The following is a 72,089-nucleotide window of genomic DNA, read 5'->3' on the forward strand; positions in this document are numbered from 1 at the left end:
CTGGAGGATGTTGGGTCAGAAAACTTTTCTGTAACGGGCTAGACGGCACGTAATTTAGGGTTTGCAAGGCACTCAACAAATGGGAGTGGCTGTGTTCCAATAAAACTTAATTGATGGACAATGAAATTTGAATTTCTTATACTTTCTACCGACACTGGACCGGATTTGGCCTCTGCCCCGCGGTTGACAGACCCCTGATCTACGAAAATGGCAGACAAGAAGGGAGTTGGAAAAGAACGGAGATTGCACAGCAGGCATCAGGGATCAGACCGCTGCTGTGCCAGACTCTCAACCTCCTCGAGCGCCAATGACTTCTTAAACGGGGCTGTGGCCCCCATGTCGGGGTGTGAGATGAGGGTTAGATGAGAACACACAGGCGAATCTCAAAGCTCACACGAGGTGCTCCTCGGTGAATAATTCCTTTTCAGCGGCTACGCCTCGGACGCTTCAGCCCCCCGGGCGCGGGAGGAGGGGCGGCCCCCACCCCGAGCGGCTGCTCGGCGGGACCAGGGCGGCGGCGCGGGGCGAGGCCGGGCCGGGCAGAGCGGCGCGGCGCGAGTCGGGGGCGGGGCGGCGGCGCCGCCGCGTCGTCGTCGTCCCCGCCTCCTCCCCAGGGGCCGCGTCGGAGCCTCCGCGACGGCGCTCACAACCCGAGGAGAGCGGCTTGCCTGGAAGCGGCGGCGGCCATCGAGACCCACCCGAGGCGCGACCCTCTCGGCCTCCACGCTCCCAGGCCGCTGTGCCCGCGTCCCTTGAGCTCGCTTGCTCACCTTTCTTCTCTGCGGCCAGCTGCGCCATGGCGTTGGCGTTGGCGGCGCTGGCGGCGGTGGAGCCGGCCTGCGGCAGCCGGTACCAGCAGGTGAGCGGCGCCGAATCCCTCCCCGGACCCCGGACCCAGGGCCCTGCCCGCCGGCCGCTTCAGGCCTCTCCGGCCCAGCCTGTGGCCGACGCGACGCCGCGGCTTGACAGGCCGCGCCGGGCCTGGGCGGGCCGGGCGCGCCCTGGGCTCGGATTCGAGGCTCTGGCCCATCCCTGGGCGACCTGGGGCGGCACTCGGGCTGTGGAAAACCTCTGCCCCGCAGCGTTTTCCGCAGTTCCCGCAGCGGGCGGGTCCCCGAGGACCCCGAGGGTCGGAGCCCGAGACCCTCGGGAGGCATCGGCCCGGGGGCATTCAGTGTTCCTTTTTCCACCTTTGGTTTGATGTCATTGGAAAGAAAAGAAAAGGAAAAAAAAAAAAAAAAAACACGCCTGAGATGGAAAAGGAAACTAGGTGGAGAGAAAAGATTAAAATCGCTGCTCCTGCGGCCGATAGCTCCCCGCAGCGAGATGCGATTGCTCAGGGTTTCAGAGCCTAGTCTGTTTGTGGAAACCCATCCTCCTCGTCTCTGTTTTCAGACAAAAGTCAAAAATGAGACGAGAGGCAAGTCCACAGTTTGCAGTAGATTTGGAAAAAGGCGATGTTTTTTTAGCTGGGGCCAGCCCCAAAATGTCGAGCTTCGTTGAATGCTGCAGGGCGTGTGCCTGGGTGTGTGTTTTAAAAGCTTGGAAATGACGTTTAAAGAGATTTAATAGCATGGCTGGGGAGGAAATGTATAGGGGATGATTGGAGTATTATCTGGGTCATAATTTATAAATTGAGGCCCTGGGGAAAAGAGCTGCTTGTTTTACTCGCCTGTGTATGTAGCTGGGTTCCCCTCGGAAATTCACAGTCTGCAGGGTTTTTAGTGGTATTTAACCTAATACTTCGTATTTGTGGAAATTAAGCCGGGTAGTAACTGGTGTTGATTGGAACCTCAGATAACTGCTTGCATCTTGTCCTTTCAGATGTTTTTGGTATAATTTGCATACAGATGTCAGTCGTGCTTTTATGAAATTAAATGTCCTATCATTGATGATCTACAGTTTTGTATTTTAGAAATAAGGAGAACCGGTATGATTAAAACATCTAGATTAACCCAATGCGGCCAGTTACCAGTTTGTTTTGCTGTCATCAGCCCTGTGTTGTAATTTCCTCCCTCCTCCAGCCGGACTCCTGAAATGACTGGTTAAGAATTTAGCTTCTTGGTTTCATAAACACGCCCAAACTGGCAGTGCAGTCTAGTCCTTCCATCTCTCACTGTCTGGGGTCTGGTACATGCTTTTTTGTATGACCTTGGGCATGGCTCTGGGTTCCTCCCTGTTTAATCAAATACAAGTGACAGTTGTCACTTAACTGTCACCACAGTGTTCAAAAAGCTCATGTACCCCACAGTGTGTTCTAATTCTTTTCATCCTGCCTTGGGTAAGGCAAACAAGCAAAAAGCTGTGGCTTTTCTTTGTACTGCCATCTTCTTGAGCCATTAGGTAATGCTGACATATTGCTGGAATACAAAAATTTTGCTGCTGGAGTATTAAAACTATGTATATATTTCTTGGTGTAGTACTTGATAGCTTTAAATAGGCAGAATTGAAGTATGCCAGGGACAGGCTGTCCTTATTTTATTTTTTAAAAATCATTATTTTGGAGAAATAACTTCCAAAAACAGCATGGACAAAGAAATAATCTTCTTAGAAAAATTGCAAAATACGAAAGTCAACCTCGTCTAAAAAACCCCACAATGAAACCTATACCCCATGGGTAACCAGAGTTAGTATTTTGATGTGTATCTTTGTGGACTTATAGGTATGTAAATATACACAAATATAAATCAGTATACATTTGTACAGATATGGAAAGCTAATATTGATTGAGCATTTACTTTGTGGCAATCACAGGACTAAGTGTTTTACATCCATTATTTCACTAATCCTCATAAAACCCCCATGAGGCAGTGTTTGGTATGATTGTATAGATGACAAAGTCAAGACTCCAAGAGGCTACTTAACTTGCTCAAGGTCACAGCTTCTAAGTAGTGATTACAAGGATAAATACACACTCACCTGCTTAAAACACAGGCTCACGTTCCAAATATAGGCATGTTCATTAGCAGATATATATGTGCCTATGTATTTTCTCATGTACCCATATGTGTATATATAGAGGTACATCTTTGCACACATGTACTGTTCTATGGGCCCCTGATTATACTTACACACATTTTGTGCATAGGTGCACATGTGTATGTTTACATACCGACTGTGCCCCTGTGTATCTTGTTCTGAGACACAAGTGCATTCACAGAGTTGCATATATGTGTCTATGTTCGAATTTATGTACAGAGGCACACAATACAGGTAATATAAGGTGGGTTAGTATTTTAATGCCTGCAAAGCATGTAATTATGGCTGTGCTATAGTTCAAGTCAGTTGCCTGTTGGTCACTAAGTATGTTCATAATTTTTTTCATTCACTGAAGTTTCTTTTATATACATCATCTGTTTTCCTTAGTATAAATTTTATTTGTGTTTTAATTTTTTCCTTAGTATAAGTTTTTAGAGGTGGAAATACTTCGTCAGAGAATATACATATTTAAAAGGCTTTTGCATTATAGAATGTTGGTGAATTGTCCAGGCAACTTGATAGGAGCATGATACTCTCTGGTTGTCACAAAAGGCCATTCTGACTTCTGCTTGATCTGGTTAATCAAATTGAGCTGGTCCTCTAGTAAAGTAAATGCAGTGGAAGACTGTAAAATTCATTACTAAATACAAACACAGTTTTGCCTTTATGGTCTTTTTATCAGTAGGACACCATGTGCATAACTTGAACTTAGCATCATGATGCACAGAAAGTCTGAGCTCATAGTTTCCCTGTGACTTTTTTTTTTTTCCCTTTTTGCATTTTGGAACAGATTGTATATCCAAACATTCAGAAGCACTGTTTCAGAGGGTCTAGGTAAGCCTGAGAAACTTGTTATGTATTGCTCTCTCTGCAGACTTTTATTCCTGTTCATCCATTCTAAGACCTCTTGGCCTCACTAGAATGGATCTTTGCCTGTATCATGAATTTTGCCAGATACTTTCCTAAATGTTTTGAGATCTTTGAATTTGAATCTAATCTCAGGGTGCAACAATGACACTGCCATATAGGCCTAAAAATAGACTGTGGAATGTTTAGCTTTCGACTTCACTCATTGCCTGCTGCAGAAGTTGACCGCTTATAAGCATCACTAATAAGTTTGTATCGTCTGATGACACTGTAGAGCAGCTTTGGGAATGATACCTTTTTGGATAAATTCTTTCAGGATTGCGGAGGAAGGTTTTGAAAGATCACGGAAAGAATTTCATCTCTTCCAAGCCAAACCATATTTATGCTAACGTGTTAGATGAAGTCACGATCCTGGAGGAAGGGTGAAAAGTGCCCCTGTGGTTTTATTTTTTTATTTTCAGAAGTCACAATTATATCTTGGAATGCCTCTTAGGATGTTATGTCCAGATTTTAAGGTTATTTTGCTGTCTTGGTGGCCTATATGGCCAATGATCAAAGAAAACTTTTCCAAAACTTTTGAGAAGATGGGTAGAGTTGTTTCCATAGTACCTACACACACCATTTTACATTCCCACCAGCAGTGTGTGAGAGTTCCAATTATTTTTTGGGGCGGTGTGGCAGTGTTCCAATTTTTAACATCTTCCCCAATACTTGTTATTTTATTTTTTTGATAAAGCTATCTAATGGGCATGAAGTTTTATTTTTTGATTTACATTTCCCTAATGATTAGTGATATTGAGGATTTTGTGCTTATTGGCCATTTGTATGCCTTTGGAGAAATGTATATTACATTTTTGAATTGGGTTGTTTGCTTTTTGTTGAGTTGTAGTAGAGTCATTTCTTAATAATATTTACATTTTCAACTTTTTACCATGAAAATTCCAAACATACTAAAATATGGTGTAATAAATCTATTGTACTCATCACTCAGCTTCAGCATTGATCAGCAAATGGGTAATATTGTTTCATTTATACTCCCCACCATTATTTTGAAGCAAAGCCTAGAATGGATGTCATTACATCCATAAATTTTTTTTTGTAACTCTAAAAGATGTAAGCAGATAGTATCCCATGAGAAATATATCATGAGGGCACTTTTGCAATTTATTATGAATATGGAAACAGGATTTGTGAGTGTCAGGTATTTGACTCCCTCTTGGTAAGCAGTGAGTGTTTTTTGTGTAGCAGCGATGATTCTTGCTGATCCCTTGTTATTTTCTTGTCTGGTCCTACTGGTGACCACTTCTTAGGGGAGATTTAACCAAGGCAGGTTTAACCAGATTTAACCAGATTTAAACAAGGCAGAACTCCCTGGTTTGGGTAGGGACTAAGGCCCAATTGAGGAAATCCTGGCATCATCTCATCTGATGCCACCGGCTGGTTTGCCTGAACATAACTTCACATTACTTTATGCTAGACACCCATGTATCATGTTACCTGACATAACATTGTATTATGAAATAAATCCTATGAGAGTGACTTTGTATTCTTACTAATTAAAAAAAAAAAAAAAAAAAAAAAAAGAAGGCCTGAAGAGGTTCAGGTGCCATCTTCTGATTTATTTGTTCTTAGGGCTTTAAAATAATTGCTTTGGTTTCTTAATAATTTATTCTTACATTGTCTTTGAACAAGTACAACTGTTTAGTGGAATCATATACTTGTAGTAGTCGATGGTGCCTGTTTAGATAAAGCAGCTTCTAACACTTTAATTAGAGATTGATGTTGATAACCAGCCTGATGATCTTATCTTTATTCTCAGATCATTTTTGCCACTATAGGCAATTGCTAAATATCACGTATTAAATTTGTTGAGCTTTACATACTCCAGTTGCTACTGTTTCTAGTAGCTATCTAGATAGAAATGCAGTTATGGGTTGTTGCCTTCACCAAGTATAGTAATAAAGTGAGTGTTATTAGACATCATGTAGCACATCCTGCTGTAAAAATTAGGATGACTCATTTCTTTTTTTTGAATAACACAATTTATATTAAAAGTTATAAGTACTGGGTCTAAATACTGATCAATTTCAGAATGTTTCAGGTGAAATATTTTCTTACTGATTAAAGCAATTTCTTTCACATGTGTGAATATATATATACATATATATACATATACATATATATATATGTATGTATTGTGTGTGTGTGGATGTATTTTTTTATCCCCCTTAGCAATATTGACAGTTTTTCTTTTAAATTCATATATTATAGTAATATCAGTTACTAGTTAATGAGCTGCTTGAATAGGATTTGGAGGTTTTTCTGGAAATTGGATGGTTTATGAACAGAAATATAAGAGCTTAGGGAATGGCTTCTGTTTAATAACACTTTGATTTTATTTATTATTCCGTGCTTAAGTGTGTCATTTAAAATTAAACATTTGTTGGGGTGTCTGGGTGGCTCAGTCAGTTAAGTGTCTGACTTCAGCTCAGGTCATGATCTCATGGCTGATGATCTCAAGCCCCGCATCGGATTCTGTGCTAACAGGTCAGAGCCTGGAGCCTGCTTCAGATTCTGTGTCTCCCTGTCTCTCTGCCCCTCCCCTGCTCATGCTGTCTCTTTCTCTCAAAAATAAGCATTAAAGAAGAAAAAAAATTAAACATTTGTTGTTATACAATGGTACACAGATACTCTTCGTATACTAGAGCCAGACAGAACACTTGTAAAGGAAAGCTTGATTTCCCGGTGTAACTGCCTCTCAAGTTTGTGTGCATTCTTCAGGCTTTACAAATTTTTTCCCCAGGGCACCTGGGTGGCTCGATTGGTTAAGCGTCCAACTTTAGCTTAGGTCGAGATCTTACAGTTTGTGGGTTTGAGCCCTGCATTGGGCTCTGCACAAACAGCTCAGAGCCTGGAGCCTGCTTGGGATTGTGTCTCCCTCTCTCTCCCTGTCCCTCTCGTGCTTGTGTGTGCTCTCTCTCTCAAAAATAAATAAATATTAGAAAAAAGTCCCTTTTCCTTTTTTTTTTTTTTAAAGTAGGCTCCATGCCCAACGTGGGGCTTGAACTCACGACGCTGAGATGAAGACCTGAGCTGAGATCAAGAGTCAGACACTTAACTGACTGAACCACCCAGATGCCCCTTCCCTTTACTTTTTAAAATAAGTCTTTAAAACATTTTTTTAAAATAAACTTTAATTTTTGAAACATTTTTAGATTTTTCAAAAACATTGAGAAGATAACAGTTTTCATGTACCCCAGAACCAGTTTTCCCTATTAACATCATTTATTAGCATAGTATGTTTATGACATTAACGAGCCAATACGGAAACATTATTATTAATTAAAATCCATTCTTTATTCAGATTTTCATTTTTTAATCTTTTTATGTTCCACAGTACCATACAGGTTACCACTTTACATTTGGTCGTCATGTTACCTAAGGATCCTCTTGGTTGTGATGGTTTCTCAAATTTGCCTTGTTTTTGATGACCTTGACAGTTTTGAGGAGTTTGAATCAGGTGTTTGTAGACTGTCCCTCAAATTATTATTTTTTTTTTTGCAGTTTTATTGATAAATAATTGACATACATCACTGTATAAGATTAAGGTGTACAGCACGGTGGTTTTATTTACATATATTTTGAAGCAGTTACAGTAGGTTTACCTAACGTCCATCTGCTTATGTAGTCAATTGCATTTGTCTAAATCTTTTTTCATGATTAAATTGGGATTGTGGGTTTTGGTGAGGAAGACCACAGATGTAAAGTGCCATTTCCATCATATCATATCAAGAATGCATACAACCAACGTAACATTGTTGACGTTGACCTTGATCACCTGGCTCACGTGGTGTTTGTGAGATTTCTCTACTGTAAAATTACTCCCCCACTCCCTGCCTTTCATGCTGTGCTCTTTGTAAGGAAGTCGCAGTCTATGTACCATATGCACTTAAGGATTGAAGAGTTATGCTCCACCTTGTGGAGGGCAGAGTATTTGCATAAATTATTCAGAATTTTTCTGCGTGCAACATTTATCTCTTTGTATTTATTTATTCATTGATATCAGTGTGGACTCGGTTATTTTATTCTTTGAGTTATAATCCAGTACTATTTTATGCCTCAGATTGTTGCACTTTTGGCCATTGGAACTCTTTCAGTTGGCACTTGTGTCCCTCTGACCTGGCTCCATCTTTTGGTTTTTTTAAGCACTTCCTTGCATTTGGCACCAGGATCATCATGTGTATTTCCTGTGCCACCCTAGAATCAGCCATTTCTCCAGGGAGCCCTGGCTCCTTTAATTGGAGAATGGTGTTAGAAACCAAGATCTGTGCTCATTGCTACTGGGCCCTTTCGGTTGATAGAGGAGAGAAATATATGTGTGTATACCTATCTGTATGCATTTCTATATGTAATCACCTGTATCTATGTTAAGCTAACCAAGTCTAACCCATTACTATGTGGATCACTCTAGCCTCCTGCCCTGGCCCCTCTGTAAATTCCCATTCAGTAGTGAGAAACCTTGCTCCCACTACCCACCATCCATTTACTTAATTCTTTAATTCTAACATACGTGTGGAGTGGTGTCACAAATGTTAACCTATTCCTCTGTGTGAAACAGTTTTCTCAACTAGAGGACAGGGCATATGTACAGTTTCTTTGCTTTTAGGTTTGCAGACTACTCATTTCCAAAGTTGCTTAGGTCATACCTTTCCCCTCATCTTTAGTGGCGTTGTTTCATACATTTATAATAGATTGTTAAGAAAAATGATAAGAGTGGTTTCTTTTTTTCCCAAATTTTTGTTAATAATCATGTGCTTTTTATATTAAATTTTTTATACGTTTTGTTTTTGTTTTTTATTTTTTGTAATGTTTACCCATTTTTTTTTGAGAGAGAGAGAGACAGAGCACAGGCAGGGGAGGGGCAGAGAAAGAGGGAGACACAGAATCCAAAGCAGGCTCCAGGCTCTGAGCTGTCAGCACAGAGCACAACACGGGGCTTGAACTCATGAAGCATGAGATCGTGACCTAGGCCAGAGTTGGCCACTTAACAGACTGAGCCACCCAGGCACCCCAGTTTTATTTGTTTTTTTAAAGGTTTTATTTTTAAGGACTCTCTCCACCAGTGTGGAGCTCGAACTCATAAGCCCGAGATCAAGAGTCACATGCTCCACTGATTGAGCCAGGCGGTGCCCCAGTCATGTTTTGCTTGTAAAAAAATTGCTTTACAAACTAATTTGGAAATAGTTTCAACTTACAAGTTGCAAAAATAGTATAAAATAAAGACGTATATTTATTACTCACATTCATCTTAAGCATTAAGGTCTGATTAACAATGCATACAGTGCTGTAAAAACTGAAAGCACTGTAGGTAAAACCCAAGTCCCTTTAACCTCTACGGTCTTTTTTCTATAGAATTCTCTGCTTATTTTGCTTTTTTCTTTGTTACTAAATTGTTCTTAATTTATTTTGTCCTTGTTAAATTTAGATGAAATTTTGTGAACTAGGGAATCGGGAATACAGTGTTAGTATTTTGAAGCTTTCATTTTAGGAGCTTTATGTTGTAGCATCCAAACTCTTCACATACCTCTGCGTTAATAAGCAGGTTTGTTGTTGTTTTTCAGTAATCTTTATATCCAACATGGGGCTCGAACTCATGATCCCAAAGTCAAGAGCTCTACCAACTCAGCCAGCCAGGCACTCCAATAAGCAGTTTTTGAAGCTGGTCATGTAGACTTTATATCTGGAGGGTTCACTTTGGGCACTAAGTAGAGACTGGGTTAGGAGAACATAAAAGAACTTTATTAAAACATCTAATCAGTAATACTCCAGCTTCTATCATGAAGTAAGAGGTTGTGTGACTGTGGGTGAGGATTTTAACCTCTTATTCTAGCCTTATTTTGTGTTGTGTAAATTGAAGTAGTTGGGCTATTATTATCACTTTGATTCCTTCCAGCTTTATAATTGATTGCTTTTGCATATAGGAGCTGGTGGCTTTGATCCAAAGAGACAGCATTCTATTGATGATTTAGCAAACGTCTTTTGTAATAATTATTAAAAATTTTTTTAATGTTTATTTATTTATTTTTGAGAGAGAGAGGGGGATGGAGGATCTGAAGCAGGCTCTGCACTGAGAGCAGAGAGCCCAATGTGGGGTTCGAACCCACGAAACGTGAGATCACGAACTGAGCCAAAGTTGGACGCTTAACCGACCACGCCACCCAGGCGCCTCATGAATAATTATTTTTAAAAGTGATGTCAATAAATATAGATGGTGAGTTTATGCTAAAAGATAAAAGAAATTATACATTGTTTAAAAATATAGAAAATGTTATCTTAATAGTATATTTTAAAAACAGATGGGTCATTGAGTATAGAATACCATTTTGTAATTTTACAGTACTAGTCAAAGCATTCTGTTTGTAAATCTTTCCCTTCTGGTCAGCTTCAAATATTGTATGTCCCAGAAAATAATTAATAATGCTTTTAGAAATCATAACTAAAATTTTTTCAAATAAACTTTGGTTTTTAGAGCAATTTTAAGTTCACAGTAAAATCATCACTTGCTGTCACACAATTTTACTTCTTTGTGATAGAAGCTGGACTATTACTGATTAGATGGTTTTATTTTAAAGCTTTTATTTTATTTATTAAAACAATTTTTTAATGTTTATTTTTGAGAGAGAGAGAGAGAGGGAGAGAGAGAGAGAAAGAAGCGCAGAGAGAGAGGGAGACACAGAACCTGAAGCATACTCCAGGCTCTGGATTGTCAGCACAGAGCCCGCCATGGTGCCTGAACCCATCAATGGCAAGATCATGACCTGAGCCAAAGTCGGATGCTTAACTGACTGAGCCCCTCAGGGGCCCCTAAAGATTTTATTTTTAAGTAATCTCTGTACCTGATGTGGGACATGACCTCATAACCCTGAGATCACGGGTCATGTGCTCCACCAACTAAGCCAGCCAGGCACCCCTGATGAGATGTTTTAATAAAGTCTTTGTAAAAGTGAGAAGCTACTAATTTTAAAAGTTCTAGAGCTTTTTTTTTTTTTTTAAAGAAGTTGGCTCTTTGAGTTATAGTATTCTTTTTTTTTTTAACTTATTTTAATATTTATTTATTTTTGAGAAAGATAGAGTGCACAAGGAGGGGAGGGCAAGAGAGAGGGAGACACGGAATCCGAAACAGGCTCCAGCTCTGAGCTGTCAGCCAAGAGTCCAACGCAGAGCTCGAACTCACAAACTGTGAGATCATGACCTGAGCTGAAGTCAGACACTTAACCGTCTGAGTCACCCAGGTGCCCCGAGTTATAGTACTCTTATTCACTGCTTTTAGTAGTAGCATTTTCAGAAATTTTGAAATTGTCATGTTACTCTTGAAATAGGATAAGAAGAATGATTTGAGGGTAATCTGTAGCCTTGAGGATCTTACACGTGATTGATGGTTGATACTAGGTTGTTTTCAGCAGTTTTGTCCTTCTGTGACTGAATTGTCACAGATGGAGTATTTTAAGGTGTGGTTAAAATCAGTTCTACTCAGTCATGTATGTAGCAGCATTAATTGTCTTAAGCTTGTTGGCCGAGTTTTATTTCAGGTGGCTGAGTTAAGTGAGGTGATCACAGTTACTTGATATTGTGAGTTTCACAGCTATCTTGCCACCTTTCAGCTGTGACTAAAATGATCAGCTGAGTAGAAGGGGAGAAAGTTATGGGAGGTGTGAAAGGTAATCATTGGCTTATTATGTTAGCATCTACTATTATTTGGAAGGTTAAAATATCTTCATGTGTCAGGTTTAATGTAATCCAAATGCCATTTTAAGTTTGACTTCACATTTCAGTGAAAATATTTAAAGTAAGAATCTGTAATTGTGTTGAAAAGGATCTCAACAATTACCAGGCCATACCTTCTAATCCTGATTTTGTATTTCTCTTACCAGATTACTTTAATTATTATTTAATTGTCCCTGGTTAATGCTGTAGTTACTTCGAGAAATGAACTTTTTTTCCCTTTAAAAAAATGTACACTGGGTTTCAGATACTATAGTGATATTAGAAAAGGTTATTTAATGATGAAGAAAAATTCCACCATGCAGTGAATGAAAAGCTTATTCGATTATTTATATTCACCCAATGGCTAGAAGGATATTTGAAAGATGGGATTATTGTGGTTTTTATTTTCAATTTCTATATTTTTGCCTATTGAGTGACTAAAGAGAATGTATTATGGTATTGGTGTAATACTAATTACTTTAATTCAGAGAATGAGATAGCAGATGAAAGACATCATTTTAAGGTGGAAGAGTAGTACCTAGTACCTGGTTCTAGGTAGGAAGCTTCTGAGAAGGTGAAACTTGAGCCTGGCCTTGAAGGATGAGTAAGATGTAGATGGGGGAGACAAGTATTTGGGGGAAGGATGGAGTCTCATGACTTGTTTCCCATGGGGAACATGTTTCAGGTCTAGAGTGCATCACCCTCTGGTCTGGAGGCCTCCTCTTACCTAGCCCCCAGCTTAGTTTAGGTAGTCTGTCCAAAAGGGGGTTTGAGTACTCCCCCCAATAGGTTAGTTTCTCCTGAGCACAGTGAGAATCCCCTTTTGTGACACATTTTGTAATCATGTTTTATGTTTTAAACTTTTTTTTTTTCATATCAAAGTTATATATAGGTGTATAGGTTAGAGTAAAATAGATCTCATGTGCTTATTACTAAAAACAGTAGTCTCCTGTTTAGTTGCCTATGTCTTAACTCTCTTAACTGTTTCTTTTGCTGTTTTGCTATTATCCTTGTAGCTACATAACATTTTATAGTGTGCTACTTCTTGATTTTTCAGTTTTCAGTGTTTAAAAAAAATTTGACTTAACTGCTATGGGAGGTAAGGATTTATCTCTATTTTACCACCCTCCCACAGCTGCATGTGCTCCTGCTTCCTTTCTTCTCACTTTTCTGATATAGTTGTGTCCATTATGTGGTTAGATCAATATTCAGCATTTACAGTAATTGAAAAAAATAAACACTGTTCAGGGCTGAAATATGTACTGTACTGTGGTTACTTGTCCTTGCCTGAATAGTACTTTATTTTCCCTGAAGTTAGTAATTATTTTGGGAGTGGGGGGATGGGTGAAATTGGTGATGGGGATTAAGGAGCATACTTGCTGGGATGAACACCCCAGGTCATGCATGGAAGTGCCGAATCACTACATTGTACCCCTGAAACTAATATAACACTGTATGTTAACTATACTAGAATTGAAATAAATTTTATAAAGTAATTACTTTTTTGTTTCCTCAATTTCTATGTACATATCAGAAATTGCTAATAGCACTAATTAATCCTCAGACTTTGACCTAATATTCTCCATAGGTTTTTTGTTTGTTTGTTTTTCTTTTTCTTTTTTGATATGTTCAAACATATCAGATATTTTATTGCTGTTGTTGAGGGTGGGGAGGTATCTTTTCTGGCCATTTGACCCATTCTGGAAGGTTGCTCCCAAGGTCCGCCGTTTCCTTGTTATCCTGGGGGTTTCCTTTCCCAGACTTTTTGATTGAAGCCCCTTTCCTTGATTCACTTCTTTCTTTCTCTCCATTTATTGCCTTATTTTCCTAGAACACAGCCTACAGTGTCTTTCTGAGGAAGAATGCATGGGAAGTTAACACCCCCTTCCTTTTTTTTTTTTTTTTTTTGACACTTTGCACATCCAAGGCTGTTTTATGTTGTTGTCACACTTAGACTTCTGGTCCAGAAACGTTTTCCTTTAGAATTTTGAAGGCATTTACTCTAGTGCCTTGTAAGTTCTGTTGCTGTTAGGAAGCCTGAAGCCACTTTTGATGTCTGATTCTTCAGATGTTGCCTACTTTCTCCAGCTCTCTGTCTCTTTCACCCTGGAAGCTTTTAAGAACTTCTTTTTGTCCCCACTGCTCTTAAATTTCACTGTGTTGTACCTTGAGATCTACTTTTGTCCACTGTACCAGGCATTCAGAAGGCCCTTTTGGTCTGGAAGCTCATGTTTATCAGTTCTGGTAAATTTAAACAAGTTTTTTAGATTCTAACTCATTGCAGTATTTTTAATATCTGTTTTTTAAAATGATGTTTATTTATTTTGAGGGAGAAAGAGAGTCCCAAGTAGGCTCTGCACTGTCGGTGCAGAGCCTAATGCAAGGCCCAAACTTAGAAAGAACCGTGAGATCGTGACCTGAGCCGAGATCAAGAGTCAGACGCTCAACTGACTGAGCCACCCAGACACCTCAAAAAGCTCAGGATGTTTGATGGAGCTTCTTGTTGAATCTGACTAGACTGTTTCTTTGAGTGGACGTCTTTAGGTCTCTTCTTCTGGGCAGCTTAGTTTCCCCCAGAGAATAGGCCTGACTGCTAGTAAAAAGGGAACTGAGGGGTACCTGGGTGGCTCAGTTGGTTAAGCTTCAGTCTTCAGCTCAGGTCATGATCACACGGTTTGCGTTGGGCTCTGTGCTGACAGCTCAGAGCCTGGAGCCTGCTTTGGATTCTGTGTCTCCCTCTCTCTCTGCCCCTCCCCTGCTCATCTCTCTCTCTCTCTCTCTCTCTCTCTCTCTCTCAAAAATAAATAAACATTAAAAAAAAAAAAAGAAGGGAGCTAAGTGGGGAGAAAGCTCGGAGATCTCAACACTTGGTACATAAATCTCTCAATCACTCTTTTCTGATATGCTACCCTTTCTCCCAAACTGTGTGTCTCCAGCCCAAAACTCTGTGCTTTTACACTGGTCAGAAAAAAAAAAATCTCTAGTCTTCTAGTGGGGATCCTGGAACTGGATTCTGGGCTGAGTCTGTCACCTTTCTTTCTGCTTTTAAATCTCATTTTCATTCCTACTTCTACCAGTAACTGCTGCCACCAGTTCTTGAGCCTTTTGAGGATATAGTGCAAGACATGTCGCTCTTCTGCTTTCTGGTTTAGGATTCATTCCTCTTGGGTCCTCTGTGGTAGTTGTCACCTTTCCTCTTGCTTCTGGCTTTTGGGATTTTATTGCTGCTTCCTCTCCTGGTACTTGTCTCTATATATTTTTTTGACTTAAAATTAACAAAACTTTACTGACATTACATTAACATTTACATTTACTAAAGGATTATTTATGGAGTAAATGTGTGTGTTTAATCATTAAGTAGAATATTAAAATTGCAGTTACTTCTTTTGATGGTCTTTTCTTTGATGAACTGCATACTTAGGTTAAAAACAGCAGTCACATTCGCTGTTGTGTCCTTTACCCCACACCAATCATGGCCAGACTTGTTAACACATTGAGTGGTGTTACATTATTCTAGTAGTTAAAACACTTGCATGATGGAACTTTCTGGGATTATGAGGTGGAGGGAAAGATAGGAGATGCTTAATGCATCTATCTTGGCTCTCATTGTTCTTGGAGGAAAAGGGGACCTCATGACCAAGCCTAAGTTTAGGCAGACTCTGTTGAACACCTTTTGCCATCCCTAACCTGTGCCCTAGCATGCTCTAGTCTAGGCATAATAATAATAATAATAATATAGTAAAAAGCAAGCATAGCTTTGGAACTCAGCCTGAGAGAGCTCTCGTTGCTCCTGGGGCCAGCAGGGCCAAGCAGGCTGTAGTCAGAGCTAGTGCCTGAGTTCTAGGCATGTCTGTCACTTTTGGTGTGTGGACATTTGACTTTACTGTCTTCTTAATGTAGAATATTCCATTTCTTGCTATGCCAGTTGTTTTCAGAAGAAAAAAACAGTCTAGGAATTAGTGTGATTAAAACACTAATTTTCTTTCACTTGTACCACAAACATTTATTGAATACCTGTTTGTACCTAGTACAGTATGCTAAGTGTTATAGGTGGAATACTAAATGTTACACATTTCTTATTTCTCAAGAGTTGAAGGTCAAAGATGCCAGTTTCTCCTTTGTGTTTCTTGCACTTTTGTTCCTATTTCTTTTTAAAATTGGTAATTATAGAATCACAATTTTCTTTTAATTTTTATTATGAAACACGGTACATACAAAAGGAATACATGTAACGCATAAGGTTATAAAGCCTGCAAATAAATCAAATACCTGTGAGTTGGCAGTCCTTTTTGGAAGGTTTTTTTGTGTGTGTGTCATACCTCCTTGCTTTTAGACTAGCCAGTAAGAGAGAATAACTTTTGTCTTTGTTGCTTTAGAAAGCCTGGTTTCTCATCAGTTTTCTCCGTGTTTTATGTGCTCCTGGTGCTAAGTAGTGATAGGGATGCTATCTGCTGCTGGTTACTCACCGACCTGTCATCACTGTCCCTTCCACAGTTCAGCACTCATCTGCATGTGGCTCCATGCCTCATCTGTACATTTATTTGGTGATTGTAAAGTAATGTGAATATTTTAGGTACATGTGAACTGGTCGGTTAAGAGGGCATTAAGATAAGCTGCCATTTCTTTAGGTAGATTTATGTTAAAACTACACCTCCATCCTGCTTTAGGTAACATGTGCTGATAAGGTACTTGTGATGTGCCACTCAGTGTTAAATGCTATGGTGAATATAGAGATAGACCATGCAGAGGTCCCCGTCTGTGTCATGGATACTTTGCTAGTCTCCTTTTCTCCCCTTCCTGAATTGTTATTGAAATATAATTTACATGCAGAAAAATGCACAGATCATAAATGCACAGCTTAGTGAATTTTCAGAAGTTGAACGTGCACTTTTAACTAGTACCCAGATCAAGAAATGACATTATCAGCACTCGAAAAGCCCCCTTCACGTACCTTTCCAGTTACCTTCTCTGCATTGACTGGCGTGTTAGATTTGCTTGGTTTTGATCTTTATTTAATATAATCATATAGTTAATGCTATTGTTTCTGGCTTCCTTTGCTCAACATTATTTTTGGGAGATTCACCCATGCATTGTATGTTGTCATAGTTTATTCACATGGCTGTGTAGTATTCCACTGTATGGAGATCCCACAATTTAGTTATCTATTCTGCTATTGATGGACATTTAATTTAGATAGTTAAATTAAAACAACAATAATGTTGTTTTAAACGTCTTGGTATGTCTTTTGGTGAACATATGTGTTTCTGTTAGATATATAACTAGAGTGGAATTGCTGGGTTGTAGAGTATATACAGATTCATCTTTATTTAAAAAAAAATTTTTTTTTTTTTAACGTTTATTTATTTTTGAGACAGAGAGAGACAGAGCATGAATGGGGGAAGGGCAGAGAGAGAGGGAGACACAGAATCGGAAGCAGGCTCCAGGCTCTGAGCCATCAGCCCAGAGCCCGACGCGGGGCTCCAACTCACGGACCGTGAGATCGTGACCCGAGCCGAAGTCGGACACTTAACCGACTGAGCCACCCAGGCGCCCCAATATACAGATTCATCTTTAATAGGTAATTGCCTTGGTCATGGGTGACTTCAGCTCACGTCATGATCTCACGGTTTATGGGTTCTAGCCCTGCGTCGGGCTGTGTGCTGACAGCTCAGAGCCTGGAGCCTCCTTTGGATTCTGTGTCTCCCTCTCTCTCTGCCCCTCCCCCACTCGCACGCGCTCTTTCTCTCTCTCAAAAAATGAATAAACATTAAAAAAAAAATAAGATAATTGCTGAACAGTTTCCTAAAGTGGTTGTACAGATTTACAGTCCCAATTTGAGAGTTTGGTTGTCATATGTCCTCATCAGCATTTGGTGTTTTCTGCTTTTGTATTTTAACTATCATCTATGGTTTTAATTTGCATTTCTGTATGACTAATACAGTGGAGCACTTCTTAATAAGTTTAGTGGCCATTTGGATAACTTCTTCTGGAACTGTCTCTTCAAGTTTTTAAACCATGTTTCAGTTGGGTGATTTCCTTTTTGTTTGTTTTTCCTTTTTCTTGTTTTTTAGAAACTCTGTATGTATGCTGGTTGAGTCTTTTGTCTGAAAAATACATCTTCTGCCACTCTGGGTTGTCTTCATTTTCTTAATCGGGTCTTTTGAATGAATAAAAGTTAATATGAGAAGCAAATGTGGGTGAACTTCTTTATGTCTTTGGACACAAAAAAGCTAACGGTAAAGGAAGAAATTGGTAGTCTGCTTTTGAAGAATAGCAGTAGGATCGATGTGTACCACTTCTATAGGAAATTGCTGATAAAAATATGCCATCCCCTGTGATGCCCCAAACACTAAGGTAACCATCGGTTAGAGAATATTGACATACACACAAAAAGGTAGAGCCCAGAAGAAACCAGTTGCTAGACCTAAAAAACTACTTCCTTTGGTATTTTATTTTAATATAATGGTATATAGGAATAGTGCTTCTGTCGGTAGATTTAATGAAAAAGTTTTTTCATCCTTGCTGACAGATCTTGGTCTTCATAGTTATACATAAAGCATCCTTAAACACATCTCATCAAATTAACTTTTTAACCTCCAAAGTTATTATTACAACTTAAACTAATAGTCTTCCTAGTAAATGGAAAAAATGGAAATGTTCTTTCAGGAACATTAAGGGGATAATAATCAAAAATTGATGTGATCTTGGCATGTATTAGTGCTTGATAAAATTTTATTGAGTGAGATATTTAAATTTATGATTCTCCATGAGGAGAAGGTTGTTGTGGGCTATGGCAGAAGAAAAGGTAATAGAACAGAAAGCTTGAATCACAATATATTTACATTTGATTATACTCTAGGTTTTATGTCTACATTAATAGTGTTTGCATTTTATTTTTTATTTTTTTTAAGTTTATTTATTTAAGTAATGTCTACACCCAACATGGGGCTTGAACTCACGGTCCTGAGCCCAGGAGCCTCATGCTCTTGCTGACCGAGATGGTCAGGTGCCGTAATAGTGTTTACAGTTTAAGTACTCCTGTGTGGTTGAGCTGTTTTACAGAAAGTTATACAAATCAAACTAATTAAATATATTGTTAGATTTCGTGAGTTTGAGCCCCCTCTTGGGCTCTGCACTGACAACACGGAGCCTGCTTGGGAGTCTCTGTCTCTCTCTGCCCCTCCTGTGCTTGTGATCCATCTCTCTCTCTGAAAAATAAGTAAACATTTTTTTAAAAAAAGCATACTTGAATAGATGTCAGTTGTATTCCATGTTCTGTTGGGACAACTTTTTTTTTAAGGCATTGCTTAATGTACAATTTTAAGTGGTGAATAATTAGGAGTTCATTTTTGCTTCCATGTTGGTATTTTAGAGCTGTAACATATCTTAAATACAACATACGGGTTTAAAAATAAAAGCATGAGCATATTCACCACTTTTGCATTGAAATTATGGACTAGATTTGATATAAATTATTTAAAAGTGAGTCTGGTCTAGCTACTATTTTTATGTTGATTATTCTGTAAACAAAAGATGAATGGTTTCTATCATCCTGTCAAAAGCAAGGGGACTAAGCCAAGTGCTTACTGTCCATTTCAACTTATCTTTGCCAGGAATTTTAATTACTTTTCCAAGTAGGCCCTAGAGCTCTGAAACCTGAGTTTTCTAAGGAAGTAAGAAATGGAGAAGAGGTAGGACTCAGGATGTTATGGAGGACACATTGTTAGTAAATAGTTTCGTTGCTACTTCTTAAAAGAGGCACAGAGACCTATTTGAAAATGTTGCATGGTTGTCCCTCCTTGTTTCCCCAGTCTTTATAAAATCATGAAGCATGGGGAGGGTGGGGCGTATCATTAACTTGGAAGGCTCTTGGCTACAGATTTTGTTGAAGTTAAGTGCCGGAAAACACCAGGCACCATTTACTTGATGCTGTCTTGGTGTTGCTATCAGTGGTGGAAATACTTGAGCATAAGACATTGGATCCCAGAGGTTGGCAGGTTGATCATAATTTTCTTGTCCCACCCAAAAATCTCACAGTGCTACTATCATAGCCATAGTTGGCTAATTTAGTATCTCTGTGGATGAGGAGTGATTTCTTTTTTTTAAGTTTATTATTATTATAATTATTATTATTATTATTTTTTTTTTTTTTAAGAAAGAGAGAGGGAGGGAGGGAGAGAGCTTGAGCAGGGGAGGGGCAGAGGGAGAGGGAGAGAGAGAATCCTAAGCAGGCTCTGTGCTGTCAGCATAGAGCCGAAAGTGGGGCAGAACTCAGTTCAAGAACCATGAGTCAGACACTTAACCAGCTGAGCCCCCCAGATGTCCTGAAGAGTGATTTCTCCTAGCACCTTGGCTTCTTAGGAAGGTTGAAGTTGGAGGTGAGTGGCTACTATCTTGCCTTCCTCTTATCTCTCTGGATGGTATTCCTTGTTACTTGCATATCAGGTGAAGAAAGAAGAAAGCACAAGTTGTTATATTATAGTTCATAATATTTGCTCTCATTTCTAAGGACTAGCATAAATACAGAAAGTATTTTCTCTCCTTTCAATCCAAATTTTATTCATCAGTTGTATTTATATATGTAATAGTGATCATCACAGAAATCTTTACTTTTTTAATGTTTATTTATTTTTAAATTTTCTAAATGTTTTTATTATTTTTGAGAGAGAGAGAGAGAGAGAGAGAGAGAGAGAGAGACAGAATCTGAAGCAGGCTCCAGGCTCTGAGCTATCAGCACAGAGCCCAATGTGAGACTCGAATTCATGAACCATGAGATCTGGACTTGAGCTGAAGCCAGATGCTTAATGACTGAGCCACCCATGCGCCCTATTTATTTATTTTTGAGAGACAGAGAGAGAGAGAGAGAGAGAGAGAGAGAGAGAGAGAGATCATGAACGGGGAAGGAGTAAAGAGAGAGGGGAGAAAGAATCTCAGCAGTCTCCACACTGTCAGCACAGAGCCTGATGTGGGGCTTGAACTCATGAACCGTGAGATTGTGACCTGAGCTGAAACCAAAATTTGTATGCTTAAATGACTGAGCCACCCAGGCATCTCCATCACAAAAATCTTTAAGTGAAAAGCTTTATGAACTGATGGCCTTTCTAAGGGGATTTACTGTGGTATTAGTTTTCTTTTCCTCTGTTATTGCATTGACTTTTTAAGGCATTATTCTGATTACTCTTCTTTTGCTTTGCTGAATTTTGACTTTTAATTATGTTTTTATTATGGTATTAAGAGGATTTGCATTTATTTTTTCCTTCTGACATGAGACATACTATTGGGGATAATCTAATTCTGGTGGTTTATTTTTAAAATTATCTTTGGGGAAACTTTTGAAGTAGAAAAAAATAAATTAATGCTATCTGTTCTCAGCTCTTAAAATAGGTTGTTAGCCAAACTGTTTTGGTTTCGTTTTTTTTTTTTTTTTAAATCTACACAATTTTATTTATTTATTTTTCAATAAATGAAATTTATTGTCAAATTGGTTTCCATACAACACCCAGTGCTTTGGGTTTTTTTAAAGATTTTATTTTTAAGTGATCTCTACACGCAATGTAGGGCTTGAACTCATGACCCCGAGGTCAAGAATTGTGTCCTCTACTGACTGAGCCAGCCAGGCGCCCCAAACCTATGTGATTGCTTGATCCTAATATTTTTCTTATCAGGAGGGGAGAACATTAAGAATTTTTTTTTTTTTTTTTACTGCAATTAGCTTGTAATTTACTGTGTTACTTTTCTTTATTTTTGTCTGTTCGCAAGTACATGTTCCATGTTAAGATCTGAGGATACTGATGGGATCAGGACCATTCTCTCCCATTTATGAGCATAGACATTGATTTAGTAAGAGAATGATGATTTGGAGCAGTTAATTTTCAGCCCCCCCCCCCCCCCCATGAAAATGCTTTAATGGTGGTGTCTGTACAGCATATGAGATCACAGCAGGAAAAAGAGCAAGAGACATGGCTACACACAGAGAACTGGTTATGAGTGAATACAGAGTTCACACAGCGTCCACGTTTTATTGGGTATCAGCTCTAGGCCACCTCTTCCTCTGCCTCCTCTTCAAACTCACCTTCCTCCTTGACTGTGGTGTCCTGGTACTCAGACACCAGGTCACTCATGGTGCTCTCTGCTTGGTAAAGTCCATCTCATCCAAACCTTTACCTGTTTACCAGTGCAGGAAGGGCTTATGCCAGAACAAGGCTGTGAACTGCTCTGAGGTACATGTGAACAGCTCCTCAATGGACGTGCTATTGCTGATGAAGGTGGCAGACATTTTTAGCGCCCCCCCCAGGGTGGGGTGGCACAGCTGATTTTATATTATTGGAGATCCCACTCCACAAAGTAGTTGTTGTTCTTGTTTTGGACGTTAAGTGTATGTTCGTCCACCTTCCTTTATGGACATGTGGCCCTTCAACACTAGGGTTACAGTCAGGTAGTGGCTGTGGAGGAGGTCCCAGGTGGTCATCATGTTCTTGGCATCGAACGGCTGCCGAGTGAGGTCTGGCACCATCAGGGCCCAGTACCGTGGCTGCCTTGGCTGGTCAGTGAGGCAAAGTCCCACTGCACTGAAGAAGTACAGGTGGGGGAAGGGCACCATGTTGACAGCCAGTGTGTGGAGTCAGCACTGAGCTGGCCAGGAAAGTGCAGGCAGGTGGTGACCCCCCCACCCATGGTGGTTGACACCAGGTGGTTGAGGTCCCTGTAGGTGGGTGTGGTCAGTTTTAGGGTTCTGAAGCAGATGTCACAGAAGCAGAAGCAAGGCCTTGTTATCGGTGCGGTAAGTTTCATCTGTGTTTTCTACCAGCCGGGTGGACCCAGAGGGTGGCATTGTAGGGTTCTGCCATCTGTCCAACACCTTGACTGAGGGCACCACGCTGAATGTGTTCGTGATCCTTTCGGGACACTCCTCCCGTATCTTGCTGATGAGGAGGGTACCCATCCCAGACCCGGTTCCCCCCTCCCCCACCCAGGGAGTGGGTCAGCTGGAAGCACTGCAGGCAATCACAGCTCTCAGCTCCTTCCTCACAACATCCAGCACCCAGTCAGCCAGCTCTGCACAGTGCATGTAGGGCCCTGGACCCAGTTGTTCCCAGCACCACTCTGACCTAAGATGGAGTTATCTGGCCTGAAGATTTGCTGGGAGGGCCTGGAGCACACGCAGTCCATGGTACCGGGCTCCCAGGTCAGTGAGCATAGTGCGGGGCACGTACTTGCCACCTGTGGCCTCTTTGTAATACATGTAAATTTGCTCCAGCTGCAGGTCGAGGTGGCTGTGGTAAGTGCCGGTAAGGTCCGTGCCAGGCTCGTTGCTGATCACCTTACAGAACTTGGTGCAGATGTGGTTGCTGCCCTGGCCTGTCTGCAAAGTGCAAGATCTCCCTCTTGGCGGGAGTGTTGGTGGCAGTGTGGGCAGAAGGACCCGCGCAAGAGCAGACCAGTGGGTGTGCAGAGTGCTCTTCAGTTTTGTTTCATTTTTTTAAAGAGTTTTTTTTTTTTTTTAATGTTTATTTATTTTTGAGAGAGCACAAGCAGACGAGGTGCAGAGAGAGAGAGGAGGACATAGAATCCAAAACCGGCTCTGTGCTGACAACAGAGAGCCCCATGTGGGGATCCAACTCACAAACTGTGAGATCACAACTGAAGCCAAAGTCGTATGCCCAACCGACTGAGCCACCCAGGTGCCCCTTCAGTTTTGTTTTAAACAAAATTTACATTACATTAAGTTTGCCTTTTCAAAATTAGAGAATACTTTATTTTGAGATGTAATTCACATACCACAAAATTCACCTTTTTAAAGTATACAGTTCATGGATGTTGACTATATTCACAAGGTTTGAAACCATTATCACTATCTAACTGCAGAACATTTTTATCACCCAAAAAGAAACCTGGCAGTTTCCGTTAGCAGTCAGTTACTCCCCCTTCTTCCCTTCCCTAGCCCCTGGCAACTACTAATCTTTGTCTCTCTTGGATTTGCTGTTTCTGGACATTTTATATAAAGGGAATCATAAAATATGTGGTCTTTTGTGAGTGGTTTCTTTCACTTAGCATACTGTTTTCAAGATTCCTCAGCATTCTGGCGTGTATCAATGATGAAATTATGAAGTGGGATTTGTGAGCAAATGGCTAAGAAAGAATTCTTGAGACCTTTCTCTTTTTTTGGTGCAAAAAGGTGATTTTATTATAGGGGGACAGGACCTGGGGGCAGAAAGAGCTGCCCTGGAATTGTGAGGAGTGAGTGATTATATATATTTTTAAGTTTGTGGAGGAAGATGGGTAGAGATAAAGTAGGTTTCTAAGGAATTTTGGAAGCAGGACTTTTAAGAACTTGAGGGGCTAGCTGCTGTTAAGATAAAATTACTTTTAGGGGCGTCTGGGTGGCTCAGTCGGTAAGCGTCTGACTTCAGCTCAGGTCATGATCTCGCGGTCCGTGAGTTCGAGCCCCGCATCGGGCTCTGGGCTGATGGCTCAGAGCCTGGAGCCTGCTTCCGATTCTATTCTGTGTCTCCCTCTCTCTCTGCCCCTCCCCCGTTCATGCTCTGTCTCTCTCTGTCTCAAAAATAAAAATAAACATTAAAAAAAAATAAAAAAGATAAAATTACTTTTAGTTTTTAATAAAAAACATTAAGGCACTAAGGGAGCCATGAGTTCCTTGAGGAAGGTCACGCTCTGCATGTTTCAGGTGTCTGTCACTGGGCTGCAGGCTGTAAGGAGATTTAATTTAAGCTACATCTCTCTTGCTTTTGTTTTCCTCATCATCAGTACTTTTTTGGAAGGGGGATATACCCTAATTTGTTTATCCGTTCATCAGTTGATGAGCATTTTGGCTATTGTAAGTAATCCTGCCATGAATATTCATGTACAAGTTTTTCTGTGAAACTGTGCTCTTGGTTCTCTTGGGCATATACTTAGGAGTGGAATTGCTGGATCTTTTTATAACTCTGTTTAACTTTTTTTGGAGGAACTGCCAAACTTTTCCACAGTTGCACCGTTTTACAGTCCTATTGGCAGTGTATGAGGGTTCCAATTTCTCTACGTACTCAACAACACTTGTTACCTTCCTTTTTTATTTTTTTATGGCCATACTAGTGGGTTAGAAGTAGTATCTCTTGGTATGATTTTGCATTTCTGTGATGACTAATGATGTTCAGCATCTTGTGTACACTGCTCATTTGTGTATCTTATTTGGAGAAATGTGTATTACAAGTCTTTGCCTGGGGCGCCTGGGTGGCTCAGTTCGTTAAGTGTCCTATTCATCTCAGGTCATGATCTCATGGTTCAGGAGTTCAAGTCCTGCGTTGGCCTTTGCACTAGTGGTACAGAGCCTGCTTGGGATTCCCTCTGTCTCTGTCTCTGTCTCTCTCTGTCTCTCTCTGTCTCTCTCTCTCTCTCCCCCCCCCCGCCCCTCCCTCACTCGCATGCACTTTCTCTCTCTCTCAAAATCAATAAATAAACTTAAAAATAAATTTTAAAGTCTTTGCCTATTTGTTTATTATTTTAAAGTAATCTCTACACACAACATGAGACTCAAATTCATGACCCCAAGATCAAGAGTTGCATGTTCTACCAAGTGAGCCACCCAGGTGCCTCTGTGCTAGTTTTTAAATTGGATTTTTTTATTGGCAGGTTTCTCCTTATCAGAAGTATTTACCTTATTTTAAATATCATCCCCTAATTACTAGCAATATAATAGAGAATTGTTCTTGAATATAAAGAGTTTGTTGATGTTAGAACAATAAAGTTTATAGTCAGTATACAATTAAAAATCTAAGACTGTGTACAATAGAAAATTCCTAGTCCTCACAAACTTTGGCTATTTATTTTTTTTTAAGTTTATTTATTTTTGAGACAGAGAAAGAGAGAAAGAATGAGAGAAAGAACCAATAGGGGAGGGGCAGAAAGAGTGGGGGACAGAGCCTCTGAAGCTGGCTCTGTGCTGACAGCAGACAGCCCAACACAGGGCCTGAACCCACGGACCTCGAGATCATGACCTGAGCTGAAGTTGGGCACTCAACCGACTGAGGAACCCAGGCACCCCACAAACTTTGGCTATTTCTGAATAACAGAGTAAAATGCATACTCAGTTGTTTACCTAAAGAAATGTGCTTATTTATTTTCTGTTAATTATACTGTCTCATCTGGTAGGATTTAGAGTATGCAGAAGTAGTGGGCTGGTAATGAGAGGTTTAAAAATTGCATTATAAGGTAAAAGATTTAGGATTTAACTCTAAAATTAGAAATAGTAAGTAACATTTAAAGCTAGAGTTTAGGCATTGATCCAGGGTTTTCTGAGACTTACTGTTAATAACTAAAAAAGGATTTAAAACATAAAGGAATTTTCTTGCTGTTTAAATAGGACCCAACCAAGAAAAAAAAAATGAGTGGTGCGAATACTTGTAACATTATGGGTTTCTTGGCTAGTTCAGCATTATTTTCCACATGCTTGTTGTATTTGTGTGAATTATGAGGTATATTTTGGTACATTCTGTCATGTATAAGGCTTTTTGGGTCTTTTGTAGGGTTTTTTGTTCTTCCATCCATAGTAAATAGAAACCAAGAATGACTTTTTAAAAAAGTTTTTTTTTTTAATGTTTATTTTTGAGAGAGAGAGAGACAGAGCATGAATGGGAAATGGGCAGAGAGAGAGGGAGATACAGAATTCAAAGCAGGCTCCAGGCTCTGAGCTGTCAGCACAAAGCCCGATGTGGGTCCTGAACTCACAAGCGTGAGATCATGACTTGATCTGAAGTTGGATGCTTAACCAACTGACCCACCAAGGCACCCCCCCGAAGAATGATGTTTAAGTGCCTTTAGGTACTGCCATCCAGTACATTTGTGAATGTTGCCCCTTACTTAGGCCTAATCATAGCTCTGACTCTGCTGTTGCTTAAAAACAGCTCATTTCAGGTTGCTTGGGTGGCTCAGTCAGTTAAGCATCAGACTCTTGATTTCAGCTCAGGTCATGATCTCACTGTTCGTGAGATCAAGCCCCGTCTTGGGCTCCACTGCTTTGGATTCTCTCTCGCTCTCTCTCTCTCTCTCTCTCTCTGTCTCTCCCCGCCCCCCCCCCCCCCCGCAATAAATAAATAACCCCAGCTCATTTTTCAGTGGAAGACCATCTTTAGAACGACTCAGGGGAGAGGAGTGATGAGGCCTTTTTGCTGGGGTGTGAACTCATAAGAATTTAAACCTGCAGGGTGTAAGTGTCTTTAAACTATCTTCTTTTCCCTACTCACTAGGAATATAAATTCCACTTCCAGGAAGTCTACCTGTCTTTTAGGCCCCATAGGTCCCTATTATCTAACTCCCATGATACCCTGGACTTCACTGCAACACTCACTTCACTGGAGTCCCTTTTATGCTGGGTTTCCTCACTAGAATGTGAGCTCGAGGAGGTCCTCATTGCATCTGCCTTGTTTCCCACTATATTCCTCATGTCTGGCACACAGTGGAACTCATCAAGTGAATAAATGAGTGCCTCGATCTGTGAACTGTTGGAACAACTTTACCCATTAAAATAAGAGAGGGGCACCTTAGTGGCTCAGTTGGTTAAGCGTCCGACTTCAACTCAGGTCATGATCTCACAGCTCATGAGTTCCAGCTGCGTGTCCAGCTGTGCTAACAGCTTGGCGCCTGGAGCCTCTTTTCAGATTCTGTGTCTCCTCCTCTGTCTGTCCCTCCCTGCTTGCACTCTGTCTCTCTCTCTCTCAAAAATAAATAAACATTGGAACGCCTGGATGGCTCAGTTGGTTGAGCATCCGAGTTTGGCTCAGGTCATGATCTCACAGTTTGTGGGTTTGAGCCCCACATAGGGCTCTGTGCTGACAGCTCGGAGCGTGGAGCCTGCTTCAGATTCTGTGTCTGCCTGTCTCTCTGCCCCTTCCCCACTCGTGTGTGCTCTCTGTCTCTCTCTCTCAAAAGTAAAAATAAACATTAAAAAAAAAATTTTTTTTAAACATTAATAAAAAAACTTGTTAAATTCAAGTTTGCTTCTCTTAGAACTACAGCTGTGTATGATTTCTGTATGGGAGAGTCCTTAAACTGTTGTTTAGGTAAAATACCATGTATTTCTTTCTCATAGCAACAGTATAGATAGGACACAGTGGAATGTAGTAAGGAGTCATCACAGCCTTTATGTTAGATGTGCTGTATTTCACTGGCTGAATCTGGAGGACAGAACATTATTAGCATCTATTTGTAGGTACATATTAAAAAAATAGAAAGTGATCAAGGCCAAGAGGTACCACAGCAAATTGTGATATGCAAAGTGGGAACGTAGAAGAGTTTTAGGGTTCTTTTAGGGACCCATGACAGAGTCTGCTTGGAGTATGCAGTGGAACATGGGTGATAAGGAAAGTGGGAGCCAGGGCACAGTGGAGGGGATGGGGGGTGGTGGAAAGAGAAAGGCCACCCGGATTTTCAGATGATTGGATTATTCCTCTCTCAGGGCTGGAGACCTGGGTGGTTTTAGGTAGTTTTGTACTAAACTCAGTACTTTATATGGCATGCATAGGTAATTGTATAATTCTATTTGGAAAAAAAAATGCCATTTAAATCTTATTTAGAGATAAGTGAAATTGATCAGAATTGTCAAGAAAAGAATCAGTCCCAACAGGTATTTATTATCTGTCATAGACACACAATCAGAGGATCCCCCTACCCACCACACGGAATAGCATAGTAGGGAGAGAGCCAAAGGTGCCACTGCATCCCAGCCCCTCCACCTTGTTAGCGAGTGCCCGATTTGTTTGCTAGCAGAGCCACATTAATGGCCATAGATATCCCCCAAAGTGTAAAAACATATATACTTAGGGATTCTGTTGTTTACCAAGTTATTCTTCACACAGATGGTGGTCACTAAATACTTCTTGCAGGTGGTTACCTCTCTTTTTTTCCACCCGGTATTATTTTATTTTAAACACATTTCTTGATGGAGCCTAAACTTAAGACCAGCACATAGAAAATAAGCCAGTGTTGGGAAGCCTAAACAGTGAGGTCCTGGGTTCATCCCAGAGTGTGGAACCTCCATAGTCATAGTGGGTGTTTTTTGTCATTTTTGTTTTTGGTTGGAAATAGTATTAGTACATGATTCTAAAGTGATGAATTTTTTTAATTAAAAATATTTTCTAATGTTTGTTTTTGAGAGAGAGAGAGAGAGAGAGAGAGAGAGAGAGAGAGAGACAGACAACCCTAATGGAGGAGGGGCAGAGAGAGACCGAAGAGACACAGAATCTGAGGCAGGTTCCAGGCTCTGAGCTGTCAGCACAGAGCCCATCGCGGGGCTCAAACTCATGGACCGTGAGATCATGACCTGAGTTGAAGTTGGATGCCCAACCAACTGAGCCACCCAGGAGCCCCCAAAGTGGTGAATTTTAATGGAGCAAAAAACTTTACTTGGAAATGTTTGTTTTTTTATCCTCACCAAAGAGAAAATGGGGGTTTCTGAGACCATTGGAATTTCTTTGCTCTGTTATCTCTTCCCCTGGTGTGGGATGATCAAATTCCACATTTCCAGGTTGCTAGGAGACAGGCAGCCTATCTTGCAGATATTGGCACATAAGATCTCTTTATTCTTTGGACTTCTGTATTTCTCAGAATTGTCATGCTTCTTTTCTAAACCCTAAATTATGCAGAGACAACATGATTATATGACCCAGCTCAGGAAATATAAAACGGGTCAAAAATACCAAGCTAAGTTTAAATAAAGAACATTACTGGCTGCAGTATATTAAGGCATCATTCTTGCAAAGTCCATATTTGCCTCTCTTTGCTGCTGACTCTTTTGTGGCATTTTCAGGGCACAAAAGTGGTTACGCAGGAGTAGGCTGAGAATACCCTATCTAGAGATTCATATAATGTTAAAAGTATTGCAGGTGGGGGCACCTGTGTGGCTTAGTGGGTTGAGCCTCTGACTTCGGCTCAGATCATGATCTTGCAGTTCATGAGTTTGAGCCCCGTGTCGGGCTCGCTGCTGTCAGCGTGGAGCCTGGTTTGGATCTTCTGTCCCCTCTCCCTCTGCCCTTTCCCCACTTGTGTGCATGATTTCTCTCTCTCTCTCTCTCAAAAACATAAATCATTAAAAAAAAAAAAGTATTGCAAGTGAACCATGGCCCCAGGAACTCAATTTATGTGTTCTTAAAAAATAGTGTCTCAGGAGGGTGGGTGATGGGTATTGAGGAGGGCACCTTTTGGGATGAGCACTGGGTGTTGTATGGAAACCAATTTGACAATAAATTTCATATATTGGAAAAAAAAATAAAATAGATTGTGAAAGATAAAAAAAATAGTGTCTCAGTGTCATTTTTTTTTCCTTTTCTTTTTTTTTTTTTTAAATTTGTGTGTGAGATAGAGAGCTTGAGCAGGGGAGGAGCAGAAGGAGAGGGAGAGAGAATTCCAGGGGTGCCTGGGTGGCTCAGACTGACTTTGGCTCAGGTCATGTTCTCAAGATCAATGGGTTCCAGTCCCACATCAGGCTCTGCACTGACATCATGGAGCCTGCTTCAGATTCTCTCTCTCTCTCTCTCTCTCTCTCTCTCTCTCTCTCTCTGCTCCTTCCCTGGTCTCTCTCTCTCTCAAGTAAATAAATAAGCTTAACAAAAAAGTGAGAGAGAGAGGGAGAGAGAGAGAATCCCAAGCAGGCTCTGTGCTGTCACCAGGGAGCCTGATGCAGGACTGCATTCCACAAACCTTGAGATCATGACCTGAGCTGAAATTAAGAGTCAGACACTTAACTGCCTGAGCCACCCAGGTGCTCCCAGGAACTCTATTTAAATAATTTACTGATGGGGGGGTGGGGAGGTCCTAGGATCATGTGGCTTTACTATAGCTATTTTGCCCTATATGCTTTCCTTAAAAGGAAAACTCATCTTACATTATCATACAGTTTTTTGGGGAGGGCCTTAAGTTTAACGTTAGAATACTAGGGTTCAAAAAAATGTGCCCAGATGGTAGATGTTGATAATTTGGCACCAGAATTCTTCTGAAATTGAATACATTGCAGTATGTTTAAAAAAGTTTTTATTTATTCATTTTGAGAGAGACAGAGCAAGTGGGGAGGGACAGAGAGAGAGAGAGCGAGAATCCCAAGCAGGCTCCTCACTGTCAGCTTGGAGCCTGATGTGGGGCTCGACCCCATGAAACTCAAGACTGTGACCTGAGTTGGAACAAACAGTTGGACGCTTAACCAGCTGAGCCACCCAGGCACTCCTGAATACATTGCAGTATTAATCAGAAGTTTTTTGTTGGCTTCTGATTTTGAACGGCATAGGGGTTGGAGACTGAGATGGTTAGTTAAAATTTAAGAAATTCGGGAGCTCTCCTTCATGTTACCACCAGTCAGGCTCTCTGTTTTCCTGTCTGAATTCAACGTAGAGTTTTTTGTAGCAGTTGGTTTAGAAGGGTGTGTGTTTTGCGAGTGGCTCAGTTGGTTCCCTGTATCATGATGGCCCACAGCAGGACCCAGACCCCTGAGTCAGTTACATCGATAAATATGGTTATTACTTTACAGATGGACTCCCATTCTCAGCCAGTTCATCTTTTTTAAATGAGCTGTATTTTATTGTCACACTATAAGAATTAAATCTAACGTCTTTGTTCTATGAAGATGAGTTTGAGTAGATTGTCCAGACTGGCAATGACAGGAAGACACCCTTTTCATTGTGAGTTATTTGGAGTAACTGGGGCTGTAGATTTGACCGAGAAAGTCTCTGAGATAGGGAAGAGGGAGATTTACTGACAGAGGTTATTTGTAGAATTATGTAGAATTTAATGTTTTCGTAAATGTCTTAATTATTTAAGATTTAATTTCTATGTGCAGACTGAATATAATGGTAAACCTTGGTTTGGTATGATTTAGCTTTGTTTCAACAGATGATTATTGGATTGTTTTTCTAACTTAAAAAATTACACGAGTGGTAAATGTTCATTACCAAAAATTCAGTATACATATAAACAAGAAAAAGGAAAAATTCCCTTATGATTGTATCAGCTAGAGATAAACATTGTAAACTGTAGATGTCTGTCATTCTAACTTTCTTGTCTTCACTTAACTGTCTTTCAAAAGCAAATTATGTTTTGCCTGCTATTTGGTAAATTTTGCTTTTTTTCATGTACGGCATAAATACCCATTCAAGCCATCACATTTTATTTTTATGGGTGCTTAGTAATCCTTTGTGAGATGACCTATAATTTATTTAAAAGTCCCCCATGATTGGAATTTAGGTTGTTTCTATGTTTTGCCGCAGTAACATTAATATCTACCCTTTTGCCCCTTTATTTCCTTAGGATAAATTCCTGAGAGTAGAGTACTTTGTTTCTTGCTTTAAAAAATAAATATATATTTTTAATTTTTTTCAGTGAGAGAGCAAGAAAGAGCACGAGTGGGGAAGGGGCAGAGAGAGAGAGGGAGACAAAGAATCCAAAGCAGGCTCCAGGCTCTGAGCTGACAACACAGAGCTTGATGCGCAGCTCGAACTCACAAGCCGTGAGTGAGATCATGACCTGAACTGAAGTCGGAGGCTCAACTGACTGAGCCACCCAGGCTCCTGAGAGTAGAGTACTTTGTAAAGGATTTGTCCGTTTTAAGATTTTTGAAACACATTGCCAAATAGCTTTCCAGAAAGGCCATTCCAGTTTTCAGTTTCTTCTCTAATTGGCTTTATACTTGGATTAAAATGTGCAATTTTTATTTAGTTGCAGAATGAGGAAGAGCCTGGAGAGCCAGAACAGGCTGTAGGTGACGCTCCTCCACCTTACAGCAGCATCTCTGCAGAGAGTGCAGGTAGGTAACCCGCAAGGTGACTCTTGAACTCATGAAATGCACTTAGCCAGAGACTTGTCCAGTGTGTGTTTGTCTTTGCCTTTGCTTCAGCTTTCCTTAAGAAGTCTTTGACGTTGTTTGTAGTTTGTAGCCGGAAGTGGAAAAAACTCATGTTACTTTTCTGAAAAACACTTAAAACTCCATCTCAGTGTGTCTTTTTTATGGAACTCCATTTCATTCCAATAGGCCCTTCGTAAAAAGGAAGTAGAAATTCACGAACTAGGTGATCACCTGATTTTTTGTTCTTTTTGTAGTTTCCTCATTAAACTCTTTGTGTTTTGCTCTTTGTGATTTTAGTGCCTGCGACCTGGAACATAGTACATTTGATTGATTTGTGCTAGTGAATTCTTAATTAAAAAAAAAAAAAAAACAAAACTAAAAGTCTCTCAGTTCTTTCATAATATTCCTCATAGTTCAAGCCCTCCTTGAATAATCTTTTGTCTTCACATTTTACGCCGGATTATCTATTTAATTTTCACATATATACATAGAAGGGATGGGGAAAAAGAAAGAAAATCTCAACAGTTGAGGACTTTTGGTAGTTTAAAGCTTCCTGATAAGCAGTTCTGCTTTAATTGCTGAAAATGGACCAGTTTTGATGGAACCTCTTCATTTTCTCTAAAAGAGAAATGTGGCATGAAATCGTGCATGGTGCCACCATTGAACCCATCCTACTGCCAGGGTAGATCGGCAAATTGAAGACAGCATTTATCCCAAAGAGCCTCATAATCCTTTTCAATACAGTATTTGGGCAGCTATTGTCAGTTGATGAGGGCTTACTTTGGTTGGTAGTCTCTGGGGCCCTGAGGCTGCCGTTTAATTAAGAAGAACATGGGTCAGAAAGTTTTTTCCCTCTACTCTGGCTTCAGATTTTGAACTCTGTATCCTTGTATTAAAATTCTTTTATTTATAAGCATCTAAAACTAAGAATGCTAACTTCAGGTTTTTGAGGAATTGCAGGGTGTCTCCTTGAATCAAATTAAGATGAAAACACCAAGACTTGGGAAAGAATTGCAAAGCCATGCCGTATTTACTCATTTCTACCCAGACTATAAGTACTAGTTATCCTTTAAATACATCCACTGAAAATTTAACTCATTAATAAGAAATTTGGTTCCTGTTTTTTTAATGATAAAAGTCTTTTATATTTAGCTACCCAGAATTATTAAGAGGTAATTTTTTTCCTGAATATCTGAGTTTGTACTTTCCGTAATTGTAAAAAGTTAGAACCATTTTTGAGACAAATCTTTTTCAAACACTTCCCTCCCTTATTCACTTATATCTCATATTCTTTGTTTACATTTTTTCTTATGATTTAGGGATTGCAACCAGAAACATTATCTGGAAGATATTCTGTTCTATACTATAGTGATGCCTTTATTCATTGACATTTGTAGAACTTTGATTCAAGAATCAGATTCTCCCTTAGCTGTCAGATGGTATTTCCCATAGCTGTCCTTACAGAAGTCCCTTTAATCTTTCTCTTTTGTTGTTGTTAATCTTGCTGTGGGCCTCAACAGCAAAAAACAAAGCTTCTTGAGATTGGGTGTAAAGTAGAGGTAAACTACTTCTAGAATAGAGCCTGAAGAATACTCTTATGAATAAAGTCTTTGGATTTTATAGCATTTCGTCTAACTACACAGAAGCCTTTAAAACAAACAAATAAAATACATAAATAATACATAAAAATAAAATAAAATAAACAACCAAACTTTTAACTTCCTGAGTCTCTACTGAGCTCTTTGAGTTTCAGATGAGTGAAGTTTCAGGGAAATCTTTTTTAGGGATCATAAGTTACTCAAGAACATTAATTTTTTTGTGTATGAACTGGGGTTTTCCATTTTGACTTTTTTTTTAAAAAGGAAACCTCTAAAATGGTTTAAATGGCCTTTTCCCCCTTTGTTGTTAAATTAACATTGCTAATTTTTTTTTTAGATAAATGCTATGTGTACCTGTTACTCCATTTATGAGGAAAGTGATGAGAAACAAAATGACACATGCATGTTGGTAGGGAAAAAAAAGAGCACAAGTCATTATTTCGCACACTCTACCTATTTTAATTTGTGATATATAAATTGAACAGTCTAACAAATATTGGTTGTTGTTGTTCTGAATATATTAAATAAACTTGAAAGATTGTCACTAAACTTTTCTTGGTAACTTAAAATGATGTGAGTATGTATATTGATGGATCCCATTACAAAATATTTTGAAATAGGGAAATAAACATGTTGTTAATTTCCTTCAACTTAAGGTGGTAGGTATCAGTTTTATTCATGTATTCAGAATTACTATGGCAGTAGGCTAATTTAAATTGTACATTTCTGTTTGTAATAACTTAGTTTGACTTGATGAGAAATAAAAAGAAATTTAATAGAAGATTATGCAGTGTTTTATAATGTATGTATCACATTAATTATATATGTATATATTACATTAATGTATATATTATAATGTATGTGTGTGCATGTATCTTAAATAGCAATTTTGACATGGAAAAAAACAAGTTCTTTAAATTGGGTTAGGTGGCAGCTTTAGTTTCAATAACACATTTTCCTATATTTTCTTCTAAAAGCTTTAATATTTTATTTTCATATGTAGATTTATATTCCATCTGATATTGTTTTTTTCTGTATAGTGTAAGATAGTGGTCAAGATGAATTTGTTTTTCTGTATGGATCGGCAGTTGGTACAGCACCATTTATTAAAAAGACCATTCTTTCTTCCCTGCCCTACAGTGTCACCTTTGTTGTAAATCAGATGACCATATATGTGTGGATCTCTTTCTGGACTCAGTATTCTAATGTTTATTTATTTTTTCAACGTTTTTTATTTATTTTTGGGACAGAGAGAGACATAGCATGAACGGGGGAAGGGCGGAGAGAGAGGGAGACACAGAATCGGAAACAGGCTCCAGGCTCCGAGCCATCAGCCCAGAGCCTGATGCGGGGCTCGAACTCACGGACCGGACCGCGAGATCGTGACCTGGCTGAAGTCGGACGCTTAACCGACTGCGCCACCCAGGCGCCCCAATGTTTATTTATTTTTGAGAGAGAGCGACATAGAGTGAGCAGGGGAGGGGCAGAGAGAGGGAGATACAGAATCCGAAGTGGGCTCCAGGTTCCAAGCTGTCAGCATGGAGCCCGACACAGAGCTTGAACCCATGCATGAACCGTGAGATTGTGACCTGAACCAAAGTTGAATGCTTAACCGACTGAGCCACCCAGGCACCCCTGGACTCATTTTTTTGTTCTTTGGTCTGTTTACTTATCCTTATGCCCATCCCCTACTATTTTAATTGTAGAGCTTTATAATCTTGGTATCTGGTAATGTAGGTCCTTCACACTTAACTGCTCTTCAAGATTGCTTTGGTTTTTCTTGGCCTTTTGCATATATATACATTTTACAATTAAATAGGCTTGTCAGTTTCCATAAACTGTAACAAAAGAAAACAGTAATTCTGCTAGAATTCTAGTTAGAATTGCACTGAATCTGGGATCAGTTTGAAGAGCATTAACATCTTCATAATACTGCTTCCAGTCTGTAAACATGATATATCTCTCCATGTAATTAAGATCTTATTTAATTTCTCTCAGTAGTATTTTGTAGATTTCAACATTGAGTACTTATATATTTATTACTAGATTTACTTCTCATGTTGTTGTAAAAAATGGTCCATATATAATTTTACTTTCTGTTTGTTGCTGGTATATGGAAATACAATTGATGATTTATATCCATCCAGAGACTTTGCTAAATTCATATATTAATTCTAATAGGCTGTCTGTAGATACTCTTGAATTTTCTGGGTCTATAATCATGTCATCCATGATTAAGGACAGTTATTTCTTCTCTTCTAATACTTCTGTCTTGTATTTCCTTTTCTTGCCATATTATATGAACTAGTAGGATCTTTAAGGTAATGTTTGATAGGAAGTAGTGACAGTAGGCATTTTTGTCTAATTCTAATCTTAGGGGAGAAAGCTTTTAAAAATTTGCAATTAATTATGATATTGACTCTAGGTATTTTGTAGAGACTTATGATCAAATTAAGGAAGTTTTATTCCTAATTTGGTAAGTGTTTTTATTATCAGTAGGTGTTGAATTGTGTAAAATGCTTTTTGTGTCCATGTGAATACAATAGAATTTTTCTTTTTTCTGTTAATGAGGTGAATTGTATTGATTGATGATTTCAGTAATATATTACAGTAAAATTGGAAGTTAATTACAATTAACCAGAAGAAATAGAAGAGAGAAAAATGTTAATCTTGATGAACTATAGGACTTTTTCCAAAATGTTTGTTTTTTTTAAAAAAAGTGGTGTAGAAATTTAATAGATTTTTAAATACATCTTTTCTAATAAATATTGAGTTCCTTATCATAGAAGTTAATGGGAATGAAGATACATTAAAAAGAGGAAATGAAAGATTTAATTCAGATAAATGATGGCTCTGTAACTGAATTAGTTACCTCAGTTCAGTTACCTGTAACTGAATTAGTTGCCTGAACTGATTAGGCACATCATAGAAAACAGTACCTGGTAAAACTAATGGGTAAGAATCAAAGTGCCAGAATAAACTCGTGAGAAATGAATTTTAACTTTTTTATTAAGTTGGTTTTCCTCTTTATAATTGGGAGGAAACTATGGTATAGCTTACAGACACACAGGTGATGTATTTTTGGCTTAAATGTTGTCTTTATGCCACTGTTAATACTGAGTGCCTTTGGTGAACATATCAAGTGACAGTTGAAAAAAGTGTTCCAAGGCATTTGGGAGGGAAGGCAAAGTGATTTCAATGAATCTGCTTAAATAATTAAAAGGTAGATGAATTTAAAAATCATTCTCAATCTCTTATATTCTTATATGAACAGTTTGGTTCAATTATTCTGTATGTACCCTTAGAAGTATGGCTGGTTTTTGTTTTCCAGAGTTAGTAGAAATCATCTTTTTCCTGCGTTTAGCTAATGGTCAGTTAATTATGACTTCCTTTTTATTCTGCAGCATATTTTGACTACAAAGATGAGTCTGGATTTCCAAAGCCTCCGTCTTACAATGTGGCAACAACACTGCCCAGTTATGATGAAGCTGAGAGAACAAAGGCTGAGGCTACTATCCCCTTGGTTCCTGGAAGAGTAAGTCCAAATTACCATGTTACTTGCTGGCTGCTTTATGGGAATTAGGTTCTCTTCATTACCCACTTTTGATTTATTGCTTATGGTTGTACTAATTCATAAACGTACAGTTAATTTTTTATTGTTTAAACTTTAGTTAACATACAGTGCAGTGTTGGTTTCACGAGTACAAGTCAGTGATTCATCACTAACATACAACACCCTGTGCTCATCGCAGCAAGTGCCGTCCTTAGTACCCATCACCTGTCTAGCCCATCTCCCACCCACCTCCCTCCGTCAACCCATAGTTTGGTCTCTATCATTAAGAGTCTCTTGTAGTTTGTTTCCCTCTTTTTTCCCCCTTCCATGTGTTCATCTCTTTCGTTTCTTAGCTTCCACATACGAGTGAAATCATAAGGTATTTGTCTTTCTCTCATTGACTTATTTTGCTTAGCATAATGCATTCTAGCTCCATCTGTGTCACTGCAAATGGCAAGGTTTCATTCTTTTTGATGGCTGAGTAATATTCCATTGTGTGTATATGTGTGTATACACACACATGCACACATACCACATCTTTAGCCATTCATCAGTCAGTGGACATTTGGGGTCTGTCCATAGGTTGGCTATTGTTGATAATGCTGCTATAAACACTGGGGTGCATGTGCTCCTTTGAATTTGTATTTTTGTATCCTTTGGGTAAATACGTAGGAGTGCAGTTGCTGGATCATAGGGTAGTTCTATTTTTAGTTTCTTGAGAAAGTACAGCTATTTTTTTAAAAAACAAGTACATTTTCTTTTGGGATAACAAACTCTTACCTCTTCCTGAAAATGATGTGGTAAAAGTTACAAATCAGCAAAAAAAAATCACTAGTCAGGCCAGTTTAAATTTTCCCTGTATCTCTCCTTCCACCACCATTTTCTCAACTTTCCTGCCCTAACTGAAACGTCTTAGAGCAGGGGCTGATTTAGGAAATACACTGACTTTGCCTTGATCTACACATTTCATATTTTGGCATTAGGTAGATAGGGAGATTTATGGAGAGAGTAAGTTCATCTTTATAGAATTAAACTTATGAAACTTATAACAGGGCCCCAGCAATTGTCTAGATGAACCTCATGTCACCAGCAGTCCAGACCACTCCTGTGTCTGTGAGGACATAGTGAATTCGGATCCTGTAGGTTGGGTGTGATGAAAGCCAGTGGGAGATTTTAAGGCACTCTTTGTTCTTGATGTCAGATCTGCAAGTGACTAGATGTGATTTCATAAATACTCATCCAGGTTAAAGCTGATGCAGGTAGGGCCTTGGGCCAGTATTGGGAAAATGTAGAGTAGGGGCAGTCAGGGTTCCAGACTCATCCCGAGAGGAAACTAGAGTGAACAATAAGAACAAAAACAGAGGTTTAGCCGGGACAGTGCAATGGCATAGGCCCTAGAAGTTCAGGCCTTAGGGTAGAGGACTGTTGACAGACCATACCTACTATGAGGAGTCCGGCTCCTAAAACCACTACTTGATAGAAATAATAGTTCATAAGCCTAGACTAGGCTGATGCCATATGGTAGTGTGTGCTCAGTTCTTGTAGTTTCCAGGGAGAAACTACCAACCTTCAAGGAGTTTATTGTCTAAGGACAAAACAGTCTTCATGTAATACTGGAAGCCAACGACATGCTTGGCATGTACTCAGTTTCTAGTATATTGTTTCCAGTTCTCACAACAACCTTGCAAGATAGAGATTATATTATCCCCATTTTACAGAATTGAGCCCAGAGAAATTAAGTAATTTGCGCAGTCATAATAGCTAATAAGTAGCACAGGTGAGAGTCACACCCAGGTATTCTAGACTCTAAAGTCCTATGTGTATTCTGTAGTTCCCTTAGATTATATGGTAACTGTCCCATGGAAATAGACCAGGAGATTAGCTCTGATTAATAACAGAACTCCTTATAATACTTTTATTTGACAAGGATACATATTTAGGAACCTGTTAAACGTTATTTAGCAAACATGCATAGACCACTTTTTTTTCTTTTTCTTTTTTTTTTTTTACAATGTGCTATGTATTTTGTAATGGATAGGTAGAAAGTTTTGAATAAGGCAGTACTCCTGCTATACAAGAACTTAAAGACAGCTGGGGAAAAGGCCCCCAAATACCAATATCTAAGCAGCACAGGTGCCGTGAGCATTAAGAACTGTGACTTTTTACTATGTGATTGTGGGGGAAATGGGATTTGAAGTGGGTCCTGAGTTTTGATGGATAAGAACATTCCAAAAGGAAAAGTCCAGAAAGCAGACATGAATTTAGCCGGTGTGGGAAAGGGTCTATGAATGTAGTAATTGATTTTGCTTGAGCAAAGAGTTTGTGACCAGACTATAGGCTGTAGAATGTTTTGAATGCTAGGGTGAGGCATGTAGGCTTATGTGTGGGTCACACAGAATCTTTGTGAAAGTTTTTGAGCAGGGATATAAGACAAGTATGTGTTTTAGAAACATTAACCCAGCAGCAATTTGTAGGAGGAATGATAGTACAGATACCAAGGACAGGAAGAACAGTTAGAAGGCACCTACAAGGAGCACCTGGGGTGGCTCAATTGGCTAAGCATCAAACTCTTGATTTAGGCTCAGGTCATGTTCTCACAACGAGTTCGAGCCCTGAGTCAGGCTCTGTGTGTACAGTGCAGATTCTCTTTCCCTCTCCATCTGCCCCTCTGCGGCTTGTGCATGTGCTCTGTCTCAAAAGTAAATAAATAAAATTTTTTTTTTTTTAAAAGAAGGCACCTGCAGTATTACTAGAAATTACTTCCCTGTCTTTCTGTAGTATATCTTTGAGTATTTATGCAAAAACAAAACAAAACAACCCAATTAGTTTCTAATTAGGCAAGGCCTTATTTTTCCTAATATGAAGTCAGAAACTGGGTACTTAGTATTAAAAAAAAAACAAAACAAACACATTCTTGTAAAAATTTCTTCCTTCCTTCCTCTTTTGAGAGAGAGAGAGGGTGCAAGTGAGCGAGAGGCAGAGAGAGAGAAGCAGGGTTTACTTGAAGCAAGGCTTGAGCTCACCCAAAGCAGGGCTCACGCTCACCTGATGCAGAACTCGAACTCACAAACCGCAAGATCATGACCTGAGCCAAACTCAGATGCTTAACCGGCTGAGCCACGCAGGTGCCCCTCCTTTTTTTTTTTTTTTTTAACAGTTTATTTATCTTGAGAGAGAAAGTACTAGTGGGGGAGGGGCAGAGAGAGAGGGAGAGGGAGAATTCCAAGCATGTTCCAGTGCTGTCAGCACAGAGCCCGATTCAGGGCTCAAACCCATGAACTGTGAGATCATGACCTGAGCCAAAGTTAGACACTTAACCGACTGAGCATCCAGGTGCCCCTCTTGTAAAAATTTCTAACAGGAGACGAAGTGTGTTAAGTTTGAAATGGAAGCTGCCCCTTACATTTCCGTTTCTCCAGTACACCCTTCCCAGGTGAACCCTAGCTTGTTATGGATTTCCCAGCCTCCTTTCTGTCTGTGTAGGGTGAGTTTGGATTGTCCCTAAAGGTTTTTTTTTCCCTTTTTTTCCTTTTGTGCATTTGAGGAACCTTCATTGGACTGTGTACAAATCTGGCTTTTACTTTTAAGTGTATATTCATATGTGTTTCAGTATTTCAACACATAACGTACATCAGTTGAAAAGGTGGGCCACATGGTTAATGGTGGTCAGGGTCCTCTTCCTCCTAGACTTGGAGTAATATGTTTTCAAGTTAGGATGGAAAGGATCCTCTCCGCCAATAAGCTTGGAAGTAAGGTTGTTTCAGACCTTTATGCTAATGTGAACAAAATGGTTGTAAAGTTGAGCATTGGGCAGCCCCACAGCCTCTTCATGTGTGATCTTGCTATTCTTTTTCTCCCATGTCTTATAAAAATTTGAACTTCTTAATAAGGTCCTGGATTACTAATATCTGGGCCCTCAGCAGGCCCTGGGTTACTGATTCTAGAATGTAAGGCAAATTTAAGCCAAATATGTATTTTTCCTTTAGATATATTTGAGTGAACACTTCTCTTTGAACTTTATAATTTTTGAAGTGTATTCTTAAAGAACTTGGGTTATAAAATGAACAGTTCATTTAGAAAACTATAGAGATAGAAGAAAGATTTGCCTGTTCTCTAATTGTATCTTTTATTAAAAGACAAAATGAAATTTTTAACACATACTGAACCTTAATGCCCATTATTTTGAATTGAGCCAAAGCGGTAAATTTTCTCCTTGGTACTCACTTTTATTCCTTTCCTTATTTTTCTTGATGCCTTTCATTTGCCTACAAATAATTCATCTTGATTTTACCTTTCTCTTTTCATTTAGGATGAAGACTTTGTGGGTCGGGATGACTTTGATGATGCTGACCAGCTGAGGATAGGAAATGATGGGATTTTCATGTTAACTTTTTTCAGTAAGTAAATACACATAGTAGGACCACCTCTCACCAACCAGAGTGCTTTGAAGTATGGCCGTATCTGACTGAATTAAAGTGACTAGTTGAACTAATATTTTAATACATTGTATGCATTTGATGCCTCTTATTGAGATGTTCAGGAACTTAGTATACATTTTTCTTAATATTCCTTCTGTTTGTCTTCTCTTATATCTATAGAAAATATAACTGAAGTAGTTATGGGGATGCTGTATTTTTACATGAGCTAATAAGTAAGCCTCATCTTTTAGGTCTGCAAGGATCCTTGGCACTGCTCCTACTCAGACCTGACCTGTAGAGTAGGAATTGAAGACCTTAGTCTGATTGATTTTGCCTTTTTTTTTTTTTTTTTTTTGCAAGCTTCTATTTTCTGACAGATCAAAGTCAGCCGAATTTTTTTTCCCCTCCTTGATGTTATTTTGCATTTATCTGTTCCTGAGAGTCACTTAGAAGTGAGCAACCATTTTTTTAATTTGCGGTATTAAAAAGATTAGATATAAAGGAAATGCAGTGCTTTTAGAGGCGATGCTATGTAGCTGTCAAGGTTCATAGAAGTAGGACGATGAATAACTTGAATCAGATTATTTTATTTACTGAAGTGTAACACATAAAAGGGCACAAGTCATAAGTATACAGTTTGGTGAATGTTAAGGCATTTTTGAAAGTGAATAGCAATAGATAAGTTTTCTTGTTTGCTTTTGGGAGGAAGACAGAATGGATGTAGGAGGTAAGGGAAGTGTTATGGTGGATGGGCTGGGCTTTTATCCTTGGAAAAACCATTTAAGCAAAAGCAAGTGTAGAAGGCACTCTTACCATAATAACAGGACATGTTTGACATGTTTTGTTTTTTTTTTTTCTTCTCTGCCTTTACAGTGGCATTCCTCTTTAACTGGATTGGATTTTTCCTGTCTTTTTGTCTGACCACCTCAGCTGCAGGAAGGTATGGGGCCATTTCAGGATTTGGTCTCTCTCTAATTAAGTGGATCCTGATTGTCAGGGTAAGTTGTATACCAGAAAAGATAGACCTTTTGAGAAACAAGAAGTGGAATAAGTTTGAATATTTGACTTTTTTTTTCATGTGTTGTTGCTTAGCATTATCTCTACATTTAAAACGATTTTAGGTTTGTCTTTATTCTGGCTTCATGAAGTTGAACCTAAATCATTTGCAGTCGGTTCATGCATGCAAGTCTTATACTTAAATCTAGTGAATATTGGTGGCCCCAAGGTATCTATCTTACAGGTTGTTCACAAGTTGCTTTCTCTGCTTTTAATGTTTATAATAGGATAATATGTGTGTTTGTTCTGAAATTAGTTGTTTTTATGACAAAAAGAAAGATAACACTTCTTTGGTGTCTCATTAAAAATAGGCATTCCTCTCACCCTCTCACTAATTCTACTAAAGTTTTAGTTTATCTTTCTTCTTCCCTCTTTCTTTCACTTTGTTTCTCCCCCCTTCTTCCCTCTCTTCAGAGCTCTCTTCCTCCCCTCCAGGGTTGTTTATCAGTAGCATCAGTGGTTATACCAAAATGTCTGGGAGCTGAAACTGTTTAACAAGTGCTACTCCATTAGGGGACTTTATCTCTACAGTATATTAGAGAGAAATCATCAGTGATCTGGGAGTTATCAGGTAGTCACAATTGTTGAAGTAATTTATACTTAAAAAAAAATCTAGTCTCTTAAAGTATACTGCGATTTCATATAAGTTTATTGCTTTTATAGATAAAATCAATGTATCCATCATAAATTGGCATTATAAACTAATTAATGGGTGTTGACTGACAGCTGGAGTTTTTCAAATTTATTTATTTTAACCAGTTAACATTTTTAGGATTGCAAGTTCCTTTGAGAGTCTGGTAAAAGTTAAGGACTTTTCCCCCAGACGGCTAATATATATTCATCTGAGACAAGCCTTCAGGTTAAGAGCCTGAGTCCTAAAGGGGTTTCTCGTTCCTTCTGTCTTAAATTGTTATTCTATTAGGAAATAAAATGCTATATTTTAACACTGAGACTGTGTTAAATTCTTGGACACTGAAGCCCCCAGTAGAAAACAGAGATAAAATTAGTTACCAATCTTTTTTTTAACTAAAATTATCAGAGCTGACTAAATTTTAAAACTGAATTGAGTGAATCAACTTGTATCAGGATGGCCTGGTCTGTAACAGAAAACGGGTTCAACATGGCTTAGAAAACCGTGGAGCACATTTATTTCCCATGAAAACAAGCCCTGACGTGGAGGATAGTTAAATCAGGGTGTCATTGACATCATTAGGGACAGTTGCCACTTCTGCTCAGCATGTTAGTACAGCTGCTCCTCCCTCAGGGTGAAAACGGCCATAGCAGTTTCAAGGCATCACAGCAGAAGCACAGCAGTGCTCAGCAGAAGAAAGACAACTGTTTCTTCTCTTGCTTTTCTCTCCACATGCAAGAAGACCTTAGCAGCCCTCAATTCCCTTTGGCCAGAATGTGCCATTATTTGGCAAAGGAGTCGAATTATTGTGTTGTACATGATAAAGCTTGCAAAGTGAAGGCATACCTGGAAGAATAGGAACAAAATAATTGGTTCTGTCACTGGGTAAGCAAAGTCAAAGGGTCATCAAAACGTATTTCTAGAAGGATGAATATTACATGGGCAAAAAAAAAAAAAAAAAAAAAAAACCTTTTAAAAAATAAACAGATTTGAGCACTGCAAAACAAGGAGTCTATAAGACAAAATCATATCTCAAGATTGCCTTTCCATGAAAGGAAACGTGTCTGCATATGTCATAACCATTTCAGGTCAGTAATACATAAAATATTTTCATTTAAAAATTTGCAGGAGCTAAATGATTGCATTAGTATGCAAAAGTCTTGTGTTTTGTGTGCCCTTAAGTTGAAACATGAAATTGTATTTGCTAAGCTGCTATAAAATTGTTTGCTTTATTTTTCAGTTTTCCACCTATTTCCCTGGATATTTTGATGGTCAGTACTGGCTCTGGTGGGTGTTCCTGGTTTTAGGTAAGTGCTTTTAACATAGACAAAGGAGAGAAAAGATATTTTTAATTTTAGAAGTAAAATTGCTTTTAGTAAACCCTTATCTTGCTTATGATACAGTAATATATTACCAATAGTAAGTATAATTTGTAAAACATTTCTTAAAGGCTAGGTTGTTGTCACCATTAGAGTAACAAGCAGGTTAATAAAAGGTCTCTCAGTGGTAGGTTTTTCCTAACCCATTTGTATATACTTCTCAGGTTTCCCATGTGACCAGTGGGGCATGCTAATAGGACTTACTTTATAGTTTGCGAGTATTTTTCCCCTTGAGAGTATTCATGACAAAAGGGTTCACAAACTTAACCCCAAATTATTTATAGGTATATTGTAACAAATTGAACTAACTACTCAGGCATGTATGTGGCCAATCTTCAGTCAGATCTGTCAGCAAGAAACAAAATGTATAGTCTTACTAGACATAACTTCTGGAAGAATCATTATTGGGTTTCTAGAACTCTTTAGTTCAGTACTGGTGAGAATAAGAATGATTTTGCAATTAAAAGAATATAATATGCTAGGCATTTCAGGTTGTTCATCTTAAGATTATCTTTTTTTACTCTGTATTTAAAAATTTTTTCTTCTAAGACATTTTAAAGCAAAGAAATGAACAGTGGGGTGAATAGTTTTGGCTTCTTTTTTCTTCGTGAAGAAAATATTTATGATACAATAACTGACCACCATCACTGTTGTCATTTCTCTAGAACCATAGCAGGATCATCCCGTTCAAGATAGTATAATTGCCTCGCCCACTTCTATGATATCGCTTTCTCCTGTCTCCTGTTTTGGGCCGCCTTGTTACCTTCTTAATCAAGATCCTTGGTGGCAATGCTACTAATGGGTCTAGTTAGCACAGTGTAACACCCATGCCCAACAGGTGCTTAATCTATTCAGGACCTACCTGCTTTGCCCAAGGTGATAGACCATGCATTGGTGAACCTAAATTTTACTTAGAAAATACAAATCTTATATCACACCATCCCCCACTTCCCCAGTAGCATCATCTATTCTAATAGTCTTTGGAATTCTAAGGAAAGATAAATCATACCCCCCCCCCTTAATCTTAAGGCACTTAATAATAAAAATGACCCATAGAAGAGTTACTTTGGAGGAATAGTTTCTTGGCTTGCTTATTCTTGAAAATGTATCTTTACGAAAAAGGGTGACTTTCCTTTATCCCCCAAGCCTAAATTCAGACAAGTCCTGAATGGACCAAAGGAGAGGCATTAAATATGTATTTTTAGGTTGATTGTTGATAACATAGATAATTTATAGAAACTTAATGAACTGATTTCCTTCCTTTATTAAAGTTTCTTGGGAGAAGAATGTACCATACTTGTAATTAGTCATTCTGTTTATCTTACTGCTTACTAGTAAGCGAAAAAACAGTGACACTTAGGATATATAACTTGTGCATTTGGATCCAATGTTTAGATCATTTTGGGAATTTCTCTTGCAGAGAGAACCAATTCTTGGGTGTTTTGTTATTTTGTTTGTTGTTTTGCTAGGAACAAGTCTACACAGAGCTCTCAAGCTGGCACTCAATGAGCTACATCTAGCCTGTAGTTATAATTTGTTCTACAGTTATTTTCAGAGGTTTTTTTTAAAAATTAGTTGCCGTCACTTACAAATCAGGAGTTTCCATATAAAACGTCTCAATTTTTTTACTTTTCTTAAAAATTGGAATATCTAGCAAAACAGGCCTATATTTCCACCTGGCCCCCACCCTTTGACTGGAGCTGAGTTGTAGGCATCCACTCCATATTAACCACTCATTTCACCAGGATTCCACAACCCAGCACGTGATGGGGTAACCCCTGCTCTCTAGTCACTTACTACTTTTGCTGCCAAACAGAATGGGAATGAGGAGTGCTCGCTGAATGGGTACAGATTTTTTAGGGGTCATAAAAATGTTCTCAAGTTAAGATAATAGTTTTGGTTGTACAGCTTTATATTTCTACTAAAATTAAATAAAGCCAGTGAATGGTATACATTAAATGAGTGAAGCTTATGGTATGTGAATTATATCACCATAAAGGTGTTTTTAAAATGTCTCTTAAGACTCAGGGAAGAGCTCTGAAGGAGGAAGGTCAGAAGAGAGTGAGCTGTCATTAGAGGGGGCATACCCCCTTCCCGGGGGGAGGAGGGGGTTGGTTGTTACAAGAGGTGAAAACTGAATGTAAATAGCTTTCGGTGTAGACTTAGAAAATCAGCCTCACTCCTTCAGTGCCTGGGAAATAAAGGGCAGAGTGAACCCTACTTGTATATATATTTTTAAGAATAGAGAAATTAAATTTAGAGTTGAGAATGTAAGAATTGCTGTAAAAACAAAAACAAAACGAAACAAAATATAAAAAGAATTGCTGTAATAGGTTAAGGGGATCCTGACACCTAGTGGACAGCATATGTACAGTTGACAGAAAAAAAAAAAACCTTGACAAGAGGGATGGGGTTTTTTTTTGGTTTTTTTTGTTTTTTTTTTGAGAAAAATATTTTATAACCTGTCTTTTTTGGGGGGCTTAATTATTGAAATACTGTTTTGGAACCCAGAAGGTAAGTTTTCATAATGCCTTTCAGTGAGGTTATCAAATAATAGAGGTTTAGCTCTATCTTATTTTTTATTTCCCTTTTAGACCAATTAGATTCTGAATGTGCAAAAAGACTTTCATTTGGGCTCTCAAGATTATGTCTTCTCAATGAGAAATGGAAAATTTTGTATGGAAATCCTTTGGAAATTGCTCATGTTTTGATAACTTTTAGCAGAAAAATGATGAAATAGTGCTATCAATAGGGATATTTCTGTGGGGAGGGTGTACTTAATACAGAAATTATAAATTCATTCTTGATTTTTCTTTTTTAAATCAGGTTTTCTCCTGTTTCTCAGAGGATTTATCAATTATGCAAAAGTTCGGAAGATGCCAGAAACGTTCTCAAATCTCCCTAGGACCAGAGTTCTCTTTATTTATTAAAGGTATTACACAAAACGTTATTCTAGTCCCGGTATAATCACGTGATACATTGCCAGTTTTTCTCCACGATCAGAGTAGAGTATGCCCTCTGTAGTTGGAAATATAGAGAAGGTAAGGAAGCCATAGTCCTTGCCTTTTTGGCAGTTTTTAGTTTAGTTAAGGCGTGTTTTCATTAAAAGCTGTTGAAATGGGCAAGTTGGAAAAACTACCATAGGAGAAAACATTATCTCATGTTCTGACAGTATAGAAGAGGCAGGGGTCTTCATAGTCTTTGGGAAGCTAGGATATTTGGCTGTAACTATGGGGTCCAGGATCTTTGAATCCTGAATCCTGAAGCCACTGCTTATTGTACCAGCTCCAGAGGATAGCATTGAAAAGGAGCCTTTTAGGCCTAATCACTTGGCTGTAATTACATAGGTCCCCCAACCCCCAGAGCTCCTATGGGAAGAAACCATTGTCTGCATGAGGAACTCCTTTTGCCTAGGCTACTTACAAGCCCACTAAGGCTTCCATCTCTTAAAATTAGTCAGGAGACTTTCCTGGTGCCCTTCTTCACGTTCACACCCTGACATTACCACTCTGGTGGTAAGGAGGGTCAAACCCAAGGAAAGGAAGGGGAACGGACCTTTACCTCTGCCTAGAAGAGGAGGACTAAGCCCTGCTAAGGCTCCTCTTTGATTCCTATGTGGTTTTCTCCAGAGCTTAGCTCCATCTTCCATCTTTAGCTGCAAAAAGAAAGAGCTATGGAATCTTGGGAAAGAGTATACCAGAGAGAGTCCTCTCTGGTAACAAGATCTGATAGGACTTCTTGGACTTCACTTTGTTCCTTTAAGTTTGGGATGGGTGGGTTGTGGAGAGGAATCTCGAACCACCCTAGGGGCTAGGTTAGTTGAAGATCAGACAAGGCTTTGGGGCTTTTTTTGTGTGTTTTTTGTTTTTAAAGATTTTATTTTAAAGTAATCTCTACACCCAACATGGGGCTTGAACTCACAACCCTGAGATCAAGAGTCACATGCTCTTCCGACGGGGCTAGCCAGGCACCCCCTGAAGATCAGACAAGGCTTTGTTTTAAAGGGTGTACCAGTTGACATCCATCTTAAGTGATACGCAGAAATTGGATAGGGTGGGGTAGATTTCAGAATCACCTAAAGCAGAGTGAAGAGTGTTACAGAGGCAAGGAAGTATGAAGCTTGCTCAAGGGACAGCAGTTTGATTATAGCATAAAGGACTGTTGAAGGTCAAGGCTGGCAAAGCCAGCTTGAGACAATGGTTTCAAATATCTTGAGCACTAAGCCCATTTGCAGTGGAACAGTAGAATGCATAGAGCAGCCCTTAAAGTCCAGGGACATGTTGGTTCAATGCAAGCTAACCCTTTGTGAACATTAATTTGTTCTCTATTTGCTGTGGGTAGTCATAGTTAACAAAAGTAATCAGATGCTAAGAGTGGAGTTCTCTGTGTTGAAGATTCATGATAGTATCAGGATGTGTGCGTCTAGAAAAGAAACTACCCACCATAATTAATTTGCCAGGTGATGTGAGACAGCGTTAAAACTTTTTTTTTTTTTTTAATGGTTATTTATTTTTGACAGAGACAGAATGCGAGTGGGTTAGGGGCAGAGAGAGAGGGAGACACAGAAGCAGAAGCAGGCTCCAGGCTCTGAGCTGTCAGCACAGAGCCTGACGTGGGGCTCGAACTCACAAGCTGTGAGATCATGACCTGAGCCGAAGTCGGACGCTCAACTGACTGAGCCACCCAGGCGCCCCAGCATTAAAACTTTTTAAGCAACAGGGATGCCTGGCTGACTCAGTCAGGAGAGCATGCCCCTCCTGATCTTGGGGTCATGGTTTTGAGCCCCGTGTTGGGTGTAGAGATTATTTCAAAACAAAATCTTCTAAAAAATAGGTAAAAGTTTTTAAGAAACAGAATAATATGAGAATTTCTTGAATATGACAAATTGCATTAAGCATTTCATATGTATAATTAAATGTATTTATGTAAATAACAGAAAGTTACAGTGATAGATGAGGTCAGATACCTGCATGGTAGAGTATATTCCTAAGGCATTTCTTACAAAAGTTAAAGCATGCAAAGAACTTGGGCTTGTATTGGTTAAAGTAAATTTCTTCAAGGCAGTATGTACTTTGATTTGAAAGAAAATTTTGTTCCTTAAGAGTGCCACATGTGCTGGGTTTTTTTTCTTTTTTTTTTTAAAAGAAATAAAACATTTGAAGTAGGTTTTATTGCGTGTTTAAATTTTTTTTTTTTTAACGTTTATTTATTTTTGAGACAGAGAGAGACAGAGCATGAATGGGGGAGGGGCAGAGAGAGAGGGAGACACAGAATCGGAAACAGGCTCCAGGCTCTGAGCCATCAGCCCAGAGCCTGACGCGGGGCTTGAACTCACGGACTGCGAGATCGTGACCTGAGCCGAAGTCGGACGCTTAACCGACTGAGCCACCCAGGCGCCCCATTTATTGCGTGTTTAAAAGTATGTGGCATATCCTGAATTTGAATTAGGTTACAAAGTCTGGACTCAGATGGACGTTGACACTGCTGGCCTAATGCCCTAATGTGTTTTTGTGTCTAGGACATCCTAACTTTAAGAGACTTATCAGATGTTCTGTGTAGTTTTATGAAGTTACTATTGTCCTCTTTTTTCTTTCCTCTCCATATCCATATCCATATCCATATCCATATCCATATCCATATCCATATCCATATCCATATAATTGGTAACTATTTCTAAGTCTCACATTTAATTCTTACCTGCCAAAGATTCAAAAGTTAATTCTTTTGGGTTGCCATGGTTCTCCTTACAAAGGGTGCCCAAATCACCCATAGATTTCCCCTAATCCATTGATGCCCGTATATCCTGAGGGGACAGACTTCTTTCTCTCTCTCTGTCTCTCTCTGTCTCTCTGTCTCTCTGTCTCTCTCTTCCCCTTTTGATTCTTTTAAAGTGATCTCTGTTTCCAGTGTGGGGTTCAGATTTACAACCCTGAAGTCAAGAGTTGCATGTTCTACTGACTGAGCCAGACAGGTGCCCCCTTATTTCTCTTTTTTAAAAATAATAGATTCTATAGGTCTAGGCAAATGGTAGCTTTGAATTTCTGAATGGACCAAGATCACACTTCTATTCTCTTCATTCTTCAGTTAGAAGGAAATTTCAATGTTTATTAGGGGATTGCACACCTTCCTCATCTTGCTTCTAACACATAACCAGTAACAGCCAGGTTCAGAAGAAAGCCTGAACTTCTCAGTTTTCCTGTATTGTTAGAGACTGTATTGAGTGGCTTTTGTTCATAGAAATTGGTATTGTTTTGTTTGGATTTTTAAAACTGTCTGAAATGTTTTATAGGAGTATTCTAAATGTAAAGCAAAGTATGGGATTATGATTTGCAGTAGGCAGTCCTTAGTACTAATGCTGATGGAATTGTGAAGGGACATTCTAGGCCCCTGCGATTCTCTGTATTTTGGGGTCAGAAGCCTTATTGTGCTTTAGGAGTTGTCAGAAACTTAGAGCATCTCCTGGTGAAGGGCATCTTAAGTTTCTTTTCTTTTCTATCTGACTTTGCTAGTCTAGTTGATTTGAAATCATTTCTGACATGCCCAGAGGATTCAGAGCTCTAAATTAGGGGTTTGGAGGCTTAGAGCCGCATTTAGAATTCTAATGACTTCCTTACTAATTGTCAGTATCCCCAGAGTGAATCTGAAAAGCCATAATATCCCATGGGACTGAATTTCCTTTGTCCATTGACAGGGATAAGAACTGTTCATCTAGATCCAAATGTAGAATGTTTCTCTAGTTGAGAGGAAATTTAATTTAGTTTGAAATTGTGCTAGCAAACCATCATGGAAGATGTGAAGATTTTATTTTCTTTCACTGAGACTTCTTAACTTTCTTTGATATATATGTCACTAGTTAAAAGCTAGCTGTAGGCTTACTTTTTGCCAGAAAGACACAGGTAGGTACTTTTTAAAATAGCTTTGCCGTAACAGAAAAATAACTTAATTCCCATGCTGTACTAAGGTATGCCATTTTCTGGAAAAGGGTACAAGAATAGTGACTTTTCTGTTCAGGTGACCCAAAATACAGGACACACAAACAAACAAACCTTGAAATGACCCCAGAAGGCCTCTTTCTAATCAGCCAAAGTAGATGTTACAAAAGCCGAACAGTGAGGCTCATGTACTGCTATCATAGGGGCAGCTCTCAGGTTCCCTTTTGGAGCTCATTTAAGCTTAAAAAGGAAATCTGGTCTCCTGCCCCACAGCAAGAAAAGCCAGAAGGAACTGCTAAATGTAGGCCCGGTGGCCTCAAGAAGTGAGTGACTGTGAGGAAGCAGAAAAACAGAACGTTCCTTCTGTATTGTTTCCAAAGAAACAGATACCTTTCAGAAACCTCTTTATCTGAAATGGTCAAAAATGTTGTGTTCATACTTTTTCTTATTTACCATTTTACTGGAAAATAAATTTTTATGGAGTACCACTTCCTCTGATGCTGCCAAGGAACTGAGGGTTTAGCTGCAGTAGTTGGAATGTGGTAGCACAGTGAACTGGTACCAGACGCTGCTCCAGAAGCACTTGTGCCTGTGAAGCCCAAAAGATTTTAAGTTGTTATTTTAACCACATATAAAATAGGAGGGAGGGGCACCTGGGTGGCTCCGTCGGTGAAACATCCGACTTCGGCTCAGGTCATGATCTCACGGTCTGTGAGTTCGAGCCCAGCGTCGGGCTCTGTGCTGTCAGTTCAGAGCCTGGAGCCTGTTTCGGATTCTGTGTCTCCGTCTCTCTCTGACCCTCCTCCCGTTCATACTCTGTCTCTCCCTGTCAAAAAATGAATAAACGTTAAAAAAAAATTAAAATAGGAGGGAAAAGTTTGTAAGCCCTGGCATTAATGAGATAGGACGCTTTACAATTAGATAATGATTCCTGTGACCTGTACCTATTAGTTACCAGATATGTAAAATTTCCCCCCATATGATGCTATTTTTCCTTTTCTATGATGTTTCCCTTTCTATAAACTTCCCCCTCCTCCTTAATACTTCTCTTAATTTATTAAAGGAAGTTCACCCCAAGTTAAAGTTAAATTTGTTGGACTATGTTGTCAAGTAGCAAGACAGAGAGAGAGACAGTGTGTAAGCAGGGGAGGGCCAGAGAGACAGGGACACACAGAATCCGAAGCAGGCTCCCGGCTCTGAGCTGTCGGCACAGAGCCCGATGTGGGGCCTGAATCCATGAACCGTGAGATCATGACCTGAGCCGAAGTTACACACTTAACCGACTGAGCCACCCAGGCACCCCAGTGGTATTTTTGCTAAAAAAAGTTCATATAACATTCAAGAAGAAATGGTGGTTTTCCTCTTGAGATTAAATGATCTGTAGGCTGATGGTTCCTTTTGTTTCTGAAGTGATCCGATCTACAGTTTAGTAATGATGTCCAGAGTCCCTAACAGCCTTCTTTCCTCCAGTTGTGTTCCACCATTGTTTTTGTGACATCTTGTGAGTCAAGTCTGTCTGGACAGGCCTCCAGGTTTAAGAGAGCAGTAATAATTTTCATTTGGAGCCTGTATAGTGATTGAGATCACCCACTGTTAACCTATCTAGACTCCTTTAGTGGAATTTTATTGTTTGTTGGGTGGTTCTGACTTTGAGGGATCTAATCAACCTCTGTGGAAGCAGCATGATCTAAGGCAAGTGGTCAGATCGTTACCTGGACTATATCATATGTTCTTGCAAATTCTAGTGTTTTAATGAATAAGAACTCTTACATCATTTTTCATCTGTTAATGGAAAGTAATAAAGCTGAAGTTACTTAAAATTGTAGTAAGTCTAGCCTCATTGCAAAAACCTCCACTTGACATAGGCCTGCTGATACACTTTTTGCTTCTGCTTGGTTTTTAGAGTTCCTTATGTTCTCATGTCTTTGTCACTGTACATTCTGAGGTCTCTCAATCTAAAGAAAAGTTGTTCTTGTGTCACTATTACTGGTTTACTTGAATACCAACTGAATTTGGAATTTGGAAAAATATGAACAGTTTAAAAAACCATATATTGATTTCCTCTGTTGTAGCTTCTCTGCATTTTGTCAGCCTTTTAAAGATTTATGCAGTAGTCTAATCAGAAAAGATAGAAAAGAAAGGGCTAGTTCTAGCTTTTACAGTAACCTGGACAGGTAGAAAAGTAAGCTAAGGGTCTCCATATGAGCCCATCCAACTCTCCCTTGGTGCATGATACCACACAGTTGTTTCTCAAATATTTATGAAGTAGTGTGCGTGTCTTCAGTGTTGTTGTGTGTTTTTTTTTTGCATTAACGTAGGGAGTCACTTGTACGTTTTCCTGTTAATTCCATGAAAACCAAAATGATTAATTATGCCAAAACAGAAATACCTCAAAGTATTGTATGAAAACTGCATTTAAAATACAGAATATATGGGGCACGTGGGTGGCTCAGTCAGTTAAACATCTGACTCTTGATTTCGGCTCAGGTCAAGAGCCCTGAGTCAGGCTCTGTGTTAACAGCCCAGAGCCTACTTGGGATTCTCTCTCTCCCTCCCTCTCTGTCCTTCCCCTCATGCTCTCCCTCTTGTTCTCTCTCTCAAAATAAATAAATAAACTTAAAAATAATATGCAGTATATGGGCATTGTTTTGAGAGTGTTTATTTCAGTCATGTATATTCCTTTTTAAAAATCAGTTTTTTGGGGTCCCTGGGTGGTTCTGTCCATTAAGTGCCTGACTTCATTCAGCTCAGGTCATGATCTTGTGTTCATGAGTTCGAGCCCGTGTCGGGCTCTGTGCTGACAGCTCAGAGCCTGGAGCCTGCTTCAGATTCTGTGTCTCCCTCTTTCTTTGCCCCTCCCCGGCTCACGCTATGTCTCTCTCTCTCTCTCTCTCTCAAAAATAAATAAACATTTAAAAAAATTAGTTTCTTTATCAAATTTTTTCAGAAATATATGCCCCACAATACATTGACTTTTTTGTCTGATTGATTGAAAGAAGTATCTGTGATACCTGTGAGTTTACAGTTATTCTTTAACTTTGCAGTGCTCTAAGTACAGCATGACATCATTGGCGTCCTTTGTGGAAATCTTCCTTGTGTGAGATCTGGCAGAATTGGCAGGGTAAACAGGAGCTTCAGGTGTATTAGGAAAATTACCTGTGCACTTGGATTCTACCGTCTCTTAGTCCCCAAGTTTCAGTCATCGCTGTGGAGGTTAAGTGCAGGATGAAGGAAGTGTTACTTGCGTTTCGTTATGTTGTTAGGACGTTTGGAGAGACAGATCGATCCCTGGCTTCGTGGGCTTTAGAGAAAGCATTCAAGTTCTTCCTAGTTCTAGAGTCCTTGGTAACTTTAAGAACTGAAATGTTAATGTTTATTGAATAGTATGATGTCAGTGTAGAGTAATCTTAAAGCTATGTTAAAATCTACTTGTGTCTGCAAACATCCTGCCTTCTTTTGTGACTACATCCTTCTCTTGGCCAAAATAACAAGCTAACTAGAGTTTCAATATTCAATATCCTTCTCTGGCAGATGTTTTCTGGCAAAGGCCTTCCTGCGTTTATGAATTCTCTCTCAAGAAGCAAGAGAACACCTGCAGGAAGTGAATCAAGATGCAGAACACAGAGGAATAATCACCTGCTTTAAAAAAATAAAGTACTGTTGAAAAAGATCATTTCTCTTTATTTGTTCCTAGGTGTAAAATTTTAATAGTTAATGCAAAATTCCATAAACTTTGAATCATTAGTGGTTAATGTTTGAAAAAGCTCTCGCAATCAAGTATGTGATGTATTAATAATGCCTTATCTATTGTTTGTAGTTATTTTAAATAGCATGAGCCTTGTCCCTGTAGTCAGTAGGGGGCAATCTTGCTTTATTCATCCTCCATCTCAAAATGAACTTGGAATTAAGTATTTTAGTGTAAGATATGTATAATGCTGGCCATTTTAAAAGGGATTTTCTCAAAAGTTCAGATTTTTGTTATGACTACATTTCTACGCATAATCCATACTTGCTGTTAAAATTAATCTAGAAATTTATTCAGTTGTACTGTGAACACCTGGAAGCAAAATCATAGTGCAAAATGCATTTAAGGTGTCGTCAGGATTAAGTTAAGTTCTTAATTGATGAATAATAAGCATTAATTTTTTATAGTCTGTATTCTAAATTTTGCAGTACCTTATTGTTCTGTGTTATGTACCTAAGAAATTGTAAAGGTGTTGTCACTATAAAATAAAAAGGACAAGGACAATTGCAGCTTAATTACTAAAATACAGTTGATACTTCATTATTAAGAGTCCTACCCTTCCTTCCTTCCTTCCTTCCTTCCTTCCTTCCTTCCTTCCTTCCTTCCTTCCTTTCTTTTTTGTCTCCTGATGATTAGGCCAAGGGCTGGAGTAGGGAGGGTATTAGATACTAAGGAGCAAAGAAAGAATTAGTTTGGAACTTTTGAGATGATCCCTAACATACTGTAGTACTACTTGCTTTTATAATGTGTTAGCAGAAACCGATGAGTTATAAATGTAGAATGATGTGCTTTCTGCCAAGTGGTAATTCACCTTGGTTTGCTATGTTAAAACTGTAAATACAACAGAACATTAATAAACGTCTCTTGTGTAGCAACTTCTGCTGTAGATTAGTGTTTAATTTCTTGGTTTGCATTTGTTCATTGCCAAGGCAATTTTTTTCTAATCTTTATTCATACAGAGTCATGCAGAATCATTCATTAAATTAAAAAAAAAAATTGGTTTGGAGCCAATTTTTTTCTTTTTCTTTTTTTTTCAGCACAAAAAGTTCCCTTCTGTTATTCTCAGTACATTCCTAAAGATGTATGTGAAAATTGGTTCTGCAAAAGATAATGGACTAAATACAGAGGAGTTGTAGAGATCTTAAATCACTCCAGAACTCCCAATTATGCTTCATTTTTTAGACCTAATCCTAGATAGTTTATTTCCAATATTTTCTGCATGTTTCTTGCCTTTGCTCTTTTTCTCATTTGAGCACTATCCACTAGTTTAAGCCCTATGAGAACCCGGCTGAGGCGAAAGACTCCTCATTCCTCCGTTTCTATTCTTGTCCCAGTTGTGTTAAATTTAAAGTCCCGTGGTTCTTACAATGTCAGCCATTTGATGTGTCCCCCCCCTTCTTCCACTTACTAAATAAAATATAAAGAACAAATGCAGCATGCAGCAAGATGGTCATGTAACTCACAGATCACCAGCGTGTATGGCAGCTGCAAATGTTCTTTTATCTCCTGCATGCAAATATCTGGGATCAGCCTCAGAAGTCTGTTTAGGGGTGTCAATATGTAATGCATAGAAGTGTAGGTTGTTTGAGAGCTAAATAGGAGAATTGAGGGCCTCCTGGATGGACATTTCAATGATCATTCCATCTTGTTTGTTATTTGTAATAGTTATATATTCTTGTTCAAAAGTTATATTTTGCAGTAGATAAGCAGGGGGTTTTAATGAAAGTCTCTTTGAATCTCTTTGAAGATTTTTACATTTTGAATTAGATTATGCCAACAGTATAATTTGGAAAATTTTATAGCCTATATCGTGTTCTAAGTTTAAGAATGAATATATCTCCAACAATCATAATAAATCGGGATGCATGCAAGAGAGAACTATTGAAATTATCTTACAGGACAAAATAGAAGGTCTCTAAACCACATAAACTGGAACATTATAAACTCGCTTTGTGTTTAATCTTTAGGTCCTTGTGCGTTATTTGGTTTTGTATATTCAAAGGACTAAAACATTTGGAATTTCTATTTCTACATATTTGGTGGTCCTTAAGACTTTGTCACATGTAAATCTATAGTTTGACATGCTTTCAAAGTACTTAGAAGGATGATTTCTCCTTTTTCTTTTAAATGTTCTAAATATTAAGGTCTTTTCAGACGTGTCAAGTTGGTACCATTTGATACCTAGAGTCCTTAACTATTAGGATGGAAATATTTATACTGTACTATTTTCGTTTTTCTCTCTCATTCTTTTCTGTCTCCCTTCGGTAGTTTCATTATTAAGAATAACCCTTTCATATGAACTATTTGAAAGGGGATACTGAGGAACCATTTATTTGGCTAAGGTGATGGAATAAACTGCCCTTGATCCTGAACTAAGGGACAACTAGGGCTTACCTATGACCACAGAGGTCCCTCATGCCTCTTACTTCTGTTCATTTGGAATTATACAAACTATGTTTAAAGGATTCTGTGTAGCAGTTTCTTTTTTTCAGAAAATTAGATTGCTTTGTGTGGGAATAAAAAGTTATTAAAATCTTGTTAAAAAATTATGAGTGAATATCTTTACTATCGGGGTCAATTTTGTTTACAGTTTTAAAGAAAACAAGATTTTTAAGGAAGTAAATGATAATACTTAAAATTTTTTGTTTGTTCATTTTCTTGTTAAGTATGACTTGGGCTCTGGCCCACCACGAGTCATTCGTGGTACATAGGAAACTTCTTTTGACCTTCACTATATTCTCCTACTAGAATATACTTTACTTAGCCATAAATTGTTTATATTTAAAGGAGGAAATAACTACTGAAAGGGAATTTCAGGGCCAGGAGAAGTGAAAATTCAGTTTAAGCGGTTGCTGAGGTGGCAAGATTCTGAGGTCAGAATCAACAGAAATGTACCCCACAAATGGAGTGTTCTTTAGTTTTGAATCCAACCCTACCACCTCTTCTCTGTGTCCGACCTTGAAGGTTAATGTGGTAGATACTGGAAAAGCACTTGGCCCTGATTCCATTATATCCCAATAATCAAATTTTAACTTCAGACATGCCAAGGCTGGACGTAGAGATGTACGTTCTTGTAAAACGTGCGGGAATATCTTATGAACAGGAAACTGTGGCCCCTGTGCCCTACCTGAATCTGGTTCTTGGTGAAATCTCAGTGATGGATACAGGTAAGTTGTAAGATGCAGTTTAATAATTTTCAGAATCTGCTATTGTTTTCAGCTATTTAGATTTTCACATTTTTAGGGTTTGATTTAAGAAATGATGAGAGGCGTAACAAAATGCAGATAAGCTCCTATGGATGGTTGGTGCATTCTTAAAATTGTGTTTTGCATATTTTTAATGCCTAAATACTACTTGTAGTCTATAAGGTACATGAGGCGAATTGAGCGAGAGTGTTTGTTAAACCAATATTGAAGTACTCTTGCTTTTGCGTATAGCTGTATACCTTTGTATATGTGTATGGTTGTAGTCATTTAGAGTGCCCACAAAGAGAGAAGTGTTCTTTGAGAGATAGCCTCTTAGTAATTATGGTTTTCTGTAGGCTTTGCTACTAAAGTGGAGAATATCTCAAAGAAATACACCAGGAATTCCTGGAGGGCAAAACAGGTTTAGGTTGAGAGTAAAAGGTTTTCAGGAAGAAAAGAGTTAGAGAAACTGATTTTGTATCATCTCTAATCTAAAAAGAGGCTATTTTATAACTCAGTTCATTGTATCACCTACAGCTTGATGGCCTTATAGAAAGACCTGTTCTTATGGGAAATCTGTGAATGGAGATTTGATCTCCTGAGGACAGTGTCCCTGTCTCTAAATTCAAAGTAATCCAACTAATGCATGGCATTTTGATCCTTCCAGTCCTCCTGTTATTTTTAGAATTTGAAACTTGTAGAATATATCACTCAAGTTTTGGTTTAAACCCTGTTTTTACTTAAAAGTCTTTCGTCACCAAAAAGCATTGTTTTCTGATGGTGAGAGTTTTAACTCTTAAGTTCAATTGGTGAATTACTAAGATGTAAACTGAAAGGCAAATCTCTTAAACCTGAATATAGAATATATGAAATGTATGAAATATATGCCAGTTTCATCCAAGTCAGAAACTGAGATGCATTTGTGTGAAACAGACCTCTCCCAATCCTGCTTTGTATGTTGTTCTTCCTGTTCTAAAAGTGATTAGTTTTTACCATTTATATGGGAAATGAAATGTTTTACAAACTTCCCCATCCATGTGTGATTGCAGGTTTATAGACACCAAAGTGGTGTCCTTTAAGTCTTACAAAGATAAATGCTGAGGCTCTGAGGAGACAGTAGTCCTTGTTCATTAGTTGTCTGGGAGTTTCAAGAGTGGTAGAGAAAGCCTGGGAAACAGGAAAATGGGTCAGAAACCTAAGACAAATCTCAAATAGAAAAGGTGATTTCTTGACACAAAGCATTATCAGCTAAACTACAACTAAGCACGGGCTGCCCTCTGACTATGAAACAGCCTGATTCTTCTCTGAAATTCATCCAGAGCTGCAGTGATTTTCCACCTTGCAGAGTTAGGGTTTGCATTCATGTCCCCTACTGAGAGCTGCTTCCCCCATTTAAGCCACTTACTTCCTGAGCCAAGTAGAGGATTGAAGCAACCTATTATCATAACTTGGCTAGAGTTACACTTGATGAAACCTCCTTCTTTTCTTTTGCACAACAGTTAGAAATGCCTTAAATGTCCCCTTATGTGAGGTTTTAGAAAGAATTTTGCCATCTGCTTACTGATTTCACATCTTTATTTTGATGGGACATTTCACAGGCTGTATTTGGCAGTCACTAAGTTCAGATGTCATTCTGGTTATTTGGGCATGTTCGTTTCTTCTCTGATGATCAACTTGAGCGATTTTTACATTGATGATTTCTTTCCAGTTGATATTTTAATTGGAATTTCAGATTATTAGTAAGTGAGCCACTTGATTTCTTGGATCAGTATTTTTACCAACCCTTTTATTACGAGCATCATTTGGTAGCATGTAGTTTTTTAAAAAGTGGATATTGGTGGCCGAAAGAAGCAAAATTAGCAGTCCATGTTTTTCTAGGTTTGACTCAGTGACTCTCAAACTCTGGATCTGTGTACATATCATGTATATGAGAAAAACCTTTTTTGGGGTTGTTCTGTATGTTTTCCCTGAGGCTGTATGTGTGAAATGGGGTTTAATCTGTAGGTAGGTCTCCCACCCATTTTTGGCGCAAGCCCATCTGTGATTTGGCAGTTTCCTAGATTTGGTATTGAAACAAAACTTTGTTTCTCTAACATCGATCTTGTAGAATTGTAAATAGTCAGACTTGGTTCCTGCAGCAAGCAGTACCATAGAGCTTCCAAATAAGGATCATGGTGGGTAAGTACTCATCTTGAGCCTTCACTTTCCATAGAAGGTTGAATAGAAGAAATTTGTAGAGCTGTGTACCTACCTACACTTAAAAGTAAGAGTTAATTTTTCATTAGAATATTTTCAGGGCATTGTTTGCTGGGTAAGATCAGAATTAGTTTGTCTTCAAAATAGGTCTGTAGGTCTTCTCAAAGCTCATGGCTACAGTACTTTCCTCTGTTTTATGGCAGGACTGTGGGAAGGAGTATGTTTGCAGAACAACTGGGAAAGCCATAGAGAAATTAATTGCTAGAATTAATTTGGCTAAGAATGATTGTGGACTCTTCCTCGGATGTCCTTAAAATAAAGTAGATTGTTGTCTGTTTGAAATGGTTTAAGGGTAAAGGAAAAGGAATGGATTAGCGGGCCCCTTAAAATCCCCAAGAGCTCTAGAGGTTTGTATGTGGCCTATGTCAGTGACAGATGGAGTAGTAAGTTGGACAGATGTCACATCTGCTGTTCTCAAGGCCATGCTTATTTTTAATGTGGTGACCTTATGGGAGCATTGTCCTAGATAGTCTGCAAGAGGGAGAAGAGTGTGTCTAAACTTCTGGTAAACCTAACTTGGGAGACATATTACCTGCTACTACATAGGTTTTAGGATCAAATAAGTTACACTTTGCTCAGAATTCCAAAATGAGAAAACAAAAAGCAACCTCAAGTTTCTGAAGCCATTTTTCAAACCTTTGTATATTCTGAGGGAATTTTGTTTAGGTGGTATTAGCAAATGTTACCTTTACGAATCCTTCCCCTAAGGGACTATGGGAGGAAGAAAGAAAGCAGATTAGGTGGGTAAGGAGGGCCCTAGAGGAAATGAAGTCTGACTTGTTAAGAAAGGACTGATAGAAGAGGGTAGCAAATCGGTTCCTTTTGTTCTTTGCTCCTGCTTTAATCCTTTAGACTCACAGGATAAAATTGCCAGCTAATTGCTAGGAGCCTCCTATAAAAGAGGATTGGCCTAAATTGAAGAATAAACTTAGAGAGTGACTAAGGATTTTTTTTTTAATTCCTCCTTTATTCGGGTCACTTTTCTTTACATATGATTATGTCTCCAAGAAGTGGTTGGATACCCTCTTGAGAGGTTTTCTTTTCAAAAAAGAAAGAAAAAAGTCCCTGAAATTCCATAGACTCTCTTCCCCCTCACTGTAGCCTTTTTGTAAGAGTATGATGAACTGAATTCACTAGACAGTAGTTTAAATTAAAAAAAAAAAAAAGACAACTGTGTTGCATAGCGGCATTTTTATACAAGTGACTGATTGGTAGAAGTATATTGACCATTTTTAAGTGCAATCTGATCTTTCAGCAGGAGATATAATTGAAGTGTCAGAGAATTTAATCTGCGTACAGACACTGAGGACAAATGATTGTGTTTTTATCTTGGTGCCAGTCTCCAATCATTTCCTCATTGGGTACTTCATTTTCAAATAATACCTGATCCATCCAAAAACAGTATGCTAAAAATTGTCATTAAAACATATCAAGTTTTAATAGCAAGCCATGGATACTTTTACTGCCCTTGATTTATTGCCAGGTGTATTTTCTTAGAAGGAAAGGTAAATAAATGTGTTCTGCAGAAAATACGTAGTGTAAGTCAGTCCCAGTAGCAGTTAGGCTATTATTTTTTAACTAGATGGTGAAGCATTTACACACTTAGTTTATTAGTGACCTTCCCATAAAATTTTTAGGAACACAGGGCCAAGCAGAGGTCATAAGTTTATCCAAGCTGGCCTTGTGGAGCACTGCTTTGGGTGACATCACACAGCTGAAGAGAAGCCAAGACACCTGCCCCACATCTTCACATTCCAAATGGCCTTGGCTTTACCTCCATCTACAGGGCTTTATTCCCTTCAGAAAGACTTATGGGTGAAGTTTAGATGATCACCTGTGTCCAAACTGATAAAACTACTTTGGAAAACAAAGTTCTACTTTTATGTATTATAAATCCTTGTGCCTTGGCTTTTTAGTTTTAAATCACTTAACTGAGATATGACTGACATACAAAAAGCTATATATATATATTTTTTTAAATTTTTTTTTAATGTTTATTTATTTTTGAGACAGAGAGAGACAGAGCATGAACGGGGGAGGGTCACAGAGAGAGGGAGACACAGAATCTGAAACAGGCTCCAGGCTCTGAGCTGTCAGCACAGAGCCCGACGCGGGGCTTGAACTCACTGACCGCGAGATCATGACCTGAGCCGAAGTCGGACGCTTAACTGACCGAGCCACCCAGGCACCCCAAAAAGCTATATATATTTATTTAATGTAGACAACGTGAGTTTGGAGATAAGTCAATCTATGCCATAACATCCAACACCTTCAAAAGTTTCTTTTTGCTTTCTTTATCACCATCTATGTTCTTTCTTTTTTTATTTTTTGGTGATTACAAAAAAGATCTCCCTTTTAAAAAAAATTTTTTTTTAAGTTTACTTATTTATTTTGAGAGAGAGCACGAGTTGGGGAGGAAGAGAGAATCCCAAGCAGGCTCCGCACTGCCAGCGCAGAGCCTGATGTGGGGCTCAAACCCACGAAGCCACAAGATCATGACGTGGGCCAAACCCAAGCATCAGACTCAACTGACTGAGTTACCCAGGCACCTCAAGATCTGCCTTCTTAGCAAAATTTTAAATGCACAATACAGGGCTGTTAACTCTGGGCACTACGCTATATAGTAGATGGCTAGGACTTAGTCATCTTGCATAGCTGAAGTGCTCTGACTTCTTGGATACAGATGTTTTAGGCCTTTATTTGATAAATATTTACGAGCTGATTATGATGTGTATGACCTTGCACTGGCTATAGCACATGCAAGCTTTGTAGAAGAGAGCCCCTGGTTGCAAGGAGGTTCTGGCCAACGGTGAGGGCTGGGCAGGACACAAGACAGTGGCTCCTGTCCAGGAATCTTAATAACACCATAATTTTCTCTGCCTTACTCGCATAGCAGTGGGAGAATCTGTTTATACGTTACCTGCCTCAAATTTCGTTTTCACCAGAAGGGCACTAAAGATCTTCATAAAACCAAATACCCTTCAAGGAAAGAGAGATTATTGCCACCTGGGGAAGCCACAGCTGCCCAAAGAGCCAACAAGGTTGGAGGAGGGTGCATCTCAGGGTGCTGTGAGTCTGGGACCTGGAAAACCAGCTGCAAAGGGAGGTGCAGGCCTGAGTGCACTGAGCTGGGACTTAAGCCCTCACTCCCCATTTCCTAGCTGTGCAACCTAGGTCATTCGCTTGCCTTAGCCAAGCTTTGTTTTCCTAACCTGTGTTCCGGAATATTTTCTCACAGGCCTGTTTTTAGTTCTAAATAGGATAATGTAGGTAAAGTGCCCAGCACATAGAAGATAGCTCTTTGCAGCTCTTCAGCCAGCTACAGCACTGGGTCCAAGGACGGAACGTTAAAAACCCAAACCTATAATTCAAACCAAGGGCATTCATTTCCTTCTCAGGACCACGTGGCTTCCATAAGTTCTGCCTTTCCTCATTCTTTCTTTCCTAAAGGCTGTCATTAGCCCATCCCTGATAAATCAGACCACTCTTTTCCTCCTAAATTCCTGCTGCCCAAATGAGACTATGACTTACCCTTGCTTTTCTGGTAATACCATCTTGTGTTTATGGAGGACCTTATATTTGTGTACATGTTCATTTGATCCTCACAGATTACCATAAAAGGGATTATTGAGCGTTCTTTACCACCAAGCAACAAAAACCTCCCTCCTCCTGGCAAATAATCTTTCAACACTCAGTCACATCAAAACACTCTATAAATCCAATAAACTCTGATTCTCATTTCCTTTCCTGAGTTCTACAGGCTGAGATTCTGGCCTCCTTTTTTCTTTGGCCATTTGTATTTCAAGATTTCCCATACACTATCTTTGTGTAGATTTCGGTCTTCAAAGCGTCCTTTGAACCTCTTATCCTCCTTGTTTCTTTCTGCACTTGCCTTAAATTCTTTGCTACTTTCCCCACTCTTCACATATCTTCTTTGCCTGCTTCCCTGCACCTCCCCCAACAAGCTTTCCAGTACTTCTTAGATGACTACTTCTCTTGGCCTTTTCCGGTTCTAAATTCCTACACATCTCTTTTGTATGACCATAGATAGGGCCATTTTCTCCATAGCCACCTTTCCCCTCCTTTTCTCTGCATCTTGCCTCGGCCACGTCAGCCTTGTTACTCCCTGCCTTCCTGACCATCGCACTGCTCCACCCAACAAGAAAGTCATATGCTTTGTTTTCCTTCCTGAGCCCCCCTCCCAGGGTGGTTGCTTCTGGCCTGTGTGTGTGTGTGCCTCCCTCACTCCGCCCTGTAAACCCAGGCCTGCCCACGTACAACCTGTCTGTCTTCTCCTTTTATTTGGGATCTGGGGAGCTTCTCACAGATATGGCCCTGGTCACAGGATCCATGTGCTCACCTCTCCATGTCCCTTCTGTGTGAGTTTGGTTTGTCTTTAGGTAGAAGACATCGAGGTGTCCTCTGCACCATGTTCTTCCTCGCTTTACAGGAACAGAAGTGACTTCCACGGGAATGTGTGGTGAGCTCGAGGTCCCTATGGAAAGCACCTGACAGTTGGCTAGCCCCAATCTGCAGAATCCTGTTGATGTTTCTGAACTACCTTCCAGGAAACGCTGGGATCCTGCAAGCTTCTAATTGGGATTTTATCTTCTAAAAATATCTTTAATCCTTAAGAAATAGAATAAAATGCCTTTATTCAAATGTGTATTCAACCGGTATAGATACCTGTGCTCTTATTTACAGTCTTAAGTGGAGGGAGAATTAAAATTGAACATATAAATGAGTTGAATAAAAGCACTATTTTATCTGCTTCATAGTTGGGGTATCAATAAGATTTTGTTTATGAAAGATTCTCCAGCTGAAAGAAAAGGCTGGAAAACCACTGTCCTACATGAACACCCCAACTCCTCTCTCACTTGGCCTGAAACTGTTGGACCATCATACAGTTTTGTTTTTTTTTTTTCTCTCTTGATCTTACAGGGGTCTCCAAAAATACCCTGATTTGGGGGCACCTGGGCCGCTCAGTCCGTTAAGTGTTCGACTCTTGATCTTGGCTCAGGTCATGATCTCACGGTTCATGAGATTGAGCCCTGCTTCAGGCTCTGCGCTGACGGTGTGAGCTTGGTTGAAATTCTGTCTCTGCCCCTGCCCTGTTCGCGTATACTTGCGCTCTTTCTCTCTCTCAAAATAGACTTTAAAAAAAAAGTTTTGCAAAAATTAGCCAACAAGTCTAAAATTCACCTCTACTCCTCTACCCCCCCCCCCCCCGCCAAATTAACTGTTTGTTCTTTTTCAGCCTGGTTTTTGTAAGTTTATCACTTTAACATAGTGTAGTCCTAGCCTAGTACAGTCTACTGAGATGAGGTCGCTTATTACGCCATTCTGTGTATGTCAGGCATTAAAATTTTTTAGTCTTTTTGCTGTCCTGGAGATTCTCTTGCCTTTTCCTACTTTTCAACGAGTTCTAATGAATCCTAAATGATAGTGTTTTATCGTGTGTGTGTTTTTTAAGTCTATTTATTTTGAGAGAGAGAGCTCACATGTGTATATGAGCAGGGGAGGGGCAGAAAGAGAGGGAGAGAGAGAATCCCAAGCAGGCTCCACTCTGTTAGTGCAGAGACTGACCTGGGGCTTGATCCCATGAACCATGAGATCATAACCTGAGATAAAATCAAGAGTCGATGTTCAACTGACTGAGCCAGCCAGGTGCCCCAATGATAGTGGTTTTTAAGCCAACCTCTAATTCTTTCTACTATTTCATTGATAAGGACAATAACTAGGCTTTTGCAGCAACTATAGTAAAGGCTTCCTGTATGCTTTTTGTCTTTCATTGACAGGGTGTCTAAAAGAGATCAAGTTCTCCATACATCTGAAATTCACTTCCAATTCTTTGTCTCTAGGGATTAAACTTACAGTAAATATGTACATTATTGTGCTGCAGATGCCTATCATAGACAGTAATGGGTACCATGTATTGAGCATTTACCATGTGTCAAATATGCTGCTTCATTCTTTATGCATATTACCTCATTTAATTGCCTTTGAGGTAGATAGTACTATTATCCTTATTTTATACTTTATTTATTTTTTAGTGTTTATTTATTTTTGAGAGGAAGAGAGCATGAGAGGGAGGGTCACAGAGAGAGGGAGACACAGAATTCTAAGCAGGCTCCAGGCTGCTGTCAGCACAGAGCCCGACACGGGGCTTGAACCCATGTACTGTGAGACCATGACCTGAGCCGAAGTTGGACAGTTAACCGACTAAGCCACCCAGGTGTCCCCTTATTTTATACTTTAAAAAAGGGAGGCTCAGAGAGGTTAGCTGACTTGCACCTTAGGGCTTTTAAGTGGGAAGCCCAAGACTAATTTGGTTTATGCTGTCGGAGCATAGCTGTCATGCTGTCGGAGCATGAACTCCATATGGTGATATGATACCTGTCCCTCCTATGAGTGCATCTGCTTCTATCCCCTCTTTTTATCCTCCTTCTTGATCCACTCTTTAACACTATTCCTTTCTCTTCCCCCAGAGCTCCTAGCCTGCCAACTTGGCTTCATTGGAGGTGGCAGTGGGGGGCTTCTGGCCTGGAGACATGGAACATCTACTCTTCCACACCTGCCTGAGATGTCCTCTGGTCTTTGAATGTTGACCTCAGACTCCCCAGCTTGGACCAGAGAGTTATTTATTCTCCTTCTAAGCCAATGAGGCAGGCCTGGATGATGATATGAATCTTTCTAGCCATGGCTCAAATGAAACGATTTTTCAGGCTCTTAGAGCTAGAGAGATAGGACAAGATCCAGGGGTCTTCATTCTCTCCAACTAAGCAAATTACCTCTTGAGACAATATTTCGATACTAATTTCCTATTAACAGTTTACTTTTATTCAGCACTTTAGTGCCCAAATGCTGTTATAGTGCTTTTCATGCATTATATCTCTTTTTTCATGTTTATTTATTTTTGAGGGGGGTGGTGGGCAGAGAGAGAGGGAGACACAGAATCTAAGCAGGCTCCAGTCTTTGAGTTGTCATCATGGAGCCCGACGCAAGACTTGAACTCACAGACCGGGGGATTATGACCTGAGCTGAAGTTGGATGCTCAACCGACTGAGCCACCCAGGCACCCCTATATCTTTTTTTGTTTTTAATGTTTATTTATTTGGAGAGAGAGTGAGTGTGCAAGCAGGAGAGGGAGGGAGGGGCAGAGAGAAAGAGGGGGACAGAGGATCCGAAGCAGGCTCTGCACTGTCAGTGTAGAGCCTGATGCAAGGCTCCAACCTATGAACCATAAGATCATGATCTGAGCTGAAGTCGGACCCTTAACTGACTGAGCCACCCAGGCGCCCTGCATTATATCTTTTTAATACTATAAAAATTCAACAAAAATATCCCCATTTTATTATCCTCATTTTGCACCGAGGGAGCTGGCTCAGGGAGCCAGTAACTTGCATAATATCACACAGCAGATAGAACAAGACACTCTTGACCACTAACTGATACTTCTTCCCCCTTCTCCCTTTTTTCTCACCAAAGGTAATCCATGTTCATTATGGAACTATGTCAATGCTGATTTTTAAAAATCTTCCTTCTGTCAATAAGGCTAAATCTGGAGTACTTTAACCTCTTAAAATGGCACTGATTCTCATGTGTACATCTGTGAACCTTCATGGGAAGAGTATTTTTCCCATGAATTTTTTAAATGAAGTTAAAAAAATTGAACTTTATTCTTTTTTAGACTCGATATTTAGGCTAAGATCCACTGCAAATGTGAAGGGAAACAACCTTGATCTTTGGCTATCCTCTAATAGAGCTTTATGGTAAATACTTTGTCCAGTGCCTCTCAAAATTATAACATGCATGTGAATTCCTAGGAATCTTGTTAAAATGTAGATTCTGTTTTCAGAAGTCTAGTCTGGGGCTCAAGATTCTGCATTTGTAACCAGCTTCCAGGTGATGCTCAAACTGCTGGGCCAGGAGAACCAAACTTTGAGAAGCAGGAGCAGTGTTCTAATCTTACTTAATTTTCAAGAAAGAAATTCAAATTCAACTATTACTTTCCAAACTGTTTGCTAAATAACCCAAGCCTCAAATGATTGTTAGAAACAACCCCTGTCCTCAGGGTCCATAGCATTCTGATTTTCATGGAATTTTTTGGGCTTGACCTTGACTCCCTTTTTGGTTTATATTAGTGCATGCAGGTAAACTCTCCAGTTTCCACATCATTGCTTTGTAAGCTGAGTCATTCCTCTCTCACGAGTAGGATGTTATTTGGGTCATGGCTTGAACCAGCCCATGTGTCCTGCTTGAAGGTTCTGCAGTAAATTTTCTAAGAAAAAATGTGGTCAATATCACTTTTTTGAGACGTCTCTGTGAGTTGGGGCAGGGGGCAGGGAGAAAGGTTTGGGAGCTCAGGATTGAAGATCAGTGTGGTCTTGCCTGTGTGCCATTATTTGATAAGGTGCAGCAAAAGTCTGCCTCTTTCCTACCCCCCATTCTGCCTGCTCTGAGCCTTGGCCATGTGCAGAATGGACTCTGGATGGCAGTTGTGGATGCTCAGCACAAAAGGTTTCTTGTTTGCTAAAGGGTCTATCAGTGTTTAAATAGAACAGGCGGAAGCACAGGCACACCGTATCAGCAGCTTATCGGGGCCCATGGCTTTCCATGTACATTTGCTAGTCACTTGAGTTTACCCAGCTCCATCAGCACTGAGTTAAAAATTGCAAGGCCAGGCTGTACAACAAGGGGAACAAGAATAGGTCAGTGACTGAATACAGGGGTTTGTGTGGGTCCTTGGACCTTACCTGCATTCTGCCCATGGAGAGAATGAAGCGTGGTGGTCTGTGTATTAAGAGGCATCAGAGGGTCACCTGGGTGGGTCAGTCGGTTAAGCATCCAGCTCTTGATCTCGACTCAGGTCATGATCTCATGGTTCGTGGATTCAAACCCTGCATTGGGTTCTGCACTGACAGTGTGGAGCCTGCTTGGGATTCTCTCTTCCCACCCCATTGTCGGAAAAAAAAAAAAAAAAAAAAAAAAAAAAAAAAGTGGTACCACAGGGAACCGAAGTTCGCTTTAGAGAACCGGGAGGACTCCAGAAGCTAGGATGACTCCAGGCCTCCCTGGGGCAGAAGTAGTGGAGATGCATCTTGTGACCCTGGCTCTCCATTTTAGCTTCCCAGGTTTGTAGTCAACCGAGGGAGTGGTTATAGAAGGTGTCCACTATGAATACCTACAATTGTATGTAGTTTTGGCATTTGCAAGCGTGCGTGCACATTTATCCGGGAGTGGATCCATGACCCAAAGGGCCAAATGTTCCTGTACTAGTTGGGCTGCTTTTTCTTGGAAGGCAATCTTCAGGAGAGAGATATGGGCAGCCTGCTTTACAAACGAGTCCTTTCCATTTATAATCATTCCTCCCAGGAACTTGTTCTATGCCAAGTGCTTTGCAAGCTGCTTTATAAGTATTACCTCATTTAATTCTCAGAACAATCTCCTGAAATAAGAATTGTTATTTTTATTTTACAGATGAAGAAACTGAGGCTTAAAGGGTTGTGATGTGTCCAAGGTCACAGAGCTAACTTAAAGATATAGCTACCATCTGAACCTGGGCTTCCCGGTTCCAGAGCTCTTAGCACTGTGGACAGCTATCTCTAGTGTTTTAATACACATGTCTGAGCTTCACACATTCATTGGTTAACTCTAACTGGCAAGAATCATCCCAAACTTCAGCCATCTTCACGCTGTTTGCATGCTTCATGTATTTTGTCCTATTTATATATCATCTATATTGTTAAATTACTATTTAAACATTAAATGTTATTAAATTTATCATCACTTAGCCTCATCCTGAACGATATCCACAAAACAACCATCCATTGTGCCAACCTCATTTTTCTTTGAGTTCACACTAAAATAAGTACATAACCATTACAATGAAAGATTTTATGTCCCACCTTGCATTATCTACGGCACCGTGAGTGTTTTGGTACTGTATGTTGAACAACCCCTGTAAGATGTAAAGGTGCATGTCTCTATGCCATAGAATTGTGGGCAAACTAAAATCACTCCTACAACCCCACCCCAGGCAGCCTTCCCATCCAGGCCCCGGCCCCCCTCATGGGGAGTGGTGCAGGGAACCTCAGGAGGGGGCTGGGCAACCCCAGGGAAGGCACTCTTCTGGTGGAGACCACACTCTGTCTTTCAGGGCTCTAATGAGACAGCAACAGGGCCAAGAAAAAGACTACTACTTAGCCAGCCTTGAGGGGGCTGAAGGATTCCAGGGACTGGGGCAAGAATCTGGACCCCATCACTGTGTGCTCCTGCTGAAGGGATGTGCAGGGATACTGGGGGTTATGGAAGACACGGCCTTGCCATGAGCAGAGTTTGGGTGGTAAAGGGTTCCAGTCGAGGATGAAAGAGGCCTCTAACTAAACTCCAGTTGTTCCTATTTCCAGCCTAACCCAATGTTCCTTCCTAAATTCTACTGCCTCTGGGGCATAAATTAAAGAGAGATTTGGAGTCTTATTGTCTGAAATTGTATGCATTTGACCTACATTGCTGTGTCTTTAATACAAGCAGCTAAAGAATAATTCCTAACTTCCTGACTTCACTGTTTATACTCAAAATGGGCTAAGATCCTAAGTAACCTAGCACCCACACTTTTTTTGCCCCAATAAAGTTGCACTTTATGTGCTAAACTTCCCAGTCTTGGACTTTTAGCAATTTTGTAATTTGGCAATCTCTCTAACCATCAAGCAAGACAAAGGATGGCAGCCTACTCATGCTTTGAGGGGGAAGGATTCCGGGAGTCTGCTCTCTTTCACTGGCCTGGAGACATCAGTGGGAAAGGACCAGCTGGTCCACAGATCTCTGTGACTAGACCCACCTGTAGCAGTAAAGTGACACTGGTCTACCCCACAGCTGATCTGCTATCTTGATCATTCCAGACAC

The 72,089-nt window shown here is 39.4% G+C and overlaps 1 protein-coding gene across 2 annotated transcripts; it reads left to right on the plus strand.

Moving 5' to 3' along the window:
- Positions 1-590: 590 nt before the first annotated feature.
- On the plus strand, positions 591-56,618 carry NDFIP1 (Nedd4 family interacting protein 1). 2 transcript variants are annotated; one of them, XM_042986188.1, is made up of 8 exons: positions 591-859; positions 32,305-32,392; positions 37,434-37,564; positions 41,892-41,979; positions 42,874-42,998; positions 44,928-44,994; positions 47,893-47,998; positions 55,530-56,618. In XM_042986188.1, exons 1-7 carry the CDS (start codon positions 797-799, stop codon positions 47,994-47,996), a joined length of 666 nt encoding a protein of 221 aa, XP_042842122.1. In that variant the 5' UTR covers positions 591-796; the 3' UTR covers positions 47,997-47,998; positions 55,530-56,618. The 2 variants fall into 2 exon arrangements, with proteins under 2 accessions (XP_042842122.1, XP_042842113.1); XM_042986179.1 differs by lacking the exon at positions 591-859 and adding an exon at positions 22,395-22,795.
- The last annotated feature ends 15,471 nt before the right edge of the window (positions 56,619-72,089 follow it).

The sequence above is a fragment of the Panthera tigris genome, chromosome A1 (genome assembly GCF_018350195.1).
Source record: "Panthera tigris isolate Pti1 chromosome A1, P.tigris_Pti1_mat1.1, whole genome shotgun sequence".
Taxonomy (NCBI): Eukaryota; Metazoa; Chordata; class Mammalia; order Carnivora; family Felidae; genus Panthera; species Panthera tigris.

What these genes read in the sequence shown, in the direction of transcription:
- NDFIP1 (XM_042986179.1), top strand. Translation starts at nt 22,724, where the DNA reads ATGGAGTTATCTGGCCTGAAGATTTGCTGGGAGGGCCTGGAGCACACG. An exon ending in TTTCATGTTAACTTTTTTCA is followed by an intron (nt 41,980 to 42,873) that starts GTAAGTAAATAC and finishes CTGCCTTTACAG; the next exon opens with TGGCATTCCTCTTTAACTGG. An exon ending in AGTGGATCCTGATTGTCAGG is followed by an intron (nt 42,999 to 44,927) that starts GTAAGTTGTATA and finishes TTTATTTTTCAG; the next exon opens with TTTTCCACCTATTTCCCTGG.